This window comes from Staurois parvus, unplaced genomic scaffold (assembly GCF_062004578.1).
Source record: "Staurois parvus isolate SC_StPar_1 unplaced genomic scaffold, SC_StPar_1.0 ptg000018l, whole genome shotgun sequence".
In the NCBI taxonomy this organism is placed as follows: Eukaryota; Metazoa; Chordata; class Amphibia; order Anura; family Ranidae; genus Staurois; species Staurois parvus.
The window spans coordinates 13,000,553-13,072,641 of NW_028317814.1; the positions used below are offsets into that span (position 1 = coordinate 13,000,553).

The 72,089-nt window shown below is 41.8% G+C and overlaps 2 protein-coding genes across 2 annotated transcripts; one reads left to right on the plus strand and one right to left on the minus strand.

Moving 5' to 3' along the window:
• Window positions 1-21,479: 21,479 nt before the first annotated feature.
• On the minus strand, window positions 21,480-39,229 carry LOC149473089 (structure-specific endonuclease subunit EME2-like). Its single transcript, XM_089683802.1, has 8 exons — window positions 39,223-39,229; window positions 38,756-38,892; window positions 33,353-33,444; window positions 29,695-29,799; window positions 27,515-27,617; window positions 25,635-25,750; window positions 23,838-24,027; window positions 21,480-21,710 (listed from the first exon to the last, which is right to left on the minus strand). Exons 1-8 carry the CDS (start codon window positions 39,227-39,229, stop codon window positions 21,480-21,482), a joined length of 981 nt encoding a protein of 326 aa, XP_089539928.1.
• On the plus strand, window positions 39,229-48,042 carry LOC149473090 (small ribosomal subunit protein mS34-like; the record flags this gene model as incomplete). The annotated part of the gene is made up of 3 exons (XM_089683812.1): window positions 39,229-39,327; window positions 43,022-43,064; window positions 47,750-48,042. Coding segments are annotated over 3 exons (435 nt in total), but the record flags the coding sequence as incomplete, so codon positions are not given.
• Window positions 48,043-72,089: the final 24,047 nt, after the last annotated feature.

Below are 72,089 nucleotides of genomic sequence, written 5' to 3' on the forward strand. Positions count from 1 at the left end.
GGGTTCGATTTTTGTCTTTTTCTTTTTTTCTATTGGTGTCCCCATCTGGGGAGATTCACCCTTCACCCTCTCTATGCATCCTGCAGACCACTGCCACTGGGACAGAAAGTGCGACAAAATGCAGAATGTTAGCATTTCCACTAGAGCAAGAAGTGAAATGAAATGGCGTAGTGGAGACACCTGTTCCTGTGAAAAAAATGAATTAAAAAAATTGTTTTAAGCCGCCCCCCCACGCATATTTAAAAGTAAACACGTATGTAGCATGTGCCCAGGATTTTTATATTATTGTGGATCATGTGTTTCCTACTCTAGGTGGGAGGAGGATACATTGTATCTTTCTCTTCTTGCACGAGAGGAAGAAGTAAATAAACAAATGTGTGTAAAGAAAATATATTAGAAAAAATGAAAACAAAGAAAAAATTAGCTATACCATGGTACGATCTAAATCAATGCCAGGGTCAGCATTAGGGTTAAGGTAAAGGTAAAAGGTCAAGGACAGTATATTTTAAGTAGGATTTAAAAAATAATTTTTTTTTTAAAATTATTAATTAGTACTGTTTAGGTAGGATAAAAAAAGCAAAATACACACTGTTGTCTATGGGCTGTACTACGGGTACAAACAAATAATGTACACATATGTGGTATCGCTGCGATCATCAGGAGTAGGAGATATTATTTTGGGTTGTTTCTTGGTGGTAAAGCATGGTAATAGCAAAAAATACAAAAGCTAAATTTTTAAAAATAAGTTTTTGCTTTTCTTTTTAAATAATTTGAATCAGTTTCCCTTTGATAATAAAAATAAAAATCAGGAGCTATCCATTACCATTTACCACTATAAGAAAGCCCCATTTGTCCTGAAATACACCATGGTATAATGGACCTGGATACAATAAGTAGTCGCACCGATATGTACAGTTGTACTAACACTTGCCAAAGTTGCAAAATGGTGTTCAGGCATTAACATTTGTTTTACCTTTGGTCACCAAGGGGTAATGCCCCCCACCGTCTACATAAGTGCATGCACATACAAATGTAAACACGTATGTAGAGTGTGCCAAAGAAAAACTGATTGTATCACACATATTAAATATGAATGAGAGAACAATTCTAGGGCCATCATTCATGGTTAACTGTGAACTGAAGAACACCAAAACTACTGCTCCAGGCTGGTCCACCCTTGTCTGCCAGGACTATCAAGTGCTAGTCTAGCTTAGATCTAAGCATGGAGGAATGACTGCCATCCGATAAAACCATTTCTTTATTAGGACAGATCTAAAAAGACAAAACTGATGACCTGCAAAGAGCCCTTTAAAGCATCACCTATGGATAATTTGGGGTATCAAAGTTTGTTGTCATTTCAATTTTATGGCTTGACATGTTGGGTTTGTACTTGGCTCAACCTTATCTTTTATATTTCATCAAACAATGAGAATTTTTTAGTGTTTGTATACATCAAAACTAACTTATATACATTTTTTTACTAACAATAGGGGGTTTATTAAACCGCTGTGCTAGTATGCTGTAAGATAAAAATTTGAAACTAGCATCAATGTGTTCTCCAGAGTCTCTGCTTTCGGAAAATATATAATTTATTAGGAATATAAAGTCATTGTGAGCCACAAATCGTGCAGTTTAGCCGGAGTGCAAGAAAATGAAGAAAGTCTCCAGTGATTGGTCGGTCAGGGTCAGGTGACCTCCACCTGTCACTTCTGACACTAACAGCTCACTCTGCTTTGAGAGATTGGAGAGGAGGGAAGCAGGGAGACTTTGGTAATTTCTAGTCACATCCACAGCGATTTTACAGTGATTTCGTTTCAGAGAAGACCGGAGATGACGTCTGAACGCCCAGAGACAATAAGTGAGTGTTATTAAATAAATTTTTTAAACCGTTGCTATGGTTACCGTTTCTCTGTTTTGATGGGCCTGTCCCCAGCAGTGTCCCTAGGAATCTGAATGGCCCACCAGTAATCCCAATTACAGTGCTAGCCCCACCTACAAGGCCTACCCCTCCTCTAGAGGACTAGTTATTCTCCCTGTGGGTGGGGTTTGGTGTGGTAGGCCTGCCCTGTGGTTTCCAGGCCCCTCCCATATGCCATGATATAGGATGTAGTGATGAGCCTGAGGCTGGAGTCTGTGCAGACTACAAGTCCCAGCATCCCTTTGGGTATCAGGGCTGTGTGTTATGCACAGCCTGCCATCATCCCTATGCAGCAATCACTGAAAGCCCTGTCTGGGGATGATGTAGGAGAAGTGTGCTGTGACAGAAATCTCTTGTTGCCCCTAGCAACCAGTCAGCCTCTAGCTGTCAGTGCTGCACCAGGCTGTGAAATGAATTCTGACTGGTTGCTAATAGCAACAATAGATTTTTCCTTATAATACACTTGTCATACAATGCATTTTTAATCCCCTAATTATGTAGAATTTGTAGAATTCATTCACTAGATCAGATTTTGGTGGATGGGGTTGTTTACATTTTGCTAGAATGTTATTGAAGTGTCCCAAGTGACATGTCATTCAGTTCTCTTCATCATTGGGGCCTTGTGATGTGGAGGCTTGAGTCCCTAATGCTGAACAGAAAACATGTCCATGTGTGAGATAGATATATATATATACACAGGGCTTTCCTTCTGGCTGAACTAGGGTCTGACACCCCCACTGATGTACGCGGGGAACGAGTGGGACTTTCTCAGCTCTCTGCAGCTGTGCCGGCCACAGAGTAAGCAGGCGGATGCATTTGCCAACGCTGCCTCTATAGTGCTGGCCGGCGGCTGCAGCAGTTCTGACAGTCTCCAGCAGAGATCTATGTGAAGCTGCCCTCTCCCTGTATAGGGTAGGGGATATGCCTTGACAGGGGAGCCAGGAACAGGCTGCAGGGACTGAGAGAGATCTGCTGCCTGTAGGTTTGCTGCCTGTGCCCACTCCTAGTGTCCTCGCTCCTCCTGGCTGAGTGCACAGTTTCCCCATAACTAATTGTTCATGTTACATAGAGAATGTGGATCTATTGTTGCTGCTGAGGAACAGTATGGGCATCTATTGTTGCTGCTAAGAGGCACATTATTGTTGCTGGGGTATCTATTGTTACTGCTGGGCTATCTTTTCTTGATGCTTGGCTAATTATTGTTGCTGCTGGGGTAACTATTCTTGCTATCTATTGTTGCTCATACACCTACTGTTTTTGTTGGGGTATATATTCTTGCTGCTGGGGTAACTATTATTGCTATCTATTGTTGCTCATACATCTACTGTTGTTGTTGGGGTATATATTCTTGCTGCTGGGGTAACTATTCTTGCTATCTATTGTTGCTCATACATCTACTGTTGTTGTTGGGGTATATATTCTTGCTGCTGGGGTAACTATTCTTGCTATCTATTGTTGCTCATACATCTACTGTTGTTGTTGGGGTATATATTCTTGCTGCTGGGGTAACTATTGTTGCTATCTATTGTTGCTCATACATCTACTGTTGTTGTTGGGGTATGTATTCTTCCTGCTGGGGTAACTATTGTTGCTATCTATTGTTGCTCATACATCTACTGTTGTTGTTGGGGTATATATTCTTGCTGCTGGGGTAACTATTACTGCTATCTATTGTTGCTCATACATCTACTGTTGTTGTTGGGGTATATATTCTTCCTGCTGGGGTAACTATTCTTGCTATTTATTGTTGCTCATACATCTACTGTTGTTATTGGGGTATATATTCTTCCTGCTGGGGTAACTATTGTTGCTAGAAGGGGCCTATAATTCCCGTAGTCAGTGGGGGTTATCGTTCATGCAAAGATGTGTTCTAATGGCTCATGCACATGGGAACTGAGAGCTGTACTGTATAAAAACTGGGCATGTTCCTGTGCTAGCAAATAACAGGTCTTGCATTCAGCTAGTAGAAATCAATGCCAAGGTGCAACACACAGCAGCAGTTCCCATTTATTAATGCCCATCCCCCGTGGTACTGGAGTTTTGTGATTGATGTGTATAGGGACATATGCTCTGCATCCCTGTAGGTATTTGTCCCTGTATGGAATTACTGCTGGGATGTGTAAATATGAATACAGCTGCTGCGTATATCATTCTGGTATTGATTTCTACAGGCTGTTGGCAGCCAACTATACATAAGACCTATGGCAAAGATATGCCTGGTATTACACTATATGGCTCAGAGGGCCTATGTGCATGAGCCCTCAACTTCTCTGTCACCCACCAGGCACGGAGTAGTAGAGCGCAACAATATGAAGCGCATCCATGCCAAATATCGCAATTAAAGCCTCATTCAGATGGGCATTGGACCCCGTCCTGTGTGCAGGCTGCCTTTGCCTGCATGCAGCTCAGGGTGGATGCAGAAACAAACTACAGAAGCGGATGCAGATGCAGCAGCTGCAATGACACAGCCACATGTCAAAATGTATAAGTAGGTAATAGAGCGCTGGGAATGCATAAGTGAAGCAGCTAGCATAAAAGGTAACCTTGGGACCCAGATAGAAACATGAGAAATAAAAATGCAGCGCTTAGGAAATTAAATATGAACAAACAGAAACATGAACAGCATAACTGCATGACAAATTCAGTCCATATTGCATGGTGCGATAAAGTGACAGGTGCAATTATCCTAATAGTTCATGTTCAGAGAAATTCGTGACTCTTGTGATCTCGTGATTTGTACAAATAATGCACTAACCAGATAGCGCAATCAAAGCGCATGGAGCAATTAAGACCCGCTCCTGGTGCTCTGGACTTGTAATATTAGGAGGATGTCATCTGTAGGTTTGGCCACCAGATGTCATCAATCCAGGTATATAGGTAAGTCATCAACCAGAAAGATCATCAGCGGGGGAGGGGGTGATCATGCATCATTCCCAGATGGACGGAACCTTCAAAAGCGGGCTCCCATATCATAGATGAGACCCAGAGAAGCCTCTGATAGTGTAGTACGTTTATTAAATAAAAACTTACACCAGGAAGTGTTTTGTACACGAAACGCGTTAGGGAGGTGCCCTTGACCTGTGTATACATACCACTAAGCCATCCTGATTGACACCCTGGGGGCCTGACCTTACTTTGATGTAAGTTTTTTCCTTTTTTGTATCTGGTGTAAGTTTTTATTTAATAAACGTACTACACTATCAGAGGCTTCTCTGGGTCTCATCTATGATATGGGAGCCCGCTTTTGAAGGTTCCGTCCATCTGGGAATGATGCATGATCACCCCCTCCCCCGCTGATGATCTTTCTGGTTGATGACTTACCTATATACCTGGATTGATGACATCTGGTGGCCAAACCTACAGATGACATCCTCCTAATATTACAAGTCCAGAGCACCAGGAGCGGGTCTTAATTGCTCCATGCGCTTTGATTGCGCTATCTGGTTAGTGCATTATTTGTACAAATCTCGAGATCACAAGAGTCACGAATTTCTCTGAACATGAACTATTAGGATAATTGCACCTGTCACTTTATCGCACCATGCAATATGGACTGAATTTGTCATGCAGTTATGCTGTTCATGTTTCTGTTTGTTCATATTTAATTTCCTAAGCGCTGCATTTTTATTTCACATGTCAAAATGTGATAGCTGCGCAGCCCCAAATGCAGATTGTGTGCACACAGGGCCGTGCAGATGATCCAGATTGTGACATGCATCTACTTCTATAGGCTGTTTGCATGTAGCTCAGGCAGATGTAGAGCAATGCTAGAAGGAGGGGGCGGCTCAGACAAGGGGTTGTGCTAGGAGTGGGTAGGAGGTGGAGAACAGCCTGACCTAGAGGCAGGGGGGTGAGTAGTTCTTCCACCTATACTTTGAGGAACTTTAGACAGATTTTATATATATATTGCTGTCAATAAGGAATGCTTTCAGAAATAGAAGTGTTAATCATTTATTTTTATTAATGAACAAAATGGAAAGTAATTGAACAGAAGAGGAATCCAAATCAAATCAATATTTGGTGTGACCACCCTCTGCCTTCAAAACAGCATAAATTCTTCCAGGTACACCTGCATACAGTTTCTGAAGGAACCCGGCAGGTAGGTTGTTCCAAACATCTTGGAGAACTAACCAAAGATCTTCTATGGCTGTAGGCTGCCGCAACTCTTTCTGTTTTTTCATGTAGTCACAGACAGACATGATAATGTTGAGATCAGGGCTCTATGGGGGCCAAACCATCACTACCAAGACTCTCGTTCTTGTTTACACTGGAGATAGTTCTTAATGACATTGGCTGTATGTTTGGGGTCATTCTCCTGCTGAGGAATACATTTGGGCCAATCACACGCCTCTCTGATGGTATGGCATGATGGATAATTATCTGCCTGTATCTCTCAGCATTGAGGACTCCATTGATCTTAAGGAAATCTCCAACTCCACTTCCAGAAATGCAGCCCCAAACTTGCATGGAATCTCCACTATGCTTCATTATTGCCTGCAGACACTCATTATTGTACCGCACTCCAGCCCTTTGGCAAACTACCTGCCTTTTGCCACAGCCAAATATTTCATATTTTGACTCATTGGACCACAGCATCTGCTGTCATTTTTTTGCACGCCAGTTTTCATGCATAGTTGAGTCGCCTAGGCCTTGTTTCCATATCTTATGCATGAAAACATAGGAACCGGGGTGCAGAAAAATGGCAGCAGGTGTTCTGGGCCGATGAGTCAAAATTTGAACTATTTGGTTGTAGTAGAAGGCAGTTTGTTTGCAAAGGGCTTGGGAGCAGTACAATAATGAGTGTCTGCAGGTAACAGAAGCATGGTGGAGGTTCCTTGCAAGTTTGGGGCTGTATTTCTGCAAATGGAGCTGAAGATTTGGAGTTGGAGATTTGGTCAGGATCAATGATGTTCTCAAAGCTGAGAAATACAGGCAGATACTTATCCATCATGCCATACCATCATTGTGGTGTGTGATTGGCCCCTAATTTATTCCGCAGCAGAACAACGACACTCAAACATGCAGCCAATGTCATTAAGAACTATCTTCAGTGTACACAAGAAAAAGGAGTCCAGAAAATAATGGCTTGGCCCCCACAGAGCCCTGATTTCAACATCATCCAGTCTGTATGTGATTACATAAGGAGAAAGAAGGATTTGAGGCAGCCTACATCTAAAGATCTGTTGTTATTTCCAAGATGTTTAGGAACAACTTACCTGTCAAGTGCCTTCAAAACTGTGTGCAAGTGTACCTAGAAGATTTAAAGAATTCATGCTGTTTTGAAGGCACAGGGTGGTCACACCAAATATTGATTTGATTTGGGATTCTCTGCTGTTTATTTTTATGAGCAAAATGGAAATTACATAAACTATTAACACGTCTATTTTTGAAAGCTCTAATTTTTTTAGTGTGCTACTAGCAAATGAACCCAGCCGCTGCTTTCAGATGTACCCGCTAGGCAGCTCTACCTATAAGTCTGTGAATTATCACTCAACTTTAGAATATAGTTTCCTAGAATAAAGAACAAGCCATACACAGTATATATATATATATATATATATATATATATGTGTGTGTGTAGGTGACCCTAATATGCAAACAAAAATAGTGAAGAAAACACAACTGGGGAATAATTCTAGAAAGAAAACCCAGGGGATTTACAAATTGGAAGCCCTGAGCCCACAGGATTTGAAGATAGAGAAAGATCTCAATTGTTTTATCTCCAGTATCAAGGAGGAGATATTTCATACTTCTGAGATTTTATCATTCAAACTAAGCTAGATAGGTGTTGATAGCGATTTTATAAATGGGGAGCACACATTTTTTCATTTTTATTTTCATTTTACTATTTTTCATAAATGGCCACTAGATGACATTAGATTGTATATGCATTTTTGATGATGATGGTTATGTATTACAACATCACTAAATGGCAATTTTCTTAGATAACGGTTTATGGATTTTTATTATTACTGGGTACAAATTGGTTGATCTTATTGGTTCTTAATTGTAATCCTGCTCTTCCACATGATATTTGTAAAAAAATAATTGCTTATAATAATATATCATGGCCCAGCTGGCTAACTTACATGCAGATGGTTCATTGTAAAATAGTTCTTAGCGAGTGGAGGATGTCGCAGCCGTACCTCTGCTTGATGACGTTCGGATGTTGCAAAATGTGTAGGTTGTGACCAGGGGCGGACTGACAACTCATGGGTCCCCCGGGCAATAGGAAATCATGGGGCCCCTGTGTCCTTGCCCAAACTCAGAAAAGTCTATGAAAAAGGTACCAGGGGCATCTCATGGGGCCCCCTACTGACCCCGGGCCCTTGGGCAGTGCCCGAGTTTCCAAAGGGTCAGTCCGCCCCTGGTTGTGACTTCAGTTGGTGACCTCACCTCTGCTTAAGTTGTGACACACTCTGGCTCCAGGTGAGTAGTGGAGCAGCGGGGTTCCCTTACAGCTTATGCAGGCTTGTCATTCCGGGTGCAGGATCAGGCACAGGGCAACGTCAATACATATGCTTATGTTTTTATATGTGTGTTAAAAATAATACAGATGGAAAATGATGAGGGTTCTTTCTGGTCTGTGTCATCACATGAGCTTTATGAAGTGACAGTTTGGTGACCGACTCTGGGAGTCTGATGGTTAAAGGAAAGGAGCTAACTGGCGGTACAGATATTTTTACCTTCCAAGGTTGGAGAAGAGCAAGGTGGAGTATAACAGCAGGAGAGTGTGGAGATTACATCCAACATGCATTCAGACCTGATTATTATTAAGGGGTCCATACAGTCTGATGAGTGAGCATTTTAAAGGAGAAGCAGCACCAATCACAAGTGTTTTTATGTGGATAGAACTGGGCTTTGAATATCTGCTATAAGTTAAGGTTTACATATATCTATGGTTTTCACTTTGCTTTTATATATATGACTGTATATCTCTCTCAGGGATGTGCAATTCATATGGGCCGACGCCGAGGACATGTAGTTCCGGGCGTCGGTCAGGTAGTTTTTTGTTACCTGTAGCCCTGCTGCGGGCAAGCAGCAGGGCTCACCTGTCAGGTGGAAGCATTCAGGTGGCAACGCTGCCGCCCGATTGCTTCCACACAGCCTACTATGTTGCCAGCCTCTGCCCCGGCTCCGCTTGCCCATCTGCGGGCTCAGGACCATTTCAGTGACTGCCAACGTGTATAGCAGAGGGAGGAGAGCGAACACATCTGTTCCCTTCCCCTTCTTGTCCTGACCTGGAAGTGATGTGACGTCACTTCCGGGTCCCCGTCGGCAGATTACCGGACATCAAGGCTGGAATAAAATGTAATGCGTTGCGATATGCACAGCATTAAATTCAGTGGAGCACAGGAGGGACATGCAGGGTCTTTTAGACCCTGTATGTTTTTAAAAAAAGAGAATCTGTCACCAAAAATCATCACTTTTTGTCCCATGTGTGATGAAAAAAAAAGTTAAGTAAAAAAAAAAAAAAAGTTTAATTTTTAAAAAATTAAAAGTTACATCCAAATATATAACCCCAACAAATTTTTCAAGGACTCCCCACCCCCACATATGTACGCACGTACAAACATAAAAGCGTGCGCAGGGGCGTCTACGCATGAAAGCGATGATTGCGATACACGTTACATATCGCAACACACGCCAGAATGAGAGCAATAATTCTAGCACGAGATATCCTCTGTAACGCTAAACTGATGACCTATAAGGGGCTTTAAAAGTGTCACCTATAGAAAATATAGGGTTACTAAAGTTTGTTACCATTACACAAGTGTGCGCAAATTTAAGGTTCGACATGTTGGATATCTATTTACTCGATGCAACCTCGTCTTTTATATTTTACTAAAAAAATAGATAATTTTTTGCTTTTTGTGCCCTAAAATTAACTTAAGTGTATTTTTTACTGAAATTTTGCATTTCATAGACCTTTGCGATAATATCGTGTGACATAAAAAAAACTGGAACTACCACTATTTTATTCTCTAGGGCAATGGGTCCTCAAACTATGGCCTGTGGGCCAGATACGGCTCGCCAAAGTAATCTACCTGACCCAAAAAAAAAAAACAAAATATGGCGCCAGCAAATAGCTAGGCTGCTTGCTGGGTTCTCGGCTGTGAGGACCAAGCATGCGGCAGCCTGGTGAAGAATCACCCCCTGACTTAAGGCTGATTTCTCTGCAGCCAGAGGAGCAACAGGAGAGGAGGAGGAGAGCATACAATGCACCAGGTCCAGTGCATTACAGTGTACAGTGCATTGCGGTGTCAAGTGGGTTACAGTGTACAGTGCATGTTGGTGTCCAGTGCGTTACAGTGTACAGTGCATGTTGGTGTCCAGTGCGTTACAGTGTACAGTGCATGTTGGTGTCTAGTGCGTTACAGTGTACAGTGTATTGTGGTGTACAGTGAATTACAGTGTACAGTGCATTACAGTGTGCAGTGCATTTTGGTGTCCAGTGAATTACAGTGTACAGTGCATTTTGGTGTCCAGTGAGTTACAGTGCATTGCGGTGTCCAGTGCGTTACCGTGTGCAGTGCATTTTTAATATTGTATTGTTTTTTCCTGTTTTTTTTGCACTACAAATAAGATATGTGCGGTGTGCAAAGGAATTTGTTCATATTTTTTCAAACTATAGTCCGACCCCCCAACAGTGTGAAGGTCAGTGAACTGGCCACCTGTTTAAAAAGTTTGAGGACCCCTGCTCTAAGGTCTCTGATTTCAGAAAATATATATAATGTTTTGGAGTTTTGTGTCATCTTTAGGCCCTAAATGATTTTTTAAACGTGTGCAAAAAACACAAAAACACATATATATACTGTATATAAATATATAGCAAAGTAGCACGGCATATAATAATATGTTAGATGATTTATCTTCTTCAGCTTCAACAAGCCGCTCTACAGAGGACCCACCTACGTTGGAACGCCAGCAGGATCGTGGAAAGAGGAAAAGAAAGAGGCCACCATGTAAAGACAGCGAGCCACAGGCGAAGGTTTTAAAACTTGACCCTACTGCAGCCTGGATCCCACAATTGGGACTCCGCATGCAGGACAAGGCTAACATTGAAAATGATCAGTCTGTCAGCTTTGCTGTTGTCCAGGCTGTAGTCAAAATAATGAAAAATCAATTTCAACACACACAGAACATGCACGTAAGAATGGTTGGCTCACTTGTAATACCAGTGTTAAAACCAACCATTCAGTTACACCTACTGCCAGGACATGTTTTTGTAACGGCCTATAATGGTAATCGGGTGGTGATGGCCGACAGTCAACTGGTGATCGATTATACATCAGCTGCCTTTAAACAGACTGAACAATGCTATAGAGTTCTTCTGAAAGACCGACTAAAACACATTACATTATTAAAAGTGCAGCAGCAGCCAGCAAATGATCCCAGTTGTGTCATGTATTCAGCTGCAAATATGGTTGAGCTTTTGACTCCTGGAGGTAATCCAGAGTGTAAGTACAATATAAAGCTCCTAAGACCACATTTTATTCAATGCCTGGAAAATCAAAAATTTACCCGATTTCCCAGGAAACGCAAGCGTCCACCACCAAAACCACCCAAACCCACATAGGCATAATTTTGGTTGGACCATCCAATTTCTAACAACTGATTTTTCATATTCACTATGCAACAAATCATATACCAAATATGAGGAGGTAAGTATTGAGTACAGCAGCAGGCTAGAGATACAGTACAGTAGAGAAAGAGGAGGAGAAGGAGAGGAGTAGCATAGGAAGAGGAGTAGAGTAGAAGCAGGATATGGGAGGAGTAAAGTGGAGGAGGAGTAGAGAAGGAGCAGGAGAGGAGTAGAGTAGAAGAGTAGCAGGAATTGGAGTAGAGTTGGAGTACACAAATGTAAACTACTACTACTACTAATGTAAACTAGTAAAAATGTAAAAAGTGGAGGAGGAGTAGAGAAGGAGCAGGAGAGGAGTAGAGTAGGAGAAGAGTAGCAGGAATTAGAGAAGAGGTGGAGTAGAGTTGGAGTACACTAATGTAAACTACTACTACTACTACTAATGTAAACTAGTAAAAATGTAAAAAGTGGAGGAGGAGTAGAGAAGGAGCAGGAGAGGACTAGAGTAGGAGAAGAGTAGCAGGAATTAGAGAAGAGGTGGAGTAGAGTTGGAGTACAATAATGTAAACTACTACTACTACCACTACTACTAATGTAAACTAGAGTAAACTACAGTAGAGAAGATTAGGAGTATGGTAATAAAATTAAAAACTATAAAACATATACAAATATAAACAAATATATATATATAAAATACATATACATATATATATAAAAAAAAAAAAAATTAGTTTGAGTAGACTAGAGTTAGAGTAGACTAGAGTTAGAGTAGAGTAGGGCTGGCCAGAGAGGGATTACTTTGACGCAGTTGGCCAGCTTAAACATGTATTGCAATGCATGTGAACTAAAAATTGCTGTGTTCATGCAAAGATTACTAGAAGGGGGCTATAGCACCATGCAGAGGGTTCATTTAGTATTTTTACTGGTAACATATAGTCCTTAGACACCTAATGTGTGTGTGTGTGTGTGTGTGTGTGTGTGTGTATCTCTCTCTCTCAGAGATTAAGTTATGTGTAATAAAATGAAATGACACAGGGAAAAAGTATTGAACACATTAACTGAAGTTTAATACTTTGTTCAAAATCCTTACTTTGTAATGACAGCTTCAAGACACCTCTTGTATGAAGAAACTAGTCACATGTACTCCTCAGATGTGATTTTGGCCCACTCTTCCACACAGTCTTCATACCTTGAAGGTTCCGTGGGCCCCTTCTAGGAAATCTGGTCTTTAGTTCTTTCCATAGATTTTCTATTGGATTCAAGTCAGGTGATTGACTGGGCCATTCTAGCAGCTTTATCTTCTTTCTTTGAAACCAAATGAGAGTTTCCTTGGCTTTGTGTTTGGGAACAATGTCTTGCTGAAATGTCCACCCTCGTTTCATCTTCATGATCCTGGTAGATGGCAGCAGATTCTTATCAGGAATGTCTTGATACATTTTTCCATTCATCCTTCCTTCAATGACATGAAGTTTGCCAGTACCGTATGCTGAAAAACAGCCCCACACCATGATGTTCCCGCCTCCAAATTTCACTGTCGGTATAGTGTTTTTGGAGTGACGTGCAGTGCCATTTGACCTCCAAACATGGTGTGTATTATGGCATCCAAAGAGTTCAAATTTGGTCTCATCTGACCAGACTATATTCTCCCAGTATTTCACAGGCTTGTCTAAATGTTGTGCAGCAAACTTTAAATGTCTCTTTCTGTCTGAAGCTCTCCACAAGTGGTCTTTGGCTCTTGGACAACCTTTTTGAAAATACTTTTCACTCTTCTATCAGAAATCTTGTGAGCACCACCTGGTTGTGGCTGGTTTATGGTGAAATGATGTTCTACTTCTGGATTATGGCCCCAACAGTGCTCACAGAAACATTCAGAAGTTTAAAAATCCTTCTGTAACCACTGCCATTAGTATGTTTTGCAACTGTAAAGTTGCAAAGGTCTTGAGAGAGCTCATTGATTTTACTCATCATGAGATGTTTCTTGTGTGACACCTTGGTAATGAGACACCTTTTTATAGGCCATCAGTTGAGACTGAACCAGCTGATATTCATTTGCACTGACAATGGACAGGATTGCTTTCTAATTACTGAAAGATGTCAGTTGGTGTCTTGACTTTCCATGCCTTTGTGCATCTCCCCTTCTCCATGTGTTCAATACTTCTTCCCTGTGTCATTCCATTTTATTACACATACCTTATCTCCTGAACATATTTGTTTTGGTCTCTTTGTATGTATTGATTGCATGGGTTTTTATCGACATGTGGTGAAAAGTTCATGTCAATTGCAACTTTAGAAATACATTTACCTAAAAAAATGGTGACGTGTTCAATAGTTATTTTGCCCGCTGCATGTAAATGTATAGCTGTTGGGATTTGAGCACAGGTATATTTAATTTATATTGCATAGTGCAGGTCAGTGACCAGACTTCAACCTATAGCTCTTCTACATCTTGTGTCTATTTGCCCCATATTGGCACAATATCAACTAAAGTTTTCTATAAGCAAGTATTTTGCATTTTGAGTAGAGAAGAGACTGGCCAGAGAGGGGTTATGGTGATGCAGTGGACCAGCCTAAACATGTATTGCAATCTATGTGAACTAAAAATCCCTATTTTTATGCAACGTTTGCTAGAAAGGATGTTTAGCAGTGTGTAGAGGGTTCATTCAGAATTTTTAGTTTTCATACATAGGTGCCCCTAATGGGTGCAATGACATTCCTGTGTGTATTTGGGGGCAGCATAGGCTCAAACATTTTTAGGGGAGATATTTAGCTTAGATGAAACTTTATATTCTGAAGTTGTTTTACTTTAACTAAAACTTTATTCATATCTTATAGGGAAAATCATCCAATAGAAGATAGAAATATTTGTATTCTTTCTTTCTAATGGGACACATCTCACTTACCTTCTTTTAAAGCTGATGGAGCACAAATTAATCAGACTGTTTCAAGAGCATAACATCTCAATAAAGTTATAAAAATGGATATTAGTTGATTTGTTTTCTTTTTTTATATTTGTTTTACTGTTTAACTGTCTTGTGACCAATGTCATATGTACACAGCCCCACTTCCAAACATCTCCACTGTTGCTAAAACTCATCCCAAGTGCACACAAGTGCAGGGTAAATATGGGCCAGCAGATAGAAGTGATTTTGTGGCTTTACAGCCAACAGAATCTGATTGGCTAAACATAGAAAATACAGATGATTTTTATATCTTTACATGTAGATGTAAAGCTACCTGATCACTCCTACCGACATGTAGTCATGAAGCTTTTTTGTGTGCCTGGCATCCCTGAAGGTGAGTTCCACATGGAAAGAGTGCTGGCTAATCTCTTCCGCTTAGATTGAAACCTGGAAGCGCTTAGCTCTGAGCACTTTTGGGCTCAGGGCCTCAGAATCCCAGAGGCAGCAGCTTGGCAAACTTCAATTCAGGGACTTTGTCCTTTCCATCTACAGGTACTGCAAGCACAGAATGCATCAGGGGTCTAACAGATCCAGGAGTAATCCTGCTTTCTCATATAGCTCTCTGCTCATCCCTCTGCTCTTCTGTCCATTCACAGGAGGCTTTGTATTTTCTGAATGGGTTCACATAATACATAGCGCTCCAGCAGAGCGGAGGGGTTGACAGAGAGGCTGCATATGAATCTGAATCTGCAGGAACTGAAGGTGCAGCATTGGAGCACCGGAATTAAAGGAAAGTCTGTGAAGTGTCATGCACTTTGTTGGCCTTATCCCATATAAGCTAGCACATTTTAAAAAGTGACTAAATTGCTGAAGTTTACCTTTAAGTTAAAAAAAAAACTTTAAGTAGCTTTACAGTGAAACATGCTTTTACATCAAACGGCAATAAGGCCCACTTGGACCGGCAGATAGAATTGGCCAGTAGTTCTCTGTGGCTGTCCCTGTTCTAGCTGATAGAAATTGGCCAACGACAGGACAATGTTCCATCAAGTTTCATAAGGAAACAAGAGACTGCAGATGATCAGATTAAAATTGGCCAGCAGCAGAATATTTTTAATGGAGTGCAAATCGGCCAAAATGTATTAAAAAAACCACAGGCATGCTTTCTATAACAAGAATTATTTACAGCAGATGACACAGAAGTGTAAAATTGACAAGTAGCAGGAATATTAGGAATAGCAAGGCTAGACCCAAAGACAAGGGCTGGGGCATTATTATAAGTATTAAAGGGGTTGTAACGTTTAAAGGTTTTTTCTATCTTTGATACTTACCTGAGCCAGACTTCGAACCAGGACTGTGTACAATAAGAGCAGTGCTGCTCTCTCTCACCAAAGACCTAAGATGCAGAAGTGGGTGGGTGGGGACGAGTATGCTTTGCGCTGTTCAATAAACACGCACAGCCAAGTTTTGGATCATGCATGCATTTGTGCCCTCATAGGAAGCAGTTTCCTATGGGGGCACTCAGAAGGGAGGAGGAGCCTACAGTGCTAGTGGGGGACCACAGAAGGGGGGGTGCAGGGCTGTTCTATGCAAATCCACTGCACACAGCAGGTAACTCTAACATGTATGTTAATAAAAAAAAGCAAACCTTTACAACTGTTTTAACCCCTTCTCGCTTAAGGGTAAAACAAATCTAAATGCCTAAGCACAATTTTGCAACAATGACATGTGTTAGTAAAACCGTACATATCATCACAGCTACTTTGTACATCCAGGTGAATTATACCACATTTTTTTCAGGACAAATTGGGCTTTCATTTGGTGGTAAATGGTAATGGATATCTCCTGATTTTTTTTTGTTATCAAAGGAAAACTGGCCCAAAATAGTAAAAATATTTTTTAGCTGTGTGTTTCTTGTTACTACCATAACCTACCACCAAAAAACAACCCAAAATAACTTTTCCAGCTCTTGACGATCGCAGCGTTGTTTGTACCCGTACTACAGCCCAGAAACAATAGTGTGCATTTTGTTTTTGTCTTTTTTTTTTTACCTAAAAAACACTGACACTGATACCAATTTTTTTTTTAAATCCTGACTTTTGACCTTGAACTTTGGCCCTGTCCTTGACCCATACAATAACCCTGGCACTGAACTAGATCAAACCTTGATCTAGGTATTTTTTTTTTATTTGTTATTTTATTTTTGAATATTTATTTATCTTTTTTTTTTACAAATTTTTTTCTCTCTATGCCAGGAGTTAGAGAGATACAATGTATCAATGTATAAAACAAGGAGGCCGGGCTGCACAGTGACTGATCACTGTGATAGCCAATTAGAGGCTATCACAGCGATCTTGTGACCCGAAATCGGGATTCCCAGGTCCCGATCGTTAGAACGGGACCCGGTGCTCTCAGTGACACCGCGGTCTTTGTGCTGGGAGTACGCAGTGTGGCGCGCTCCCAGCACAAAGACAGGTATGCAAATATGCAGCCCCACAGAAAAAAGCGCAGTTCCGTGAGGTCGCATATTTGTGTGACGTCGGCGTCAAGGGGTTAAGATACTGCACAGGTTACAACAGTGTAAATTGGCCAGCAGCAAAACCATTTTATTCAGGGGGATAAAGAACTAATGTATGCCTGACTTTTATTTTTTCTATGGGGGTTTTGAAGCGCAGTGAAAAGTAAGTGATTTATTGGGTGGTAGTTTACTTGTACACTGTTCTTGCACTTCTTTTTTTTTTTTTTTATTTCAATAATGCAGTAATATGCTGCAAACAAAAAAGCAGCTTCAAGAGCAAATGTTCAATTACAAGTGTAGACTCCACTTTGAGCACCCTTCACTAATGAAAGGCCCCATGAACATAACTAAAGAACAAACAAAAGAAATAAAAACCTCAAAAACAGCACAGCATATCATGAAAAAACAATAAATCACTACAATTACCAAATAACTTTTTTTACTAACAAAACCTGGAAAACTGACAGGCATCACATTTTTTTGGAAAACCTCAAATATCGCAAAATCACCTAATATCATTTCAAATAATCAATATTTTTACCGTATTGACACTATGGGATCTATTTATAAATGTTTTTTAAATTGGATTTCATAAAAAAAGGGTTCAAAATTGTGTAAATATTGGAGGGAATTAAAGAGTTGTGCGAGCATAAACGTGTACAGATTTTCTAAATTTTGAAGAAGAAGATGCAGCTCATATTTAAAGGAACAGTTCACCTTTATGAAAAAAAAGCCTATACAGATAAGGGATGTCTGCAGATAAGAAAAAGCAGCTTTGACCAAAACTGAATAATGCCCTTGCTATAGGGATAGGCCATTTACATACCTTAAGAAGCCTGACCTGAAGCTGTCCAGGATGTTGTTAAGCATGGCTCAGCTATTACTGTTCACCTTCACTTTCACAGAAGTGAGCTCTTTCTCCGATTCACACCCCCTTCACCTGCGCTCTCCCCCCCGATGCAGTATCTCTGAGCTCACAGTTTGAGAGCTCATCACTGTGATGGTGAAGGTGAACAGTAATAACTTGGCCTCACTTAGCAACATCCTGGGAGTTTACCTGTCACCATGCTCCTTTCCAACACATTTTCATGCAGCACACCTCGCTGGGTCCCAGCCCTGATGGTCCCTAGTTTTTGTATAAAGGATTACAAGAAGCTGATACTAAATCAAATGCAAGTACCTACATTAAATTGCATCATAAAATGCAATTATTGATTTATTCACACCTTGTTGCATTATTTTGTATCTTTTATATCAGCTTTGATGCAGACAGCACTAACACGTTAGCATTAACCCATTCATTACAGTTGTAAATGTAATTCTCAAGATGTCCAATTTAGAACACTGGAAGAAAAGGGTGTCTGTGTTGGTCAGTGCTGGTTTAGTTGTCTGATTTCCAATATAACAAAGGAAAAATGGCAACTCTAGCCCAGGGACGGACTGACAACTCATGGGGCCCTCAGGCAATTGGGGATCATGGGGCCCCTGTGTCCTTGCCCACACTCAAAACACACCCAAAAAAGCCTATAAAAGGTACCAGGGGCATTTTATGGGGCCCCCTTCTGACCCCGGGCCCTCTGGCAGTGCCCGAGTGCTCGAATGATCAGTCCGCCCCTGCTCTAGCCATGTAACAAAAACAGAGCTCCACTTTCCACAGTAAGAGCTCTTAACTCCCCCAGTAACACTCACATTAACCCATGACGGCCAATGTCCCAGTCCTCTGATCATCAGCCCTGGAATATTGCCAGGTATCTCAGACATGTTCCATCTGGATCATGTGGATGCTACTCCTGTACCAGTGAGAGGGTCAGTCTGGAAACCGGCATACAGAGCAGCTTCATTGGAGCAGTCATCAAATCCCAACCTGTGGAAAAGGGTTTGGATTAGTGATTATCAGAGAGTTCATGTTAAAGTGTATGTTATCCTCAACTATGAACTTCTTTACTTGCTCCCTGGTCTGATATAGTGAACCTTCTACCTCAGTGGCAACGACCACTTATTCAAGTTGCCCCCTCCCCTACCCATTGCATAAAAGTACCTCTGGAGGGAGCTAGAGATCTCACCTTTCCCTAACTTCCACAGTGCAGGGGTGACATCATCCTCCTGTCGACAAGAACTTGGGGAATGTTGAGCACAGCACGGTGCAGGGTCATCTTCTTGACTGGAAGCAGGATGAGGTCACACTTAAGTAGGCGCTGCAGGAGGAAGACAGAGAAAGGTAAGTATATTATCCATTTCCCCGAAAGTGTTTTGGGGAGGGGGTACAATAAGAATAAGCGGGCTTTGCCACAAAGGTAGAAGGTCCATTATAAATGCATTATTGGAAGTGATTTGGCATACTAGTTTGGTAAGTACGGAAAAAAAAAGTTCAGCAACAAACAGGCAACTGGCAGGTATTTTAGCACTTTTAGCTCTAAGGTAGCTGGTGATAAGCCACAGAACTAGCCATTCCAAGGGCTGGTGCTCAAATACTCTTTTGGTCAGAGGACATGCTCGGCATCTTTACTGGTAACCCTAGAGCTAGTGTTCATAGGATTCCTGGACTTATCAAGAGGGATCCTGGAAGACCCGGCAAGAGGTCCTGTGAGGAATCCTGGAAAAAACAGCAGGGTTCCTACAAGTACTGTAACAAATTGGCTGAAAGTGAACCTGTGCAGAGCAAAGCAAGGGGTTCATGTTACCATCACCCATGTGACAACACTGGGCCAATCACCAAGTACCATTGTCACATAAAGCAAGTCACATGCTCCTCCATACCCAAATAAAAGGACATTTTTGATAATCCAGTCTTTTTTAAATGGCAATCTCTATTCCTTACAGTGAATGAGTAAATTAATAAAGTAACAAATAAATAAAGCTTTAGATTATCTTTCTTCTGGCACGCTGGAAAATAAATCCCCTATTCAATATTGTACAGACTTGCCTACATTAAAGCCCCCACATGCAGAGACTGTCACATAATATTTATACATTGATCACAGTAGGACAGACTTTAGCATTATCAGTCCTCACACTTTACCTTTCTCACCCCTTAAGCTGGTGATACAAGGATTGAAATTAGTCAGGGACTAGGCAAATTTTGAACCATGTATGGGCTAGCTGGCTGTACGCAAGTCAATCAACTGGTGTACAACCAGCTTGTTGGGTTTTTCCCCAACAATTAATAATAGCCAACAACACTGATCATTGTATAGCCAACAACACTGATCATTGTATTCGAATGTCGGGGAAGGCTCCCTGCCGGCAGAACACAAAAGCACAGTGGAAGGGATTCCCCCCATCTACCTCAAATGTGTGGATGGGGAAATTGGCACTTTTTTATTTTGTTCAACCCCCTGGCTGAACAAAAAATGTATATTGTGTGGCCAGCCTTACCTACAGTATGTCTTTGGCTCATCACTGGCTTTCTTACACTTGTCAGGGTGCATTTGTGACTCCTGCCATACCTTGAAATAGGAAAGAAAAATATTTTTGGTAATTAATGTTCTTTTTCAACAGCTGAATTGTTTCCTGATTTCTATCCTCCTGTGACAGAGCAGTTATCTGAAAGCTTTTTGGTAATTAATGTTCTTTTTCAACAGCTGAATTGTTTCCTGATTTCTAACCTCCTGACAGGGCAGTTATCTGAAAGCTAAAAGGAAATTGGATTCTTCTGGTAAAACATATAGATAAATATGGTGCCTGTACATGTTTGGGACAAAATGGAAGGTGGCGGTTTATTTACAGTACAAGTTTAGGCTATACCATACAACACCTTTAAATGCTGCTTCCCCATTGCCTCCCATTGGTCTTCATACATTTGAGCATAAATCACATTTTAAATACCTATTTTCCTTTTTTTCCCATGAAGTCATGTGACAAAATCTCTGGCTTACCTGTGTAATGTGCAGGGATGAGAATGGGGCTTAATTCCATAGACCATATATTAAAATACACAGCACAAAATCCCGTGTAATATCCCAGAAAAGTGATCCACCTCCACCCTTGAAGGCTAAACAAATAAAAATTATAAACTTTTCTCTTTATCTAACAATCAAACATCACAATCAAAAATTGAACCAACAAATGTCCAAAACAAATAAACCCCCACAGGTTTAAATTCTTTCATATATGATGTGTGGCCCTCAGACCTTAGTGGTCTATAGTGGAAACATCGATTGGGGCAATAGAATTGATGTTTACTAGTTTCATGTAACGTGTTCCCTGTTTTCTATTGTCTTCAAAAGCACACCCCCAGCCCAAAATGTGGCACGTCTACACTCTCTAGCCCTCATTTTCATCTATTAAAGTCTGAAGTCTCCGACAGTCCACTCAAGCATTATATATATTGAACAGTATGTGCGGTCCTTTGGTGATGTCAGGGGCCACATTTGATGCCCCCTTTATCTCATACGTTGACAACCACTGATCTAAAGTGACTATAGATCTTTCCATAGGGTGCGAATGAGCCAGTCATTAAAACACACAGGCACATTTTCCTTACTGCAATGATTGGAAACATATTTTTATTATAAATACTTTACTGCCAAATAACAGTACAAAAGCACCAGTGATTATGTACTAGGAATTTAAGTCCAATACCAGTTCTGGATTGGTTGAGGTCATGAACAGCCAGATGCGTCGTGACAAATCAGGACCAATGCGCCTCTCTCTTGTCTGGTCTTGGTCATTAGACTGTGTGACATCTTCATCTGGATACTCCATATCATCTGTGGCACCTCCAGCACGTGGTACCCTCAGGTTACTGAGGAGAGATAGTCTCTCTTTATCAGTATTACATGCCACGTATGCCTGGATAGAGAGAAAAGATACAGAATTTACTTTCTTTGAATAACATCAGCTTTATACACCGACTACTAGAATTAATACGGAACAGATGAAATGCGTACATGTGAGCTTATTTACCTGCTAAAGGATTTGTGTTTCTGTCCATCCGGTCTTACCATTTACACAGCTCTGCCTCACAGCACATCCCTGCCTGGAAGGGGAGGGGACTTGATTTGTCTCTGCTGTGGATTCATTTTTACTTACAGATCTATTTTCCACCCCACCCTGTGTCAGGGCAATGAAAGGAGAAGCAGCACACTGCGCTCATCCCTTCATCACTGCTCTTTTATCAGCATGCTCCTTTTGCACTGCAGCAACACCTGGCTGATTGTGCTTCCTCCTTTCTGAGCTCTGCTGTACAGGGGAATGCAGGCTGATACCAAGCCAAACATGGTGCTTACACTGCTGACACTGAAAAAAATACATTAATATGATGTAATAATGATTACAGAACAGCATCAATGTATGTTTCTATTAAACTAGTAAGGTAAAGTCTAAGAAATACTTGAAGCACTTACCTTTTAATACCTTCCAGACTAATATGGTAAAGTCTAAGAAATACTTGAAGCACTTACCTTTTAATACCTTCCAGACTAATATGGTAAAGTCTAAGAAATACTTGAAGCACTTACCTTTTAATACCTTCCAGACTAGTATGGTAAAGTCTAAGAAATACTTGAAGCACTTTCCTTTTAATATTTTCCAGATCCACCAGAGATCCCCATATTCTGGGGTGCTCGAATATGCAAATATTGCCTTAAAAGAGTAATGGTGAGGGTTGACACCCCCTCCCCCTCTCCTGGCTCCTGTGCCTCCCTATTGGCCACTGAGCTTACCTGTCAGTGGGGAATAGTAGATGAGAGGGGCTTTGGGAAAGATTGTAAAATTTCAAAACCATCTTATACAAGCAATTAAAAAACAAGGTCTATTTTTATATATACTGTACATCAGCTTGATGTAACTAAGTAAATGTCTTACTTCCAGTCAATTTCAGATATGTGCTTTTCTACGGCATGCCTTAGAACAGTGGTCTCCAAACTGTGGCCAGGGGACCAGATGCGGCCCTTTACTTGCTTTTATCTGGCCCTTGGGGAACTATTTCATCCAATGATACCAACAATGGGGCATAATTACCCTCACTGACACCAATGATGGGGCACTATTCCTGCCAATGACACCAAGGATGGGACACAATTTCTCCCAATGACACTAACAATAGGGCCATATGACATTAATGATGGGGTACAATTCATCTCAATGACACCAACGATGAGGCACAATTCCTCCCAATGACACCAAAGATGGGACAGAATTTATCTCACTGATACCAATGATGAGGCAAATTTCCTCCCAATGACACCAAAGATGGCGTCAATGACTTTTCCCCACTAACATCAGGGACTTTTTTTACTCCTAATCCAGCCCCCAGAAAGTCTAAAGGACATTACCCCTTGGCACCGGCGCCTCCTGGCCCTTTAAGGGTTTCAGAAGTCGGGAGGCGGGGCAGGGTTTAGCGTCATGTGACCGCCGTGACACACTGTCACATGATCGGGAAAGGTCGCGATCGAAAGAGGAGATTGGGACCTTTCCATGAGTACTGGACATGTGTGCTGGGAGTGCGCAGGCGTGTGCTCTCAGCACATATGTTTTTTTAATAGAACGCAAATGTGCGGCCGCTCAGCGTCTAGGCCCAGACACCGGGAGGCCGCACATTTGCATGTGTCAAGAGGTTAAACTGGCCCTTTGTTTGGAAAGTTTGGAGACCCTGCCTTAGAAGATGGTCCATTGTTTTGATAGGAGTGACCAATGATCCCTATGGCTATACACTCCTCTGTCTAATATCTGCAGATGCTCAAGCTTTCCCTTTAGTGTGAAAAATAGTGGGGGAGATTTGCTAAAACTGGTGCACACAGAATCTGGTGCAGTTGTGCATGGTAGCCAATCAGCTTCTAGGTTTTATTGTCAAAGGATAACTGAACAAGCTGAAGATTGAAGCTGATTGGTTACTATGCACAGCTGCACCAGCTTTAGTAAATCTCCCCCATTGCATGTGGATCCTGGGCAGAAAACACATTACACAAAGACACTGACCTGCATAAGGAGTTGTGGAGAAGGATAGGCCTCTGTTATAGTTGCAGCCATTGCTGGACTGACTCTATTAAACTGCTGAATCTGTCTCTTCCAGGCCAATGGTAAGCCAGTGAGCGATCCTTTGGGTCCCCACCCTCGCCAGGTGCCTGCTGAGGTGCAGAAGGAGTAGCTCTGAGCCTCCCAGTGCAACCTGCAGACAGAGAGAGAACGTTGTTTACCACGGTCCACCTTGCTGCACCATCACTTATAGGTCATCTGACCTCAATGTTTGCTGCAAAGAAAAGAAAAATTTGGGGCATGCATGCGTGTGCCCACTGCTGACCCCCACTGAGACTGGACACTGTGCAATTTTGTCAGCAGGTTTCATCCAATGATTTATGGCTGACACCTGCTGATTGGCTGTATCCATTCACAGCACACAGCCCTGTGTTTACAAACACACAGGACTCTGTACACAGAACAGCGATCTGTCTGTTTCTTCTCCCTGAAAAGCAGGGAAAAAAAACAGCCAGATCTCTTGGGCCCCTTTCACATAGACGTTCTGATCGGGTCCATCTGCCCGTTTTTCAGGTGGACCCATTGAAACCTCTATTCTCCTCTATGGAGCGGCGGGTGTAAATGGACATGTGTCTGTTTACACCCAACGACATCCAATCCGATTTGATCCGTCGAAAAGAGATGGATGGGGATCCATTCCCCTTCTGTCCACCGGATCGGATGGGATGGCAGTTGGATGGAAACACACAGGCGGTTGTTTTCCATTCGACCGCTCATAGAAGACAGTTGATCCGCTGACTGGTCCACCCCGTCTGAAAGGGGCCTTAGTAAAAGCAGCACATATTACACATACAACACTTGTTAGGCACACAGTTAACCCCTTGACTGCCCCTTGATGTGAACCCTTTCCAAGCCAGTGTAATTAGTACAGGGACAGTGTAAAGTATTATATCTGATCACTGTATTAGTGATGTCAGTGTCATTTAATTTACCTCCCAGTGACGGTCTGTTAGCACTAGATTGCCCACCACACTATCACAGTCCAACTGTAAGTCACTGATCACCAGCACAGCGTTAAAGCTGCGTAAATTCCAGTATATATACACCATAGTTTTTAGATGCTATAACTTTCAAACAAACCAATTATTATACACTTAGTGGGATTTTTCCTTTACCAAAGACATGTAGCAGCATTTTGGCCTAAATTTATGAAGAAATTAGATTTTTTACATTTCTTTATTTTTTATAACAGAAAGTAGAAAATATTGTGTTTTATTTCCCCAAACTTTTTTGGGGTTTTTTTTTGTTTATATAATAAAAAATAACACCAAAAGAAGACTCAAATTTCACTTGGGTACAGTGTTGTATGACTGAGCAATTGCCAGTTAAAGTAGCACAGTGGTGAATATAAAAAAAATTCCCTGGTCATGAAGGGGGTAAAACCTTCGAGAGGTCAAATGATTAAACAGAGGCTAAGAAAATAGCTTCCTTGGCTGTAAAGGGCAAGAGGGTTTAGCTCTGCTCTAAGTGTATGTTATTTCAAGATGTTGCAGTTTGGTTATTGGCGTACACCTAAAACGGAAATAATTTAGTAGGCATTCAGTGGATTCAAAATAGACAATTCATTTTAAATGTAAATTCTTTTTCCTTTATACCACCTGAAAATGCTGATTTGCTGAAAAACAGAAATCTAAATAATCCATTAAAGCAGGGCAATGATTATAAGGCTGCTCATGTCACTTGTATAACCTTTCACTCACAAGGAATTTACATTGTCCAGTCACTTTTTTGTGAACTCACCGGAACGGGCGCTGAGCTATACTCTTGGTCACAGCACACACATGTTGCCCCAGTTCTCTCCATGTATCCAAGAATAAGACTTCGGTCTCATGGTACAGCTGTAGAAAGATAAGTGCCTACCTCCACAGAGGAGGATAACAGTTATCAAAGAAGGTGACATCACAGAGAAAACTTTATTAGAATATACATAATGCTTTCACATTAAAATTTAGATTTGACAGCATGCCTAACAGTGATAATAAACTAGAGAAAAATCAGAGTTAAAGGGCAACTCCATCTTTTTGCACCATGTTACACCCATATTTAGGTGCTGCCCCAATCTAAAAGGATCTTGTAAAGAGATGCAAAGGTCGCTCCTTTTCTTACAAAATAATTTTACATTCATGACTACAAAAAGTAAAAAAAAAAACAAAAGAAAAAAAAACACCTAAGCCGGGGCCACTGATGCAGAGAAGGTCTGAGATTCTTATTACAGCTCTGAAACTGATCAGAAAGAGGGCTGATCTTGCCACTTGGCAGTCAGTTTGCAAAAAGTTTTGACAATAACTCAGTTTCTACTGTAAATTACACAGGAAGGTTAAATAAAGTGACAAATCTTTAGTAAATTCTCCCCAGAAGCTAGTTTGAAAAATATATTATGGCTTCAACATAAAAGCCTCATTGCTCACTGGGTGTTTAGCCCCCCGTGCCTGAAATCCTGGCATTTTGGTGCAAATGAAAAGTTCACCATCCAGCCCCACTGCTGACAGTCTGAAAAAATCTATGAGAGGCTGAAAGCTGCTGCGGATGGATGGGACTGGATGGTGCGCAGAGTGGTACTAACATTTAGGGCAGTATGTTCCCAGGAACGAATACCCAGAATACATGCAGTGTGCACTCCCAGCATTCATCCTTGGCCACATACTGCCCAGGGGCGGACTGACCATTTGGAAACTCGGGCACTGCCCGAGGGCCCGGGGTCAGTAGGGGGCCCCATGAGATGCCCCCGGTACCTTTTTCATAGGCTTTTTTGAGTTTGGACAAGGACACAGGGGCCCCATAATCCCCTATTGCCCGGGGGCCCCATGAGTTGTCAGTCCACCCCTGATACTGCCACAAACATTAGGAACACTCAGTGCAACATCCAGGCCTGTCCAGCCGCAGCAGCTTTCAGCCTCTCATAGAGTTTTACAAGTTGCCGACAGTGAGGCTGGATGGTGCAACCTTTGCCTTCCGCCCGCATCAAGATGCTGGGATCTCATGCTTCGTTGCTAAATGTCTAGTGTGCATGGGACCTGAGGTGTCTGGAACATGTAAACTTAAAGTGGAACTAAATGTAAAATAGAAACATTTGTGAACAGGCAGTCTTTTTATTGCAGAAAAAAAATGCAATGTTACACTTTCCTGCCTATTTGCAGTCCTCTGTAGAATGTACACTGAACTGCACAAACTGGCAAACTCCCAGCGTGCCCGGATGACTGCACTCCTGCACATGTATGGGAGTGATGTCATCCCACATCAGCCAATCAAAACAAACAAAAACCAGGGTCCAAAAGAACCCAGGGAGAAGAGAACAGCGCCGAGCAGGGACTTTATGGGTGTCAGATTGTTGGAACTAGAACTAAGGTAAGTACGTGTGCCTTTAGTTCCACTTTAAGACAAAAATGTATTGCATAAGCTCACTGGGCCACATAGTCCCCCCCCCCCCTTTAGGACACAATGCAGCAAAGTAAAAGAACTATGTAGCAAAACAAAATTCATTTTAGGCTCTTGCTTAAAACAAAAAATTGTATTCAAAATTTAGTTTCCAAAACTAATCCTAGAAGATGATACTAAAGAAGATGATGTATGGAGAAGTCTTTAACCGAGGACTGGTATTTAAATGTAGATTAGCTACCAACCTCATCTATATGTCGCCTGGTCACTTGGCTTTCTGGCTGTTCATCATAGCAAAGGCTTGGCTCTAGAGAGTGTCTCTCCATCTTACGCGACAGTCTTTGACATCTGGTGGTCAAAAAAACATTTACTATTAAAGCTCAGTCAGTTCACTTATACCATCTCAGTGTTTTCCGTCTTCAAGCATAAAAAGAGAACCCCAAATAAATAAATAAAAAAGTGAGTGCTTTCAACGTCAGCAGCTATGCACTAAAGGTAACCAAATAAAACTTCAGTCAAAACAGTAAGTAAAGTGCAGCGCTATAAATAATTAAATAAATGATAATAATGTCCGTATAAAATGAATATTCTTATGGTGACAATCCGTGTGTAGAGTGCCCACTATGGCGGTACTTCAGTGCTTGTGTTTTTAAAAGTGGGGTAAGAATACGCACTCACCAGATGTGTAAAGAAATTACGCATTTAAATCAATCATCAGAGGTCCCCTTTAAGGAAGCGGATTAAGCCATGTATAGAGATATCCTCCCTCTGTATGGGTGGTATGTCAGGCACTTCTGGGTGGTATATGGATCCAGTAAACCAGAGGTCCCCTTTAAGGGATGAGTGGGTGTAGCAACCTGTGTAGCAGGAACTCCCTCCTCTGTGTAATAAGGTAGATCTTGATTCAGGGGTGAGCTCTAGGAAATCAATGACTCCACTTCATTAAAGGGGACCTCCGATCATTGATCTATATGCGTAATTTATTTACGCATCTGGTGAGTGCGTATTCTTACCCCACTTTTAAAAGCACAAGCACTGAAGTACCGCCATAGTGGGTACTCTACACACGGATTGTCACCATAAGAATATTCATTTATACGGACATTATTATAATTTATTTACTTATTTATAGTGCTGCACTTTACTTACTATAAAAAGAGAACCCACCTCTTTGTTACGTTAGCTTTTGGAACCAGAAGTCTGGTGTTGTTAGTGCACGGTTTTTAGCAAAAAACTGAGGACTTGGGGTAAATAATGCAGGTGCCTGTGAACTACACCCACTATGCACTGATTACACTTGCAATGCTCTGCAGGACTGAATGCATATATTTAAAAGAGAAGCATTGCCAATCGTCTCCTATGGATCATAGGTGTGCAGCTTGTTCTGCACTCCTGTGATCCATTTTCTGACCTCACAGAGCCAGTCCAGGCTCCGAAAGATCCTAACCACATGGTTGGAATCCACCCAGAATCCTGGACCGGCAACTGACTCAGCTTCTCAGCAATCCACTGATATCCTGAGCCAGCCACTCCCACCCCCGCCTATCACTCCAGTGAGTGCTGGAGGGGCAGAGCAGAGAGCCAGTCACTGACAATCACTGCTCCCTTCTCAAAGTGGAGGGGAGAACTGAGCGATCAGCAGTGTTTGATCACTTAATTCTCAGTGGATAGCCGGTGGGGGACAGATGCAGCATCAGATTGATGCTGCATCAACCTAGGTGAGTAGAAGATTTTCTCTTTGTATAGCCCATACTTCTCTTTTAATAAATGCACATTTTTGATTTTATTAATGTGTGTGCAACCTCACCTTCAACATTTAACCTTTAAGCAGAAATCGGGGCAAAATGTTTTTTGAACCATTCAGTGGTGCTGTGCCCATACTGCACGGGCCATCTGCTCGTTTTTGTCTAGGGGTCATAAGAGTGAAAATATACTTACCGAATCAGATGATCCTCAGAGCGCAACACTGGTCCTTGCCGCTTCCCCCCCCCCCCGCATACTAGCGGTCTTGTCAATGGACTGTTCCTGACGTCATCATGCCAACAGACCGTCTCAGAGCCTGAGGATGGCAGGAACAGTCCACCGCTGGACTTGGGGGAGCGTGGTTTTCCGGAGGATCGGAGGACGGGATATATATAGCTTTTCCACTAAACCCCTGGACAAAACGAGCAGTTTTCCCATGCAGCGCACAGCCCCACTGCATGGGAAAGTAAAATTTTACATGGAGTTCTGCTTTAAATTTCAATCTGTAAACCAGACTTGCATCTTAAAATCAGACTGACTATTGAACACTGTAGCTTTGAACAGAAAGTTTTTTGGACAAAAAAATGTAAATAAAAATGTTTAACTTGAATCAGACTAATGGTATTATTTCAAAAGTGAAAGGTCCTCTTTAATGAAAGTTGCAGTCTGTAATCCAACTTACCTTCTATAATCATGTAGCCCCAAAACAGCCAAGGTGATCTTCTTTCCAGAACACTTCCTATCTATTCCAAACACAGAGGTCGGAGTCATGGCGTTTTCAGGAGCCAGGAATGGAGAGGGATCAGCTACTTTAGATCTTACAAGGCTGTTATTAACTTTTTCACTGCTGGGCCCGATGTCCATTTTTTCACCTCACATACCCAGACCACTTTGGCAATGTTTTCACTGGTTATGATCGGCAGCTGCTGATTGTGGCCCTTCATGAATTAGGAGAGTCTCAGGTACCACTCTGCCATAAGTTCATGATCAGCGTAGTGGCTATTAGCTTATAGACTAAGGCAGTGGTCTCCAAACTGTGTCCCGGGGGCCAGATGCAGGCCTTTGCTTGTTTTTTCCAGCCCTTAGGGCACTATTTCTTCCACTGATACCAACCATACCTTCCCCATCACTGATCCCAATGAAGGGACACAACTCCCTTTAATGACATCAACAATTGACACCAATGATGGAGCACAATTCCTCCCACTGACACCAAAAATGGGGCATTGCGTTTTCCCACTCATGTTAGGACCTTTCTACTCCCAAGGGCCACAATCCGGCTCCCCAAAAGTCTGAAGCACAGTAATGGCTCTTTGTTTAGGAAGTTTGGAGACCCTTGGCTTAAGGGAATGCAACTGCAAAAAGGATTACTGACATGGCCTACTGCAAGCAGTTCTGCCCTTACATCAGTGCCAGTGAAAGGATTAAACACAACCTCCACCCCGATCATGCCATGCTTTTAATACCAATGAAAGCGGATCTATCATTACAAATTAGAAAGCACATGAATCAATATGGGAACATTTTACCATGACATTCTTTTGAGTAAAAAAAGTACCTTTTTGTTGTTATTAAAAAAAATGGCTGCTCAGGTGATCTAAAGCCTGAGTGGAAGAAAATGTGGGTTCAGTTCGCATCACTCCCTTGTTTTCCCCTTTGTTCTATCTGTATACTTCATATCTTTTCTATATCCATCTACAGTACATGCCTTTTCTTACATATTCCTTTGTAATTAAACTACTTCCACGTATAATCTCCCAAAATGAAAACAACTGAAATATACATAGACATTTAGCAACATTTTACTACTTCAAGTCTCTCTAAGGTAAGATTCACACTACTGTTGGTTGTGAACAAAATTGTGCGCTTTCCTGACGCAAAACATCCTGTACAACAAACACTTTACTCCTGCGCTAGGAAAGGACTCAGTAGACCTAATAAGAATGTTCTGGAATTTTCTGGAATATGCACTGCTTGCTGCCCTCAACAGACCGGGGTGGTCCGAATACACTGGATACAAATGGAGAAACAGAAAAAGGGCGCACCGACCTAGTGCATTATCGTTTAAAATAATGTATTAAAGAAACAAAAATAGGTATCATACTCACAATGGACATAATAACACAGGTATGTCAAACTGAACAAGGTGTATGATCCAAACAACATCTGAGTCCATACGATGGAACCCTGGATGACCAACTGGCTAACGCGTTTCGAGGACACAACCTCTTTTTCAGAGCCAACACTACAGGAGTCTGTACTTCTCTTTATATAAGTTACTAAATGGTAACAAAAGGGCTGTCCTTTGGCAGACACGTGGCAGTGCCAATATTTCTGAATTAATTAATTATTATTATTAGTAGTAGTAGTATTTATCAACTCCTAATGGCACTCCCATGCGTCTGTTTTCACACATACTGAAATGCAGGGTACGTTTTGATGCGGCATAATTTTTAACAGGGGTCAGGGGCTTCTTTACCATGATTCCTACATGTAGGGAAGCCCACTGAAATTAATAAACTGATCCACACATAACTCACAGGAACTTGATAAAAACGCAGTTAAACGCACAGATGTAAACTGAGCCTTAAGGCGGAGCTCCTCCCAAAAGGTGAAGTTCCGCTTTAAGGACTGCTCCCCCGCTCCCCATTAAGGACTGGCACCTTTGGGTGCCCAAATTTGACAGGTACCTGCTCCCATTTCCGGTCTGATTGCCTAGGCGATTGGAAACAGAAGTTGTCCTCCCTCCCTCTCTGTAGTCTTTTGGGACACGTGACAGGTCCCAGAAGACTACAGGACCATTCAGGAAGTGCAGCACTACTCGCGCATGTGCAGTGGGTACCCGGCTGTGAAGCCGCAAGCTATCACAGCTGGGTGCCCACACTGAAGATGCCGGCCTCCTGGAATACATGACGGCCTGCTGGCCTCCTGGAATCCAGGACGGCCGGTGAAACGGGCTGCGGGAGACACACCACAGGACCGAGGGACAGGTAAATGGCTGTTTTTTAAAAGTCAGCAGTTTTTGTAGCTAATGAATTATTTTTTGACAAGTGAGTAGAACTCCACTTTAAAGTGTTACTAAACCCTGGACCCTGCATTAACTATATCTGGCCTCCCACAGTACATAGAACATGGAAATATAATTATTTTAGTAAATATAAACTGCTAAGTACCTTTTATTTTATCAGCGGGTAGAGCAGTCCTGAGACTTCTATCAATGTCCAGCAGAGTACTGGATAAAGATGGTAGGAGGAGTTTTCATTCTCCCGACTGACTTATGAGGCTGCATGACCCCTAAACCTCTGTCTGGACAGTGCTTATTGACCCTGTGCTGGATATATGCACTCTCCCAAGAAAATAAAAAAAGGTCTCTAGCAATACACACCAAACTGTGCATGTGCAGCTTGTCTCCAAGGCTCTGTTCTATCAGCAGATGGATTGGGGACAGCAGTAGAAGGGGAGGATCAGAGAAGTCTGGATCAAACATAATTTTTACACAGTGCAGAGGATTAACCCCTTAGGTTCCACAGTGAGTATAACAAGCATGATTTACTGCATCTACAGACTGATTTTACTGTTGTGGGTTTAGTAACACTTTAAGCACAAAAAAATAAAAAATCTAGGACACATACTGTAAACCTTTTTTTACATCTATTATAATTGACCTCAGCAAATGCAATTATTGTACATATGGCACATGGATATTGAGCTATATGCCCCATGGGTCCCTATATTATTATTAGTATATTATTATACAGGATTTATATAGCGCCAACAGTTTGCTCAGCGTTTTACAATATAACGGGAGACAATACAGCAACAATACAAGAGGGATAGGAGGGCCTTGCTCCTTGGAGCTTACAATCTAAGAGGGAGGGGCTAGTGGTTCAAAAGTTAGTAACTGTGGGGGATGGACTGGTAGGAGGAGTAGAAGATTCCATTATTAGCTGAGGGCAGGATAGGCTTTCCTGAAGAGATAGGTTTTCAGAGATCACCTAAAAGTGAGCAGAGTAGGCGATATTCTGATAAATTGGGGTAGAGAGTTCCAGAGCATGGGGGAAGCTCTGGAGAAGTCCTGGAGATGAGCATGGGAGGAGGAGACAAGGGAGCTAGAGAGTAGAAGGTCGTGCAAGGAGCGGAGAGTACGGTTTGGATGATATTTGGAGACAAGATTGGTGATGTAATTTGGGGCAGAGTTATAAATGGCTTTATATGTTATTGTTAATGTTTTGAATTTTATCCGTTGGGCAATGGGAAGCCAGTGGAGGGATTGGCAGAGAGGGGTGGCAGATACAGAATATATATAAATCTGCATGTTCTTCACCTTTCCAAATTTTACCTGAATGTAATAGAAGACACTCTTGAGAAATTCTCTAGGCTCCACCAGAATCAGCATTTGCTCTTCTTTCCCTTTACATAGATCCAGACCATCCTGGAATATAAAAACAGCGATTGGAAAATCCATAAATATTTTTGTGTTAGCTGAATGAAAAGAGTTCGGAACTTAATTTCTGTGTTTCTCGTGTGTAGAGCAGTCCATGGAAATGAACAGGCTGCCATTCATGCCACACATGGAAATGCACCTGCATTTGGTTGCATCTGCAGGTGTGAACCAAATCTAAGAGGAAGAGAGGACACCCCAAGATAGCAGCTCTCAATAGCTGGCATTATATCACCATTCTGAGTAAATATTTGTAGTAGGTCTTATGTGCACTCCTTATCCCCCCCCCCCCACACACACACACACACATACTTCTTTTTGCCTCATAACATATTATTATTACAGTGCTAGTGTTACTGTTTGTGTTCTTGTTGTATAATTTTGCTGTTGTTTTGGTAAAAATTCTCTTCTTTGGTCCCGGTAGAGTAACAATTTTCTTACTTAATCCCCCAATACCAGGGTGGATTTGATTTAAATCAAACTGATTTAAATTACGATTTAAATCACTAGTCAGTAAGGCTTGATTTAAATCAGAGTTTTCTACATAAAGACTAATTCTTGCTGGTATAACTTTAATATGCAAGTAGATGAAGATTTTTAGAATAACAACTTTTCATATTAGTTTTTTTATCCCCAGTTTAATAGGTTAATCATTCATATTTGGACAACATTTCTGTTGTACTTAGGAAGGAGAAAAATAATCATTACCTTAATAATAACAATTTAAATAGATTTATTCAACTGAAACAATAACATTCCAGCATATGTTATTTGCTTAAACAGACATCCATGTTTATTTACTAATTTGGCTAAACAAAATATATATATTTTAAGAAACTTAGACTGTCAGCCCCTTCCTCCTCACACTTAGTTTCACTTTTTTCTTGTGCAGATCTATTCCACTCCAAACAATCAGAAAAATATTGTTTCTATTCTATTCACTGAACTTCTTGAAACTTAGCAGTGAAGGGGTTGATTCTGTATTCATAGGTTTGTAGAAGTTAGGATGAAGGTCTTTTTCTTAACTCTGTTCATGTTAAAACATTTTTGCTGTGAAGAAGAGGCATGTGATCTCCGCTGAGTCAAATTCAGTTTTGAGAACTGCAAAAGTAAACCAAGCATCTGTGATAATATCTTGTAGGCAGAGAAACTGCCCAATAATCTTACAAAAACCTCGAGAAGAGCATGACATTGTGAATGGATTCATGGAATTTATTTACCGAAAAAATTAAACATATGCAGCCTTATTCTACATAATTAAAAAACTAATCTTTATTTCATGATGGAATAACCTTTGGATGGTAATATATTTTCCTCAAAAAGCATTTTATTAAAAAAAATCCGATTTAAATAAAAAAATCAGATTTTTTAAAAAAAGCATTGATTTTTATCCACCCTGCCCAATACTGATGATCTCATCCCTCTGATTCCCACCCTTGGAGGCTGCTCCCAGTGTTAGCCATGATAAGCTCAGAATACCTCTCTCAGTCTTAGTGCCCCCTGTGCAGGCTGATATCAAGTCAGAGGATTTTCAAAGTCCCCCCCAAAAAATTAAAAATTACAAATACTTTAGCTACTGACTTTCATTATAAGGATATTTAGATATCCATGGATCAAGTGCCGCCCTCACCTGGGCTGGTTACTCACTGGTCTTTGGCAGCCCGGTGCAAGCATGTTTATTAATTGAAGTGCGCAGTGAGCCCTAACAGCTTCACAGCCAGCTACCTACTGCGCATGCACAAGTTGAGCTGCACTTTGTGAATGGTCTTGCAGCTTTCTGGGACTTGTGATGTGTCCCAAAATGTTGCGGGTTAAGAGGGGGGTGAAGTTTCTCTTGGATCGCCTGGGCGAAGTTTCACTCGGATTGCCTAAGCGATCCAAGTGGAAGTGGGAGCAGATACCTGTCAAAACTAGATACCCGCTCGACCCCCCCCCCCAGTATGACCGTAACGTAACAACGTATGACCAAACATGTTGGGGGGTGAGTTGGCGGCAAAAAAGAAGAACTCCCTCTTTTGTGTGAAATTCCACTTTAACACTGTATGCTAGTTTTATGATACATTGATTATAGTTTACTGAATACTTACCAGATTACATGATGACATTATATACATGCTTAGCATTTGGCATTCAGGTTTAAAAAATGTATTCTGCATATAGGTAAAAGGAATTACAGAAAACAGTGTGTGAGAATTACATTGTGTGCAGTGGCTTGCTGTTTGTGCACAAAGGTGGTGCCATAAAAAGAATACAATGGAAACCTTTTCTCATAAAATATGAATTATTAGAATGTATTATTCTCTTTTTAACATAATAACATAAAGGAAACCAGTACTGACACAGCCTGGATGCCTTCATTACTGACCTTCCCCTGAAAATGTTTGTTGTTTGGCTATTTTTGGCATCAATAAATTCAGAGCTTCCAACTAGAGATGAGCGAATTATTCAAAAATTCAATTCGGCTGATTCGCCGAATTTGCGGGAGAAATTTGATTCAATGCGAATTTATTCGCTGCGAATTTAACTTATTAAAAGGGTTTCTAGGCTTCAGAGAGCCTTTATATTAGTGCAGAACACTGTACCTTTAATTTAAATGCCCTTGGAGTCTGCTGGGGAAGAGAAATAATACTGTCAGTCAGTATGACATGCAGATGAGTGCCGTCGATCTTAGAATCACCGCACATTTCACTCATTTGGGCAGTCACGGGGCACAACGAAGAAGAAGAAGAAGAAGAATGAAAAGAAGAAGAATGAAAAGAAGAAGAAGAAGAATGAAAAGAAGAATGAAAAGAAGAATGAGAAGAATGAAAAGAAGAAGAAGAAGAATGAAAAGAAGAATGAAAAGAAGAAGAAGAAGAATGAAAAGAAGAAGAAGAAGAATGAAAAGAAGAATGAAAAGAAGAAGAAGAAGAATGAAAAGAAGAAGAAGAAGAATGAAAAGAAGAAGAAGAAGAATGAAAAGAAGAAGAAGAATGAAAAGAAGAAGAAGAAGAATGAAAAGAAGAAGAAGAAGAATGAAAAGAAGAATGAGAAGAATGAAAAGAAGAAGAAGAAGAATGAAAAGAAGAAGAATGAAAAGAAGAAGAAGAATGAAAAGAAGAATGAAAAGAAGAATGAGAAGAATGAAAAGAAGAATGAAAAGAAGAAGAATGAAAAGAAGAATGAGAAGAAGAATGAAAAGAAGAATGAAAAGAAGAATGAGAAGAATGAAAAGAAGAATGAAAAGAAGAAGTATTCCAGTACAGCAAAAAGTGTATCTGCAGAGAGCTCCGCTATTTCTGACAGTTCTCTGACAGTTCCTTCACATTTACAGCGGTTGAAACATTGTATCTGTTTCCGAATAAAAACATCTGTATCCTAAATGGAAACAAATAGATACAATGTTTCAACCGCTGTAAATGTGAAGGAACTGTCAGAGAACTGTCAGAAATAGTGGAGCTCTCTGCAGGGACACTTTTTGCCGGCTGATCGGGAAAAATTCGATTCGTGCATCCGAAGTTGGCTAATATTCGGATTCGGCACGAATCGAATTTTTCCTGAAATTCGAAACGAATTCCACTTCGCCTGGTTCGATTCGCTCATCTCTACTTCCAACCTAGGGCAAGAATTTAGCTAATGAACCCAGAGAAAAATCAGAACGGCTCATCTAATCTGAGTTATTGACTCAAAGTACTGAAAGCCTTTGGGTTAGCATAATAGTCCAGCAACTAGAATTTCCAAAAGAGACTTTAGTACTGACAGCTCCTATTTGCTCTTACCAATTGTTCAGTGTCTGCCACCCCTCTCTGCCAATCCCTCCACTGGCCTCCATTCAGTGTCCTCCACCCCTCTCTGCCAATCCCTCTACTGGCCTCCATTCAGTGTCCTCCACCCCTCTCTGCCAATCCCTCCACTGGCTTCCATTCAGTGTCCTCCACCCCTCTCTGCCAATCCCTCCACTGGCTTCCATTCAGTGTCCTCCACCCCTCTCTGCCAATCCCTCCACTGGCATCCATTCAGTGTTCTCCATCCCTCTCTGCCAATCCCTCCACTGGCTTCCATTCAGTGTTCTCCACCCCTCTCTGCCAATCCCTCCACTGGCTTCCATTCAGTGTCCTCCACCCCTCTCTGCCAATCCCTCCACTGACTTCCATTCAGTGTCCTCCACCGCTCTCTGCCAATCCCTCCACTGGCCCCCATTCAGTGTCCTCCACCCCTCTCTGCCAATCCCTCCACTGGCTTCCATTCAGTGTCCTCCACCCCTCTCTGCCAATCCCTCCACTGGCTTCCATTCAGTGTCCTCCACCCCTCTCTGACAATCCCTCTACTGGCTTCCATTCAGTGTCCTCCACCCCTCTCTGACAATACCTCCACTGGCTTCCGCTTACTCAACTAATTAAATTCAAGGTACTTACAACAACTTCTAAAGCCATCCACAACTCAGCCCCCAGCTACATCACTAACCTAGTCTCAAAATTCCAGTCTTCCAGTTCTTTTCCTTCCTCCCAAGACCTCCTGCTCTCCAGCTCCTTTGTTACCTCCTCTTATTCTTGCCTTCAGTACTTTTCCAAAGGTACTCCCATCCTCTGAAACTCCCTTCCCCAATGTGTCCGACTATCTCCTACCCTGTCCACTTTTAGACAATCCCTAAAAACCTCATCTCTTAAGAGAGGCTTATCCTGCCCCCTCCTAGCAACGGTACATGTATTTTTCTCTATCAGCCCATCCCCCGCAGTTATTACTTTTTGTATCAATTGACCCTCCCTCTTAGATTGTAAGCTCTACTGAGCAGGGCCCTCTGATCCCTCCTGTATTAATTTGTATTGTAACTGTACTGTCATCCTTTGTGCAAACTGCTGGCGCTATATAAATCCTGCATAATAATAATAGTACAGATTTCCTCAAATAGGACTAACCCTCTCAGATGGATATTTTATTGCAGGTGACGTCTGGCAGACTGAGACTGCCCCAGCTTTCTTTCTTAGATCTTGATTGCTCTTACAGGGAGATCTTCCTGCTATAATCCATGACTGTTCCTGGCCACCTTTGCTCTGGCTATGTTTTCCGCAGTCTAGAATAAATATGAAAACCCAATAGAGAGAATGGGACATCTCATAATGGCCACATCAGTTGTGAAAACCTGTGATGCTCAACAAAGATCTCAATAAGAGAATCCCCAGGAGATATAAAGAACTAACAGGCATTTTATCTCAGCAGCACCTACAAAGAACTAAAATATCAGTTTGGAGTTGACTGATCCTTCCACTTTAAATATAAGCGGCTCTAATACAAAAACGTGTTGTCTGTTCCAATCACAACTTACTACACATGTCCAGTCAGCAGGCATCTCTCTTCTCCAGGTAATGCTCCATGGCACAGAGTGTGGCTCTAAGGAGTAAGTATACCCAGCTGAACTCAGAGCTTCCAGCATACCTTCTGACCCTGCATCTTGGAGAAGACCTGCGCAATAAGAGATCAATCAACAACGCAATGTAGACATATATGTGTGATTTGCAATGATGCAAAAAGTTGATCTGTAATGTTAGCAAGCACCAAAAGACAATTTATATAGTGCCAACTCTCAATGAGTCAAATTTGCTTGTAAACTCTACATGTAAGAACACAAGGCCTAACCTTGCAGATACCCTCTTCTGGTCCTCCAAAAAAGCTGCCAAACACTAATCTGAAATGGTAGCTTGCGCCAAAAGACTATATATATATATATATATATATATATATAAATATATATATATATAGCCAGTTCTCAATGTGCCCCATTTGTTTGTAAACCCTGCATGTAAGAACATAGAGGTGACCAAGAAGTCCTGGCTGGAGCAATTCGATGAGCCTTGCTACTGGAATATTACTAAGGTCAAAGTGGATTACAGAGCTGAGGTGAGGGAGAGTTCAGAAGATCATGACCGCCGTCCTGCAAAATTGAGAGGGTAGAAAGTGGCGCTGACAATCTTAGCCAGAATACACACCATGGTATTTAAGCTCATCAGACTCTAAGGACTGATTCACACTAGGAATCGCACCGGTATGCGCTGCACGTTCCTGTACGATTCATATGCAGTTATGTGCAGTACGATTTCAGCCTATTCATTTTAAATGGGCTGAAATTGTACTGCACTGCACCTAAATTAGTGCATGCACTACTTTTGTAAACGCACTACAACTGGATTGCATGGTACTTTTGTACCATCCAATGTGGTGTGGGCCAATGCACTGTGTTTACTGTGTCAGTAATATTGCACTGACACCCACTGCAGGTCGCAAGGGCAGCGCATTCAGAATGCGGTGCACGAAACCCGCGCAGCATTCTAGTGTGAATCAGCCCTTAAGGATACTGCACACATGGACATGGTAGACAAGACAGCACACTTGCTTGCCTGCCTCTTACGTCTTCTGCATGTTGTGTTCATTTTTGTGGGCTAGAAGCCAAGGTGGGGTCATGTGTAATATGGGGCTGTGGTGATGCCATGGGAACCTCATTTCATTTTTTTTTTCCCTCCTGGTGCATCAAGGGAGGGAGGCCTTGGGGTACTTTACAATGCCACGTCATCAGGGGGCTTGCTGAGGCTCTGGTTCTTGCAGCCAGCCCCCTGATGAAGTGAAACATGCATGCCATCATGAGGCCAGCTACAAGAACCCAAAATAGATAGTTCCCCCCTGATGTTGTAAGTAAATGAGATGGTGGAGCAAGACCTGGAATGCTGCAGTGGATCGGTGGTTTGACCCAGGACAACACTATATCAGCTGGATGTGTAAGTATGTATTTTGAAGGTAACCCTGCTAACAAGATAGGAGGGGAACAAAAATAGAACACAGGGATGGTAAAGGGTCATTGAGGTTGCTCTTTTAATAATACATAGAACCTTCCTAGATCTATTGCCATAATTTTCCCTACAGTTCTACATATCACTATTCTTATAGTAAATTATTTATTGTATGGTGACATAGGTTCAGATGTAACAAATACTCCAGTACAGGGTGGATTTGATTTAAATCAAACTGAGTTAAATCACAATTTAAATCACTAGTCAGTAAGGCTTGATTTAAATCCTAGTTTTCTACATAAAGACTGATTCTTGCTGGTATATCTTTAATATGCAAGTAGATGAAGATTTTTAGAATAACAACTTTTCATATTAGTTTTTTTATCCCCAGTTTAATAGGTTAATCATTCATATTTGGACAACTTTTCTGTTGTACTTAGGAAGGAGAAAAATAATCATTACCTTAATAATAACAATTTAAATAGATTTATTCAACTGAAACAATAACATTCCAGCATATGTGATTTCCTTAAACAAACATCCATGTTTGGTAACTAATTTGGCTAAACAAAATATATATATTTTAAGAAACTTAGACTGTCAGCCCCTTCCTCCTCACACTTAGTTTCACTTTCTTCTTGTGCAGATCTATTCCACTCCAAACAATCAGAAAAATATTGTTTCTATTCTATTCACTGAACTTCTTGAAACTTAGCAGTGAAGGGGTTGATTCTGTATTCATAGGTTTGTAGAAGTTAGGATTAAGGTCTTTTTCTTAACTCTGTTCATGTTATAACATTTTTGCTGTGAAGAAGAGGCATGTGATCTCCGCTGAGTAAAATTCAGTTTTGAGAACTGCAAAAGTAAACCAAGCATCTGTGATAATATCTTGTAGGCAGAGAAACTGCCCAATAATCTTACAAAAACCTCTGGAAGAGCATGACATTGTGAATGTAGTCATGGAATTTATTTACCAAAAAAAATTAAACATATACAGCCTTATTCTACATAATTAAAAAACTAATCTTTATTTCATGATGGAATAACCTTTGGATGGTAATATATTTTTCTCAAAAAGCATTTTATTCAAAAAAATCCGATTTTAAATAAAAAAAATCAGATTTAAATAAAAACAAATCAGATTTTTTTTTAAAAAATCATTGATTTTTATCCACCCTGCTCCAGTATATACACTATATTGCCAAAAGTATTGGGACACCCCTCTAAATCATTGGATTCAGGGGTTCCAATCATTTTCATGGCCACAGGTGTATAAAATCATCACCTAGGCATGCAGACTCCTTCTACAAACATTTGTGAAAGAATGGGTCACTCTCAGGAGCTCAGTGTATTGAAGTGTGGTCCTGTGATAGGTTGCCACCTGTGCAGTAAGTCCATCCGTGACATTTCCTTACTACGAAATATTCCATGGTCAACTGTTAGTGGTATTATAACAAACTGGGAAGAACAGCAACTCAGCCACAAAGTGGTAGGCCACGTAAAATGACAGAGTGGGGTCAGCGAATGCTGAATCGCACAGTGTACAGATGTCGCCAACTGTCTGCAGAGTAAGTAGCTAAAGGCCTCCATACTTTGTGTGGCCTTTAGATTAGCACAACAACAGTGTGTAGAGAGCTTCATGGAATGGGTTTCCATGGCCAAGCAGCTGCATCCGGGCATTACATCACCAAGTACAATCCAAAGCATTGAATGCAGTAGTGTAAAGCATGCCACCACTGGACTCTAGAGCAGTGGAGATGTTTCTCTGTCTGGTAATCCAGTGGACGTGTCTGGGTTTGGCGGTTGCCAGTAAAACGGTACTTGCCTGACTGCATTGTGCCAAGTGTAAAGTTTGGTGGAGGGGGGATTACGGTGTGGGGTTGTTTTTCAGGGGTTGGGCTTGGCTCCTTAGTTCCAGTGAAGGGAACTCTTAAGGCATCAGCATACCAAGATATTTTGGACAATTTCATGCTCCCAACTTTGTGGGAACAGTTTGGGTATGTTCCCTTCTTGTTCCAACATGATTGTGCACCAGTGCACAAAAGAAGGTCCATAAAGACATGGATGATTGAGTTTGGGGTGGAGGAACTTGACTGGCCTGCACAGAGTCCTGACCTCAACCCCATAGAACACCTTTGGGATGAACTAGAGCGGAGACTGTGAGCCAGGCCTTCTCATCCAACATTCGTGCCTGACCTGACAAATGTGCTTCTGGAAGAATGATCAAACCTTCCCATAGACACCCTCCTAAACCTTGTGGACGGCCTTCCCAGAAGAGTTGAAGCTGTTATAGCTGCAAAGGGCGGGGCCAACTCAATATTGAACCCTACGGACTAAGACTGAGATGCTATTAAAGTTCATGTGTGTGTAAAGGCAGGTGTCCCAATACTTTTGGCAATATAGTGTATGTTTAGATAGCACAAACTGAGAGCTGTTGATTTCATGATAGATGTACCAGCTACATCTTGCAGAACTTTAGTTAAACCTCCAGTGTATACTTATGATAGGGACAGATTATAATTTAGAGTTGTTATTGAAAGACTGTCAGCTAAGAGCACGCACACATAAAGAGGTTTAAGGGGTGTTTTCTTTGATGTACTCCAGTGAAGATAGCTGCAGGATTCTAGAATACCACTGAAGAACTCTGAAGACCTAAGGTGACCGAAGGAGGATGGATAAATTTGAAAGGTTATGTTTGCCAACTTGCTTGATTTTCCTAAATAATATATGAAACTAGCTAGGTTTTGTTAACAGTGTGCTCATTCTTTAATCTTAATTTACATATTTTAACTTGTGTTTGTGTCTTCCAGAACATGGACCATGGGCAAGCCTGGGGTTATTTAACATATCGCGGTAGGTCCTGGTACATTAAATGTCATTACAAATTTAAAAAAAAAGCAACAGACCAAAAACATACTGTAAAAAGTTTAATAGAAATCCATGTTAATATTTTAGTTCAACGAAATTATTAAGGGAAAGTTAATGTGTATTAAGGTAAAAAAAACCTTCTGCATGTAGCTTCCCCTTGTACTCACCTGAGCCCAATCTCAATCCAGCAGTGTGCACAGGAGCAGCCGTTCTCTTGGCTCTCTCCCTCCTCATTGGTTCCCACTGCTGTCAATCAGAGCCAGGGAGGAGCCGCGCTCTGTGCGTCTATGGACACACAGAGCCAGCTCGGAAGCAAGCATGCTTGCTATGAGGGCACTCGGTGGGGGCAAAGAGCCAGGAGTGCCAGCAGGGGAACTCACGGAGAGGAGAATTGGGGCTGCTCTGTGCAAAACCATTGCACACAGCAGTTAAGTATAACATGTTTGTTATTTAACCACTTCAAGTCCGGACACTTTGACCCCCTTCCTGTCCAGGCCAATTTTCAGCTTTCAGTGCTATCACACTTTGAATGACAATTGCGCGGTCATGCATCACTGTACCCATATGAATTTTTTAGCATTTTTTTTAAACAGATAAAGCTTTATTTTGGTGGTATTTATTCACCACTGAGATTTTTTTTTGCTATGTAAATGAAAAAGTCCCAAAATTTTGAAAAAAAGTGTTTTTCTTACAAAAGTTTGCAAATAATATTTCATCGTAAATCTTGGCCAAAATTTATTCCGTTTATCTTTTTAGTAAAAAAAATAAATAAATAACCCAAATTAGTTTATAACCAAAATTATAATTTTTAAACATTTGTTTGTACATTTTTATTTTATTTTTTTATTATTATTATTATTATTTTAACATACTGTCGCCCTAGCAGTACAGTGTCACCATGGTGACACTACTACTTGTGGGGGGTGATGAAGATTTTTTTTTTTTTTTTTTTTTTTTTTACACTGATTGCTTTTACACCCATAAAGGCTATAAAAGCAATCATTGCTCCTTCTCTCTGGCTGCATTCTTGTAGCCATTGAGAACTACTGTGTGAGCTGTGATTGGTCACAGCTTGTCACATGGTACAAGGCTGTTGTGAATAGCTTTGTACCATGTGACCTCTGTGATCATTCACAGATTTCACACGTAGTAAGCAATGATGTCAGAAGTAACATCTTGCTTAATACTCTGCATGTGATCACTGATTGGCCAATCAGTGATTACATGATCGGTACCTTGCACAGAGGTCCCATACGACGATCGGTGTTCCACTGCGGGCACTAGATCACAGTGCTCCCAGGGAGTGCGCACAAGCAGGGGGCGGGGAGGCTGTTTATAAATGTTTACCCGACCCTGTACTGCCACCGTCTGGCCGTTTATATACAACAGCTGGACAGGAAGTGGTTAAAAAAAAATAAAAAGCAATCCTTTACAATTAGTTTAATAATTAAGGTTGGTGGTAAAAATGTCTGGATGACATCTAAAATACTGTTTTCTATAAAGGAAGGGGTGTGGGAGTTTGCTTAAAACCGTGCGTACATGCTCTCTGATGATCCCGTCCAGCTAGTCTTGAGGGAACATATCAACGTAGAGGAATCTTGGGGATGCATTTTGTTATATAATTCTGTTTTCATAGATCCTGTTGTCTGCAGATGACTTTATTGAAGAAAAAAAAAAAAAGCAAGTCTTTCTGGCAGGACTGCTTAGAACCCAGTGCAGCCTTCAAATGATAGCATCTGAAAGGGAGTATGCCATAAAATTTGATTGCAACATCCGACCTTTTACTCATAGGCAAGCAACACAAACTGAAGCCACAGCAAATGAGGGGTTATGAAATGTGAAAAAAAAAAATAATTGGCCAAACTAACTCATTATATTAATTTTCCAAATTCTAGTATACATTCTTACACATATACATAGGAATAGATTTACTAAAACTGGAGCGTTCAGGATCTGGTGCAGCTGTGCATGGTAGCCAATCAGCTTCTAACTTCAGCTTGTTCAATTAAGCTTTGACAAAACCTGGAAGCTGATTGGTTTCTATGCAGAGCTGCACCAGCTTTTGCACCCTCCAGTTTAAGTAGATAACCCCTATTGTTTCCTTTTAATTCTTTGTAGAGTTTGCAGTGAATAGTTTGGTAAACAGTGTAGAAAAGTAATTGATGAACTAAGCTGTTTAACCACTTGCCTACCAGGCACTTATACCCCCTTATTTACCAGGCCAATTTTCAGCTTTCAGCGCTGCCGCACTTTGATTGACAATTGCACGGTCATGCAACATTGTACCCATATGAAATTTTGATAATTTTTTTCTCACAAATAGAGCTTTCTTTTGGTGGTATTTAATCGCCACTGGGCGCTTTACTTTTTGCGCTATAAATAAAAAAGTGCAAAAAATTTGAAAAAAAAAAAAGTTTCTTTGTTTCTATTATAACATTTTTCAAACAGGCATTTTTTTCTCCTTCACTGATGTGCGTTAATGAGGCAGCACTGATGGGCACTGATAGGCGGCCCTGATGGGCACTGATAGGCAGCACTAAAGGGCACTGATAGGCAGTACTAATGAGGTGGCACGGATAGGCGGCACTGATAGACAGCACTAATGAGGTGTCACGGATAGGCGGCACTAATATGCAGCACTGATAGGTGGCACTGATAGGTGACACTGATGATGGGTACTGATAGACGGCACTGACTGGCATCACTGCTGGGCACTGACTGGCGGCACTGACTGGCACAACCCCTGGGCACTGACTGGTGGCACTGACTGGCAGCACTGCTGGGCTGCACTGGTGGGTGGCACTGGTGGGCAGCACTGGTGGGTGGGCACAGGTGGGTGGCACTGGTGGGCACAGGTGGGTGGGCACAGGTGGGTGGCACTGTTGGGCACATGTAGGTGGCACTTCTGGGCACAGGTAGGTGGCACTGCAGAGTGGCACAGGTGGATGCACTGCTGGGCACAGGTGGGTGATCTGCTGGGCACAGGTGGGCGGAGCTAGTGGGCGCACTGCTGGGCACAGGTGGGCGGAACTTGCGGGTGGCACTGCTGGGCACCGATCATCAGGGCACTGATCATCAGTGCCCTGATGATCGGTGCCGATCCCCGCTCTGACAACTGCAGGTTCTCGGCAGTACTTTCCTCACGATCTGACAGCGTGAGGAAAGTGCAGCCGAGAACCGGCACTTGCATTTCCCTCTGATCAGCGTGTCATTGGACACCGCTGATCAGGTGGTAAAAGGCGCTGTGATTGGCCTTTTACCACATCACGTGATCAGCTGTGTCTGTAGGACACAGCGATCACGGAGATCGCCGGGTGCGCGCCCCCTGGGGCGCGCAGGAGAGCGCGTTCTGGGGGGACGTCATATGACGTCCACTCAGAACTGGCCGGCCGCAGTGAAGCCGTCATTCGGCTATCTGCGGTCGGCAGGTAGTTAAGAAAGAGAGTGAAGTACACTATATGGTTAACGATTTGCGGACATTTATTGACCATCAAACCCATATGAGTTTGTTGGACATCTCAGGTTAATTAAGGGTATTCGTATTGAACAATTGCCACCAGATTGTAATTGTCTGAATGTCTTTAGGAACAATCGAGTACTGTCCATGATACTTTTTTTATTTGCACTAAAGCCTGGTACACACTGAATGAGAAAAAAAACGGACAGCTCAGGAGGAGCCACTGTACTAATTATTATTGTTATATAGGATTTTTATAGCGCCAATGGTTTGCTCAGCGCTTTACATTATAGTGGGAGACAATACAGTAACAATACAGTTCAATACAAGAGGGAATTGAGGGCCCTGATCCTTGGAGCTTACAATCTAGGAGGTAGGGGTGAGTGGTACAATAGGTAAAACTGTGGGGGATGGAGTGGTTGGAAGCATAGAGGATTCCAGTATTAGCAGAGGGCGGGATAGGCTTCCCTGAAGAGAGAGATTTTAATGATAGCCTAAAGGTAAGTAGAGTAGGTGATAGTCTGATAGATTTGGGTAGGGAGTTCCAGAGAATGGGTGATGCCTTGGAGAAGTCTTGGAGATGAGCATGGGAGGAGGAGATAAGGGAGCTAGAGAGTAGGAGGTCTTGCGAGGAGCAAAGAGTACGGTTTGGGTGATAGAGATAAGATCAGATATGTAAATTGGGGCAGTGTTGTGGATGGCTTTGTATGTCATAGTATACTAATGATCCGATATTGGTACAGCGAGCTCCCCTGCTGTGCTATTGGGTTCTGACAGGGATGCCCCCCATCCCGGACAGAACACTTCGGTCAACACTGTCAGCCATTGGCTGAGAGCACTGATCAGGAGCTGATCAGCAGACCTTCTTCAATCATGCCTCTTTGACAGAAGCCGACCGAACGTCTGGCTTCTGACAGACCGGCTACCACATCGGGCCAAATATCCAATAAAAATTGGAAGATGCCAAAATACCGCTCGACATTTGGCCCGTGTGTAGTAGGCTTGACATCCAAATCTAAATGTCTTTGTATGCTAGAGAATTGTAGAATGAACAGTACCCTTCACTAAAACACATTCACTCAATTATTTGGAGTGGGGTCCTTGTAGCTTTAGCCATATAGCGTATTTCTCATCCAGGATCATAAGCAGAGCCTATCTTAGGTAGAGTGACTTGATGATCTTATATTGATGGTCATCTTCTTCATTCACCCAGGTAAAACCGTGCCTGAAGAGCAGGAGATCAGCAAAGTCATGTACCATGACTGGCGTCTTATACCACGGCATGAAGAAGAGAACTTCAAGCAATTTATCCCTCTGCCGGAGCCAGAACCTGTCCGCTATGTGCCATACCCACCACTACTGAGGGCTATTGCTCTGGCTCAGTTGCAGAAAGAAGGAAAGCCTTTAACAGAGCCCATGCTGGACATTGGGAGATTACGGGAATCTGATCATGAGCTCCAAAAGGAGCTTAAAGTGAGGAGAGCCAAAACAGGGACACCAGTGTGATAAGGCCATGGACTTCTGCTACTTCCTAGAAACATGGATTCATGTACAGGTTATTGTCCGCAGCGTGACCTTCAAACCAAAATGGCAACAAAGTGCCATGGTAATTGGGGTTGTGGGCTCTGCTCTTTGTTGAGGGTTGTTTTCAGTTATAGACCATACTGAGTAAAGACTACACAACACCTTCCGTAATTGAAAATTGTCATTTTTACTCAATGACACCATAAGTAACTGTTGGACTTTCCTATTTGATGTTTACTGGGCTGTAATAAAACTTATATAAAATCACACCATTATGTGCTACTGAGAATTTAAAGGCATTCCATATATGCAGTGCTCAGCATAAATGAGTACACCCCTTTTGAAAAGTAAGATTTTATTCAACATCTCAACACAAGAACAATTTCCAAAATGTTGGCAAAACTGAGTTTTATGTAACATTTGTTTTGCTCATTACATGAAAGTAAGGTTAATAGTATAACGTAGATTACAAAATCTTCAGTTTTACTCCAATTAGTTGATGCAAAAATGAATACACCCCACAACAAAAACTACTATATCTAGTATTTTGTATGACCTCCATGATTTGTAAGGACAGCACCAAGTCTTCTAAGCTTGGAATGAACAAGTTGGCAACATTGCAACATCTACATTTTTCCATTCTTCGAGAACAACCTCTTAGAGCCTGGATGCTGGATGGAAAGTGATGCTCAACTTGTCTTTTAAGATTTCCCCATAGGTGTTCGATTGGGTTCAGATCAGGAGACATACTTGGCCACTGAATCACTTTCACCTTGTTCTTCAGAAATGCAACAGTGGCCTTAGATGTGTGTTTTGGATCATTGTCATGTTGGAAAAGTGCACAACTTCTCTTTCAATACAGAGCAGTACATCAGTGAATTCATGATACCATGAATTAAATTCAGCTCCCCGACACCAGCAGCACTCATGCGGCAGCACAGAAGGACATTGCCACCACTATGTTTCACTGTAGGCACCATGCATTTTTCTTTGTACTCCTCACCTTTGCAACACCGTACAGTTTTGAAGCCATCAGTTCCAAAAACATTTATCTTGGTCTCATCACTCCAGAGTACAGAGTCCCAGTAGTCTTCTTTTTGAGTATGCTCCCTGGCAAATTCTAGGCAGGATTTTTTGTGCATGGGAGAGGTTTCCTATGTGGATGACACCCATGCATGCCATTCCTATGCATGCCATTGCAGTATACGCCATATTGCGTCATAGGAAACAATTGCCCCAGTTTTTGCTTTCTATTTTAGACAACTGCAATGAACTTGCATGGAGATTTTCTTTAACCCCTCTCATCAGAAGACGCTCTTGTCGAGGTGTCAACTTCCGTGGACAGCCTGGAAGTCTCTGTGAGATGGTTGCAGTTCCATATTTTTTAAATTTTTGTATCACTTTTGATACAGAATTCTGACTGATAAGTAAAGTGTTGCTGATCTTCTTGTAGCCTTCACCTTTCTTGTGTAAAGAAATTATTTTCTTTCTCAGGCCTTGTGACATTTCTCTTCCATGTGGTGCCATTGCTGACAGCATGAAATGGGAGGGGTTTTCTTTGTTAAGTAATGCCCTTTTATAATCAACTGCTGTACACCTGTTTAATGAATATTTAGACTCACCTGTAGTTGAATTCTTGTTAATTAGGATTTTATTGTCTAAAACTTAGCTTTGCGTCTAAGACTTTCATTGAGGTGTATTCATTTTTGCAATATGGTCTTGAATGAATTTGTTAGGAAAAATATTTTCTTGAATATTACTGAATAAGTTTAAACTAGGTGGAAACTGAACCCACATCAGAGGGAAGCAACTCTGCCCATGGTATCGCAGGACACTAGCACATCGAGGGGAGGGGATATATGAGCCGTGGCATATAGTGTGGCCCCTCTCGGAAGCCACGTAGGCCGTGAACCTCCAGCTCTACGGATGGGGGTCAAACAGAACCCGATTCCCCGCTCCAGGCAGCGGAGCAGGTCTACAGGGATCCCCAATGTCGGCAGGATCCCATTATCCCCAGGATGGAGACAGATGCTGTAAGGTGCTTTTTATGGTGGTATTTATTCACCACTGAGTTTTTTTTTGCTAAATAAACAAAAAAACACAAACTTTTGAAAAAAAAACCACGCATTTTTCTTTGTTTCTGTTATAAAATGTTTTAAATAAATAACCTTTTTTCACAAATTCAGGTCAAAATGTATTCTGCTACATTTCTTTAGTGAAAATAACCCAAATTATTGTATATTATTAGTCTGTAGGAAAGTTATAGAGTCCACAAACCATGGTATATACAGTGGGGATCGAAAGTTTGGGCACCCCAGCTAAATATTTGTATTAATGTGCATAAAGAAGCCAAGGAAAGATGGAAAAATCTCCAAAAGGCATCAAATTACAGATTAGACATTCTTATAATATGTCAACAAAAGTTAGATTTTATTTCCATCATTTACACTTTCAAAATAACAGAAAACAAAAAAATGGCATCTGCAAAAGTTTGGGCACCCTGCAGAGTTAATATCTTGTACTGCCCCCTTTGGCAAGTATCACAGCTTGTAAACGCTTTTTGTAGCTGAAAGGAATTGACTCTCGTTCCTCTCGAGCCACTGACCCCCGTCAGTCCCTGGCCTTGATCAGTGTCTGTCCTCAGGCCCGGAGCCCCCTCTGAGACACAGGAAATGCACACAGACACAAGGTGGTATCTCAGAAGGAACTGAATTTATTCTTCCGTGTTTAAACTTATATATGAAACTTAAAACAATGCATGGAAATAGAAGAACCAATCAATTGTCAGATATGCATAAACCAATCAGAATATTACATACGTCAGTCATGCCCAATCATTTGGCATTTATGTAAATTATTATTAAGTGCGTCAAACATGAAATTTTGCTCAGTATAGAAAGTAGACAATTTCCCTATTTAACATTGGCTATAATTATTAATAATCTTGCAACAGGATATATCCAACCGCAGACTTTCAGTCTTGTGCTAGCTAAAAGAAAAAGGGAAGTTACACCTGAAGGGAAAAGAGGAACCTTAGGCTCTTATCGAAAGTAAAAAACAGTCTTAAAACACAAATTCATCTTTAAGTACTGACTAAGTTTTAAAATGGATACTTATCTTAAAATGGCAGAGCTTAGGCTAAGAGACAAAATGGCGGTATGGTAATGCTGAGAGGCTGATTCCTTCAAACCCCCTCTTAGGTCACGCACGTGACCTTACACCTTTTTTACAGGTTGGTACCTGGGGCCCTTAGTAGGTCCTTTATCAAGATACTGATTCCACATGGTTCTAGTAATGGTGGCGTCAATAAGTTTCTGCATTAAACCTCGGATGCAGGGGATACAATAGCAACCACACAGAGTTAATACTGCAGCAGCCATTACTATGGAAATCAGCATAGTTTTCATCAGGGTTCCCCATTTACCAAACCAATTTTCAAATAAACCAGCTAGTGGATTTTCTACTGAGTTTTCAGCCAATTCTTCAGACAACATTTGGAGGCCTTGAAGGGCTCTAGTAATGCTTCCATCAGGAGCGGTGTTATTGGGGATAAAAGTACAGCAGTAGGAACCAAACATTTTACATACCCCTCCTTTCTCAGCTAATAACATATCAAGAGCAATGCGGTTTTGCCAAGCAGTAAGGGATGTTGCATCAAGTTGGGCAGAGACCCCCTTTAGAGCATCTCTAGTATAGTTAACAAACCTTTGTTGATTATGATAAATGTAAATAATCCAATCCACATTTTTGTTAGGCTGTACCCATATAGCAATAGAGGCAAACCCTGCAGCAATCTGGTCCTGAGCTTTAAATTCATCAGGGACTCCTCTTGGTACACCTATAGCATCTATGTAAACTCTATTGTCAAAGGAACCACTGGGTGCATTTCTTTTATACCTTCTAGATCTGGATTTTTCCAAGATGGGCAAGCTTCTTATCCCATCTTCTACTTTGATCATAAAGAAAGGCATGAGAAGATGGGTCAGAGCGCAGCTTCCCTTCCATCTGCTGGGGAGTCTGGCTCTGAGTCTCATATCTCCACACAGCCACCACACATCTGACAGTTGCTGCCGGTGGTCCTGAAACCATTCCTTCCGGTAGCCTTCTGCGGAGGTGCGGTTGGTCTTAATACAGTAATTAGGTGGAAATGTACCTAAATCTTTACCCTTAGCATCATCATGTTCAAAGCAGGTGAAATTTCCTGGTACCGGTTTAGAGGCCAAAGGTAAATTTCGTAATCCGGTAACAGGGAACTTCTTAACAAAATCAGAACATTCCTTCTCAGTGATGTTATCTTTATACATTCTAATTAGGCAGGACATATTAGTTTCTTCTTCTAACAAAGGAACTGTGGCAAGTAGGGGGCGGGGATTGGCACATGAAACACAGTCTCCCTGTCCCTTGCTCTTAGTGGTCCATCTCACCCATTCAATCCATTCATTTTTGTCAGAGTAACCAGTTTCAATGCTTAATCTGTCTTCTGATTGCATCACTACTCCTGTCACCTCATTATCCAGTCGATCCCTAACTTTGGGGAATGAATTGTCTATGGTATTGACATGGACTCTTGGGGAGGGTTTTACCTGTAATATGAGGTTGGCCCAGGGGTCTGTTCCTGACACAGTTATTCCCAACCTATATTCCCCACTATCTCTGACCTGTGGGTTCCTTATTGTGAAAATGATATTCCCTTGGCCTTTTGCTATAGAGATTCTTTGATAGGTGCCTATGTCCTCTAGGGGAATTCTAGCTGATTGGGTCTCCCATTTATGAGGGTCTGTTGTCCACCATATATTCTCCCAGTAACCACAGGGCTTATTCCTCCCACACATGTACACATTATAAGGTCCAATATCATAAGTAACTTTAGTCGGGTCAAACACCTGGTTTTTAGTCAGAGTAAACACTATGGTCTGATTTACATCCTCAGTAGTCAAGACTGGTGTTTCCTGTAACCCCCATCCCTTATCTTGTATTGACATTCTTCTCATCCTTCTCTTAGTGCGGGTTAGACCTCGTTTCTTTCTGACACTAGAATGTTGTGTACTATGGTTTTGTGTGTGCACTGGTTCTGCATTATCTGGGTCATTAGCTTGGATGGGGGTATTACATATACTCTTAATCACTCCATAATCATCTGGGTGATAAATACAGTTAGTTATTGTCCATACTGGGAGGAACACAGTCAGGGTTGCTAGTATGAGGAAGCAAAATGTCTGCCCAGAGTTCTGTGAGAGCATCAGAAAGGTCATCTTCTTCAAAGACTTTTACACCGGCTTCACTTCCTTTTTCTTCTTCTGTATCTGTGTCTTTGTCTTGCTTCTTAGGGGCTTGGTTCACCCTTTTTACACGACTGGCATGGATCCAGGCCTTGGAATCCTCAGTCAGGACAGCGGTCCTGGTGACAGCGATCACAGAAGTAGGGGGCCCAAAGGGATACTCTTGCTTCCGATTCCTATGGAGGGCTTGTATCACCACACGGTCCCCGACTTGGAAAGAGTGAGTTGGTTCCTGTGAAGAAAGAGGAAAGGTGCGAGCAACATTTCTTTCAACCTTGTCCAAAGTTTCAATACGTTTTCTCACATATTCCTCCTGAATGAATTCCAAATCCCCTCTTTCTACCATGAGTGGCTGTCTGGCCCAGGGAGTGGGACATTCCTGACATACCTTGGCCACAAATGCTGGACCGTTGTCAGAATTAATCTGGAGTGGACATCCCCACCTGGGAATAATTTCCCGTGTGAGGATCCTCACTACAGTTTGGGCATCTTCTTTTGTGGTTACAAAGTTTTCTACCCAGCGGCTAAACATGTCCACAATTACCAAAAGATATTCTTGTCTTTTTTGCTACCTTTGGCATGTGTGTAAAGTCTACTTGTAGGTGGGTAAAAGGTGTTGATGGGTATGTCAGGTGTTCATGTCTTGCCTTGTGACTTGTGAGGATTGTTTGGGTTATTCCTTATGCATGTAATGCATCTAGACACATAAGATTTTACCAAAGAGGGAAGGCCAGGAATGAAAAAATCATTATCCAGCAGTTCACATGTAACCTGCCATCCCCTGTGACCTACTCCATGATACTGTGAGATGAACAGAGGTGCACTAGCCTTTGGAATGCATGGTCTCCCCTCTGTGACACAAAGTCCAGTTTATGGATCTTTGGTCACACCAGCTGCATTCCACTGCTTAATATCTTCTGAGGTAGCATATGTCTGTAAATCCTGCAATGTTTGATCCAACAGTGGCATTTCAGGGGTGAGCATTGGCATCTGGATCATGGCAGGCTGGGTAAGGGCCGCCTCTTTTGCTACTTTGTCAGCTAGAGCATTTCCCTTTGCAATATCAGTTTGTTCATTTGTGTGTGCCCTACAGTGTAGGATAGCAAGGGATCTTGGCAGTTGTATGGCTTTGAGTAAAGCCTTCACCAGAGAAGAATGTGAGATGGATTTTCCTCTCTTTTCCCAAATTATTCCAAAATCGTGGCACACGCCAAACGCATATCTGGAATCTGTGTAAATATTTACATCCTGTCCCTCAAAAAGCTGACATGCTCTTGTAAGGGCTATCAGCTCAGCGGCCTGAGCTGACTGGTATGGGATGGGTTTTGCTTCAAGTACTTTATCTGGCAACTGCACCACCGCATATCCTGCATGGTAAACAGTATCAGTGGGTCTCGAGCAAGAGCCATCTACAAAAACATTCTGTGCCTCTGGAAGAGCCACAGAAGACATATCCTGTCTTGGGGAGGTGTCCTGATGAATCAATTCCAGGCAATCATGCTGTGGAACAACTTCATCCTGCTCTCCCTTTAAGCCTAATAAGGCATTCAAAATTGGAGCTGGACCTGAAGTGGGAGAGGTATATTTTATTCTCAACTTAGGGTTTGACAACAGTATAACCTCATATCCACTAAGTCTCTGGGCTGACATGTGTTGGGTATGTATATTCTTGAGTAGAATAGACACATTGTGGGTGGTATGTAAGGTGGTCTCATGTCCCAGAGTGAGTGACGTAGCCATTTGGACCACCATAGCGCATGATGCTAGTGCTCTGAGACACGCAGGCATGCCTTGGACCTGTACTGGAACCATTTTTGAGAAAAAAGCAACAGGGCGGAGTTTTCCTCCATGCTCCTGGGCCAGGATCCCTGCCATAGTTTTACAATTTTCCCTAGCATACAGATGAAACATTTGATCATATGCGGGCAGACCAAGACCAGGGGCTATTACCATAGCATTTTTCAGATACACAAAAGCATTGCACATATCATCTGACCATTTCACAAGATCTGACATTTCTGAACCTGTGGCTTGTCTCAAAATGTTGTCATAGTAGGAACAGTCAGGTATCCATTGGCGGCAGTAACCAATCATACCAAGAAAGGTGAGCATGTCTTTCTTGGTCAATGGGCGGGGCAGACCCATAAGAGCCGCAGCTCTTTTGTGGCTGACTTTCCTTTCACCTTTTGTGAGAACAAAACCAAGGTATTCAACAGTTTTCTGACACCATTGTAGCTTTTTCTTAGACACTTTATGACCACATTCATATAACCAGTTCATGAGATCTACACTATCCCCCTGGCTGGCTGCCCGATTAACACTACAGAGAAGCAAATCATCTGCGTATTGAACCAAAACTGAACCATGGCGAGGAGTCCATGGCTTTAAGGTAGCCTGGAGGACGACAGAGTAGACCACAGGCAAATCTACATACCCTTGCGGTAACTTACACCAAGCAAGGGTCTTTCTCCTGTAATGAAACGCAAAAATTGGGCGTGTCTCCTTGGCAACAGGGATTGAAAAAAATGCATTTGTCAGATCAATCACTGTGAAAAACTCAGCATCAGCTGGGATGGAGGAAATGAGTGTTGGTACATCAGGCACTATTGGGGCAATGGGAATCACAAGATCATTAATGGCCCTCAGGTCCTGCACAAATCTGTAAGAGCCGTCCGGCTTCTTAACTGGATTTATTGGGCTGTTGTATGGTGAAATCACCTCTTCAAGAACTCCTTCCTTGAGAAAGTGTTCCACCATGGGCGTTATTCCTTCCTCCTTTTCTTTTGACAAAGGGTATTGTTTGTGAAACACAGGTTGAGCCCATGGTTTCAGTGTGGCCTTATATGGAGTGCAGGAAATGGATCCCACATCCAAGGCACTTTTTGCCCAAACTTTGTCATTAATTATTCCAGCAGGAAATGAGGGGTCTTCTTTAGTAATCATTGTCATGGCAGGGATGATTGGCATTTTGGCAGAGTGAGCCACAATACCACCTCTCTTTGTGGATTTCAAGTTGATGTTCAACTCTCCCAGGAGGTCTCTCCCTAACAAATTAACTGTACAATTGGGTATGATTCTGAATGAGTGATCTAGCAGAGTGATTCCCTGTATGGGGTCAAAAATTGGAAGAGGCGGTGTTTTATAAGTCTTGGTCAGTATCCCATTTATTCCCATGGAAGGTTCAGCATTCATTACCTCTCCCTTATAATAATCCTCACTCAGACTCGAACGAGTGGCCCCGGAGTCCAACAAAAATGGGATTAATTTGCCCTGTATATGTAAGGATACAAGGGGTTGTTCCTTATAAGAATGAGAGGCAAGCGGGAATGCTGGGATACCACCTTCTGGGCACCTTCATTTATTTTGTGATTGTGTCTGCCAAGAGATAGGAAACCTCACATTCTGCTGTGGGAGGTCCCTTTGTGGTTGGCCTGGGGAGGGGCTATGCTGGGCGTGGTCCTGAGTTTCATATGGACATTGATTTCTCCAATGATCCTCAGCCCCACAGTTGAAACAACCCGTGTCCCGTCCCCTATTATTCCTCCCTCTTCCCCTAAACCGGCCTCTGCCTCGGTTATTGAAACCCCCCCTTCTCTTGTACGGCGGGTTTGTGTGGGGAAAAGGATCTTCCTGAAAATGAGTGGCCACCGCCTTGGGTATCTCTAGACATCCGGCAGCATCTTTCTCAGTCAATTTTAATTGAAATTGTTCTCTGGTACAAGTGGGCCATTCAGAAATCATCTGTTTTACAGTTAACATGACACTGGGTTTTAGATTGGACAGGAAAGTCTGAATCAGTAGACTATGCATGGTGTCTTGCAATGTCAATCCTGCCTCTTGTGTCCATGTCTCATTAAATCTTTTCCAAAAATCTAACACAGTTTCTCCTGACTTTTGCTTGCAGGCTACTGCGGTAGGGAGGGAGGATCTAGATTGGAAAGCTCATTCCATTTCTTCTGAGACCTCTCTCCACATATTGTCCCTATCATCTTCTGTGTTTAATTTATAATTTGTGGCAGTAATGTTGCCTGCTTCTAAGATGGATATGGTCCCAACATTACCCCAATTCCAAGGGGATGTTTGTCCCAATATTCCATCGAGGATAAGGCGCATATCCTCTTGTGTGTAATTTCTACCTTTACATGCTTTCTTCAAATAGCTCACAGTAGCCGTTGAAGAAACAGTGGGTCTTGGACAATGTTTGACAATCCTATTTATGTCTTCTATCTCAATGGATCTTTAATAGATTGTCTCCTATTGTCATGAAGGGCATCTGTTGTGTATTGGAATCAATACCATATTGGGTATTATGGCGTGTGTGTGATGGACTTAGCATGTCCACTATACCTAGACTATTAGCTGCTCTGAACAGCAGAGAGCCTGAACTAGCGGAATCATCAACAAGTGAGTCATCTGCTTCAGTAGTTGAAGAAACAGCTATTCCCCCTGTCACTCCCTGTGTGGTAGGAATTTGAACCACACCCTGGGAGTGCACGGGAGTTTGAACTGTACTAGGCTGTGTGGTACAAATGTAAACAGCACTAGGTATTTGAGGGGTCTGTGGAAGTGTTGGTGCTGGAGGTGCAGTGGGGTGCTGGACTGCATAATGTCTGGCTAAAAAATCAATATCTTCTTAGAGATGGATAAAGTTTTGTGGGCTGTGGGACAGGTGGGACATATGGGGGAGGGAATGGCATGAGAGGGTGTGTGGGTCTGTCTATTTCTGACTCTAATGCATGTCTTTTAGTGGCATCTACATTTCTAGCTTTGGCTTTATTTTGTTTCCCAGTTTGTCTATGAAACCAGAGAGGGGCAAATTCTAACCAATTTTGTCCTCCTCTGGCCATATATTTCTGATCCCACGCAGGATCTCCCTCATACCATGGAAAAGCCTGTTTATCCCCCAGACAGAGACCCCTAATCATATCCATATGAAAAGTATCATTACTCCCATCACGGGGAAACGGGTCAACACTTCCCATGAATTCACTCCAGTCTGCTAATTTATCCACCCAGGGGTTAACTAGATAGTAATCTGTCCCACAGATACGGGCTACATAATCTTTACATATCTCACCAACATTTGGGGGGGGGAGTTTATCCTTACTTCGACCACTTCCCATTTTTTACACTTACAAAGGTCTGTGTTACAAATCTGTCCTATAGGCTGTCCCAAAAGACAGGGGTCAACTTCCAAATGACAATTTACTTTATAAAAATGTCTGGACTTAAGATATTGATTGGGTCTTTCTCTAGTGGTTGACCAAAAGTGGAGATTATAACCTGGATATACAATACTTCTAATAATATCCTGACTCTGACTACCTCCCACTTTTTCTAACAATAAGCCTACAACACAATTTGAACAAGACATTTACATAGGCACCCAACTCAGTGTTGCCACGCAATCACCCCATCCAGATCATCAACCAATAAGGTTTAGCTGAAGGGGTGGGGCATGTCACACTGAAATTGACAATACCTTCAGTAACCGCTGGTCCATACACTTACCACCTGGACACTTGTGTCACACAAACAAATTATCTTATACTTCTATGCGATAGGAAGAAAAGCAAAGAGTTGCAGGACAGAACTGATCAACCCCGGACTTTTTCTGGTTTCTTCTCAAAGAAACTCTTTTCAGTCCCTTCTCTTAAGAGACTTGCAGTTCCCAAAACTGCCCCGGTCTTTCCAGAGTGCTTCCCACAGCACTCTGCGCCTGGCCACTGGCGTCTTATGACGTGAGGTCCAGTGCTACAATAGGGCATGAAATTTTTATCAGAGCCTTAACGGCAAGAGACTTATTTGGCAGAATGACAAAAAATCTTACTTACCGAAGGGTGATTATTTCATCCCGGACACGAGCCCCCAATTGAAAGGAATTGACTGTCGTTCCTCTCGAGCCACTGACCCCCGTCAGTCCCTGGCCTTGATCAGTGTCTGTCCTCAGGCCTGGAGCCCCCTCTGAGACACAGGAAATGCACACAGACACAAGGTGGTATCTCAGAAGGAACTGAATTTATTCTTCCGTGTTTAAACTTATATATGAAACTTAAAACAATGCATGGAAATAGAAGAACCAATCAATTGTCAGATATGCATAAACCAATCAGAATATTACATACGTCAGTCATGCCCAATCATTTGGCATTTATGTAAATTATTATTAAGTGCGTCAAACATGACCTTTTGTTCAGTATAGAAAGTAGACAATTTCCCTATTTAACATTGGCTATAATTATTAATAATCTTGCAACAGGATATATCCAACCGCAGACTTTCAGTCTTGTGCTAGCTAAAAGAAAAAGGGAAGTTATACCTGAAGGGAAAAGAGGAACCTTAGGCTCTTATCGAAAGTAAAAAACAGTCTTAAAACACAAATTCATCTTTAAGTACTAAGTTTTAAAATGGATACTTATCTTAAAATGGCAGAGCTTAGGCTAAGAGACAAAATGGCGGTATGGTAATGCTGAAAGGCTGATTCCTTCAGTAGCCAGCCAAGAGTCTTTCAATTCTTGTTTGAGGTATCTTTGCCCATTCTTCCTTACAAAAGTCTTCCAGTTCTTTGAGATTTCTGGGCTGTCTGTCACGCACTGCTCTTTTAAGGTCTATCCATAGATTTTCAATTATGTTGAGGTCAGGAGATTGTGAAGGCCATGGCAAAACCTTCCGTTTACGCCTCTTGATGTAATCCCCCATGGATTTTGAGGTGTGTTTAGGATCATTATCCATTTGTAGAAGCCATCCTCTCTTTAACTTCAGCTTTTTCACAGATGGCATCAAGTTACCATCCAAAATTTGCTGAAATTTTATTGAATCCATTTTTACTTCTACTCGTGAGATGTTCCCTGTGCCACTGGCTGCAACACAACCCCAAAGCATGATTGATCCAACCCCATGCTTAACAGTTGGACAGAGGTTCTTTTCATTAAATTCTGTGCCCCTTCTTCTCCAAACGTACCTTTGCTCATTCCGGCCAAAAAGTTCAATTTTAACCTCATCGGTCCACAGAACTTGTTTCCAAAATGCATCAGGCTTGTCTATATGTTCATTTGCAAAGTTCAAACGATGATTTTTGTGGTGAGGACGTAGAAGAGGTTTTCTTCTGATGACTCTTCCATGAAGACCATATTTGTACAAGTATCTCTTTATAGTGGAATAGTGTACCACAACTCCAGTGTCTGCCAGATCTTTCTGGAGGGATTGTGCAGTCAAACGTGGGTTTTGAATTGTTTTTCTCACAATCCTGTGAGCTGTTCTGTCTGATATTTTTCTTGGTCTTCCAGATGTTGCTTTAACTTCCACTGTTCCTGATGATTGCCATTTCTTAATTACATTTCAAACAGAGGATATTGACATCTGAAAATGCTTTGCTATCTTCTTATAGCTTTCTCCAGCTTTGTGAGCGTCAACGATTTTCAGTTTCAGTTTTCTAGACAACTGCTTAGAAGAACCCATGGTGCTGATTGTTGGGGCAAGGTCAGATGAGTCTGGGCATTTAAAACCTTTGAGCTTGACATCACCTGGTCTTCCCAGATGATGATTGAGAACAATCCATGACAATGGCAGGTCTCAGATTTGCAAAGGGGGCAGTGCATGCTATAAATTCTGCAGGGTGCCCAAACTTTTGCAGATGCCATTTTTTTGTTTTCTGTTATTTTGAAAGTGTAAATGATGGAAATAAAATCTAACTTTTGTTGACATATTATAATAATGTCTAATCTGTAATTTGATGCCTTTTGGAGATTTTTCCATCTTTCCTTGGCTTCTTTATGCACATTAATACAAATTTTTAGCTGGGGTGCCCAAACTTTTGATCCCCACTGTATATCTACCAATCAATCAATTCTAATGTACTGATGGCCAATCTCAATTCTTGAGGCCCAAAAATGCCAGGACAGTACCAATACCCCCCAAATGACCCATTTTTGGAAAATAGACAGCCAAAGTTATTTAGTAAGAGGCACGGCAAGTTTTTTGAAGTTGTAAATAAATATATATATATATATATTTTTTTTTTTTAACATATTGTCACCAGTCCAGTCCAGTATTATCATATAAGTGGTGTGGTGGTGATTAGGGACACTGACCTGGTGACAGTATGTAAAAATAAATAATAATTTAATTATTTTTTTCAGTTTTTTTATTACTTTTTTATTTTATTACCATTTTCAACACATGGTGCCCAAAGCAATACAATGTTACCATAGTAATATTGTACTACTCTGGGCAAGGATTTTTTTTTTTTTTTGCATTTCATTGGTTTTAGCAACCATTGTTACTGAATGAAACTGAAATAGTCTGGGGGAAGGGTTCGATTTTTGTCTTTTTTTTTTTTCTATTGGTGTCCCCATCTGGGGAGATTCACCCTTCACCCTCTCTATGCATCCTGCAGACCACTGCCACTGGGACAGAAAGTGCGACAAAATGCAGAATGTTAGCATTTCCACTAGAGCAAGAAGTGAAATGAAATGGCGTAGTGGAGACACCTGTTCCTGTGAAAAAAATGAATTAAAAAAATTGTTTTAAGCCGCCACCCCCACGCATATTTAAAAGTAAACACGTATGTAGCATGTGCCCAGGATTTTTATATTATTGTGGATCATGTGTTTCCTACTCTAGGTGGGAGGAGGATACATTGTATCTTTCTCTTCTTGCACGAGAGGAAGAAGTAAATAAACAAATGTGTGTAAAGAAAATATATTAGAAAAAATGAAAACAAAGAAAAAATTAGCTATACCATGGTACGATCTAAATCAATGCCAGGGTCAGCATTAGGGTTAAGGTAAAGGTAAAAGGTCAAGGACAGTATATTTTAAGTAGGATTTAAAAAATAATTTTTTTTTTTAAATTATTAATTAGTACTGTTTAGGTAGGATAAAAAAAGCAAAATACACACTGTTGTCTATGGGCTGTACTACGGGTACAAACAAATAATGTACACATATGTGGTATCGCTGCGATCATCAGGAGTAGGAGATATTATTTTGGGTTGTTTCTTGGTGGTAAAGCATGGTAATAGCAAAAAATACAAAAGCTAAATTTTTAAAAATAAGTTTTTGCTTTTCTTTTTAAATAATTTGAATCAGTTTCCCTTTGATAATAAAAATAAAAATCAGGAGCTATCCATTACCATTTACCACTATAAGAAAGCCCCATTTGTCCTGAAATACACCATGGTATAATGGACCTGGATACAATAAGTAGTCGCACCGATATGTACAGTTGTACTAACACTTGCCAAAGTTGCAAAATGGTGTTCAGGCATTAACATTTGTTTTACCTTTGGTCACCAAGGGGTAATGCCCCCCACCGTCTACATAAGTGCATGCACATACAAATGTAAACACGTATGTAGAGTGTGCCAAAGAAAAACTGATTGTATCACACATATTAAATATGAATGAGAGAACAATTCTAGGGCCATCATTCATGGTTAACTGTGAACTGAAGAACACCAAAACTACTGCTCCAGGCTGGTCCACCCTTGTCTGCCAGGACTATCAAGTGCTAGTCTAGCTTAGATCTAAGCATGGAGGAATGACTGCCATCCGATAAAACCATTTCTTTATTAGGACAGATCTAAAAAGACAAAACTGATGACCTGCAAAGAGCCCTTTAAAGCATCACCTATGGATAATTTGGGGTATCAAAGTTTGTTGCCATTTCAATTTTATGGCTTGACATGTTGGGTTTGTACTTGGCTCAACCTTATCTTTTATATTTCATCAAACAATGAGAATTTTTTAGTGTTTGTATACATCAAAACTAACTTATATACATTTTTTTACTAACAATAGGGGGTTTATTAAACCGCTGTGCTAGTATGCTGTAAGATAAAAATTTGAAACTAGCATCAATGTGTTCTCCAGAGTCTCTGCTTTCGGAAAATATATAATTTATTAGGAATATAAAGTCATTGTGAGCCACAAATCGTGCAGTTTAGCCGGAGTGCAAGAAAATGAAGAAAGTCTCCAGTGATTGGTCGGTCAGGGTCAGGTGACCTCCAACTGTCACTTCTGACACTAACAGCTCACTCTGCTTTGAGAGATTGGAGAGGAGGGAAGCAGAGAGACTTGAATGGAAATTTCTAGTCACATCCACAGCGATTTTACAGTGATTTCGTTTCAGAGAAGACCGGAGATGACGTCTGAACGCCCAGAGACAATAAGTGAGTGTTATTAAATAAATTTTTTAAACCGTTGCTATGGTTACCGTTTCTCTGTTTTGATGGGCCTGTCCCCAGCAGTGTCCCTAGGAATCTGAATGGCCCACCAGTAATCCCAATTACAGTGCTAGCCCCACCTACAAGGCCTACCCCTCCTCTAGAGGACTAGTTATTCTCCCTGTGGGTGGGGTTTGGTGTGGTAGGTCTGCCCTGTGGTTTCCAGGCCCCTCCCATATGCCATGATATAGGATGTAGTGATGAGCCTGAGGCTGGAGTCTGTGCAGACTACAAGTCCCAGCATCCCTTTGGGTATCAGGGCTGTGTGTTATGCACAGCCTGCCATCATCCCTATGCAGCAATCACTGAAAGCCCTGTCTGGGGATGATGTAGGAGAAGTGTGCTGTGACAGAAATCTCTTGTTGCCCCTAGCAACCAGTCAGCCTCTAGCTGTCAGTGCTGCACCAGGCTGTGAAATGAATTCTGACTGGTTGCTAATAGCAACAATAGATTTTTCCTTATAATACACTTGTCATACAATGCATTTTTAATCCCCTAATTATGTAGAATTTGTAGAATTCATTCACTAGATCACATTTTGGTGGATGGGGTTGTTTACATTTTGCTAGAATGTTATTGAAGTGTCCCAAGTGACATGTCATTCAGTTCTCTTCATCATTGGGGCCTTGTGATGTGGAGGCTTGAGTCCCTAATGCTGAACAGAAAACATGTCCATGTGTGAGATAGATAGATATATATATACACAGGGCTTTCCTTCTGGCTGAACTAGGGTCTGACACCCCCACTGATGTACGCGGGGAACGAGTGGGACTTTCTCAGCTCTCTGCAGCTGTGCCGGCCACAGAGTAAGCAGGCGGATGCATTTGCCAACGCTGCCTCTATAGTGCTGGCCGGCGGCTGCAGCAGTTCTGACAGTCTCCAGCAGAGATCTATGTGAAGCTGCCCTCTCCCTGTATAGGGTAGGGGATATGCCTTGGCAGGAGAGCCAGGAACAGGCTGCAGGGACTGAGAGAGATCTGCTGCCTGTAGGTTTGCTGCTGTGCCCACTCCTAGTGTCCTCGCTCCTCCTGGCTGAGTGCACAGTTTCCCCATAACTAATTGTTCATGTTACATAGAGAATGTGGATCTATTGTTGCTGCTGAGGAACAGTATGGGCATCTATTGTTGCTGCTAAGAGGCACATTATTGCTGCTGGGGTATCTATTGTTACTGCTGGGCTATCTTTTCTTGATGCTTGGCTAATTATTGTTGCTGCTGGGGTAACTATTCTTGCTATCTATTGTTGCTCATACACCTACTGTTGTTGTTGGGGTATATATTCTTGCTGCTGGGGTAACTATTACTGCTATCTATTGTTGCTCATACATCTACTGTTGTTGTTGGGGTATATATTCTTGCTGCTGGGGTAACTATTCTTGCTATCTATTGTTGCTCATACATCTACTGTTGTTGTTGGGGTATATATTCTTGCTGCTGGGGTAACTATTCTTGCTATCTATTGTTGCTCATACATCTACTGTTGTTGTTGGGGTATATATGCTTGCTGCTGGGGTAACTATTACTGCTATCTATTGTTGCTCATACATCTACTGTTGTTGTTGGGGTATATATTCTTCCTGCTGGGGTAACTATTCTTGCTATTTATTGTTGCTCATACATCTACTGTTGTTATTGGGGTATATATTCTTCCTGCTGGGGTAACTATTGTTGCTAGAAGGGGCCTATAATTCCCGTAGTCAGTGGGGGTTATCGTTCATGCAAAGATGTGTTCTAATGGCTCATGCACATGGGAACTGAGAGCTGTACTGTATAAAAACTGGGCATGTTCCTGTGCTAGCAAATAACAGGTCTTGCATTCAGCTAGTAGAAATCAATGCCAAGGTGCAACACACAGCAGCAGTTCCCATTTATTAATGCCCATCCCCCGTGGTACTGGAGTTTTGTGATTGATGTGTATAGGGACATATGCTCTGCATCCCTGTAGGTATTTGTCCCTGTATGGAATTACTGCTGGGATGTGTAAATATGAATACAGCTGCTGCGTATATCATTCTGGTATTGATTTCTACAGGCTGTTGGCAGCCAACTATACATAAGACCTATGGCAAAGATATGCCTGGTATTACACTATATGGCTCAGAGGGCCTATGTGCATGAGCCCTCAACGTCTCTGTCACCCACCAGGCACGGAGTAGTAGAGCGCAACAATATGAAGCGCATCCATGCCAAATATCGCAATTAAAGCCTCATTCAGATGGGCATTGGACCCCGTCCTGTGTGCAGGCTGCCTTTGCCTGCATGCAGCTCAGGGTGGATGCAGAAACAAACTACAGAAGCGGATGCAGATGCAGCAGCTGCAATGACACAGCCACATGTCAAAATGTGATAGCTGCGCAGCCCCAAATGCAGATTGTGTGCACACAGGGCCGTGCAGATGATCCAGATTGTAACATGCATCTACTTCTATAGGCTGTTTGCATGTAGCTCAGGCAGATGTAGAGCAATGCTAGAAGGAGGGGGCGGCTCAGACAAGGGGTTGTGCTAGGAGTGGGTAGGAGGTGGAGAACAGCCTGACCTAGAGGCAGGGGGGTGAGTAGTTCTTCCACCTATACTTTGAGGAACTTTAGACAGATTTTATATATATATTGCTGTCAATAAGGAATGCTTTCAGAAATAGAAGTGTTAATCATTTATTTTTATTAATGAACAAAATGGAAAGTAATTGAACAGAAGAGGAATCCAAATCAAATCAATATTTGGTGTGACCACCCTCTGCCTTCAAAACAGCATAAATTCTTCCAGGTACACCTGCATACAGTTTCTGAAGGAACCCGGCAGGTAGGTTGTTCCAAACATCTTGGAGAACTAACCAAAGATCTTCTATGGCTGTAGGCTGCCGCAACTCTTTCTGTTTTTTCATGTAGTCACAGACAGACATGATAATGTTGAGATCAGGGCTCTATGGGGGCCAAACCATCACTACCAAGACTCTCGTTCTTGTTTACACTGGAGATAGTTCTTAATGACATTGGCTGTATGTTTGGGGTCATTCTCCTGCTGAGGAATACATTTGGGCCAATCACACGCCTCTCTGATGGTATGGCATGATGGATAATTATCTGCCTGTATCTCTCAGCATTGAGGACTCCATTGATCTTAAGCAAATCTCCAACTCCACTTCCAGAAATGCAGCCCCAAACTTGCATGGAATCTCCACTATGCTTCATTATTGCCTGCAGACACTCATTATTGTACCGCACTCCAGCCCTTTGGCAAACTACCTGCCTTTTGCCACAGCCAAATATTTCATATTTTGACTCATTGGACCACAGCATCTGCTGTCATTTTTTTGCACGCCAGTTTTCATGCATAGTTGAGTCGCCTAGGCCTTGTTTCCATATCTTATGCATGAAAACATAGGAACCGGGGTGCAGAAAAATGGCAGCAGGTGTTCTGGGCCGATGAGTCAAAATTTGAACTATTTGGTTGTAGTAGAAGGCAGTTTGTTTGCAAAGGGCTTGGGAGCAGTACAATAATGAGTGTCTGCAGGTAACAGAAGCATGGTGGAGGTTCCTTGCAAGTTTGGGGCTGTATTTCTGCAAATGGAGCTGAAGATTTGGAGTTGGAGATTTGGTCAGGATCAATGATGTTCTCAAAGCTGAGAAATACAGGCAGATACTTATCCATCATGCCATACCATCATTGTGGTGTGTGATTGGCCCCTAATTTATTCCGCAGCAGAACAACGACACTCAAACATGCAGCCAACGTCATTAAGAACTATCTTCAGTGTACACAAGAAAAAGGAGTCCAGAAAATAATGGCTTGGCCCCCACAGAGCCCTGATTTCAACATCATCCAGTCTGTATGTGATTACATAAGGAGAAAGAAGGATTTGAGGCAGCCTACATCTAAAGATCTGTTGTTATTTCCAAGATGTTTAGGAACAACTTACCTGTCAAGTGCCTTCAAAACTGTGTGCAAGTGTACCTAGAAGATTTAAAGAATTCATGCTGTTTTGAAGGCACAGGGTGGTCACACCAAATATTGATTTGATTTGGGATTCTCTGCTGTTTATTTTTATGAGCAAAATGGAAATTACATAAACTATTAACACGTCTATTTTTGAAAGCTCTAATTTTTTTAGTGTGCTACTAGCAAATGAACCCAGCCGCTGCTTTCAGATGTACCCGCTAGGCAGCTCTACCTATAAGTCTGTGAATTATCACTCAACTTTAGAATATAGTTTCCTAGAATAAAGAACAAGCCATATACAGTATATATATATATATATATATATATATATATGTGTGTGTGTAGGTGACCCTAATATGCAAACAAAAATAGTGAAGAAAACACAACTGGGGAATAATTCTAGAAAGAAAACCCAGGGGATTTACAAATTGGAAGCCCTGAGCCCACAGGATTTGAAGATAGAGAAAGATCTCAATTGTTTTATCTCCAGTATCAAGGAGGAGATATTTCATACTTCTGAGATTTTATCATTCAAACTAAGCTAGATAGGTGTTGATAGCGATTTTATAAATGGGGAGCACACATTTTTTCATTTTTATTTTCATTTTACTATTTTTCATAAATGGCCACTAGATGACATTAGATTGTATATGCATTTTTGATGATGATGGTTATGTATTACAACATCACTAAATGGCAATTTTCTTAGATAACGGTTTATGGATTTTTATTATTACTGGGTACAAATTGGTTGATCTTATTGGTTCTTAATTGTAATCCTGCTCTTCCACATGATATTTGTAAAAAAATAATTGCTTATAATAATATATCATGGCCCAGCTGGCTAACTTACATGCAGATGGTTCATTGTAAAATAGTTCTTAGCGAGTGGAGGATGTCGCAGCCGTACCTCTGCTTGATGACGTTCGGATGTTGCAAAATGTGTAGGTTGTGACCAGGGGCGGACTGACAACTCATGGGTCCCCCGGGCAATAGGAGATCATGGGGCCCCTGTGTCCTTGCCCAAACTCAGAAAAGTCTATGAAAAAGGTACCAGGGGCATCTCATGGGGCCCCCTACTGACCCCGGGCCCTTGGGCAGTGCCCGAGTTTCCAAAGGGTCAGTCCGCCCCTGGTTGTGACTTCAGTTGGTGACCTCACCTCTGCTTAAGTTGTGACACACTCTGGCTCCAGGTGAGTAGTGGAGCAGCGGGGTTCCCTTACAGCTTATGCAGGCTTGTCATTCCGGGTGCAGGATCAGGCACAGGGCAACGTCAATACATATGCTTATGTTTTTATATGTGTGTTAAAAATAATACAGATGGAAAATGATGAGGGTTCTTTCTGGTCTGTGTCATCACATGAGCTTTATGAAGTGACAGTTTGGTGACCGACTCTGGGAGTCTGATGGTTAAAGGAAAGGAGCTAACTGGCGGTACAGATATTTTTACCTTCCAAGGTTGGAGAAGAGCAAGGTGGAGTATAACAGCAGGAGAGTGTGGAGATTACATCCAACATGCATTCAGACCTGATTATTATTAAGGGGTCCATACAGTCTGATGAGTGAGCATTTTAAAGGAGAAGCAGCACCAATCACAAGTGTTTTTATGTGGATAGAACTGGGCTTTGAATATCTGCTATAAGTTAAGGTTTACATATATCTATGGTTTTCACTTTGCTTTTATATATATGACTGTATATCTCTCTCAGGGATGTGCAATTCATATGGGCCGACGCCGAGGACATGTAGTTCCGGGCGTCGGTCAGGTAGTTTTTTGTTACCTGTAGCCCTGCTGCGGGCAAGCAGCAGGGCTCACCTGTCAGGTGGAAGCATTCAGGTGGCAACGCTGCCGCCCGATTGCTTCCACACAGCCTACTATGTTGCCAGCCTCTGCCCCGGCTCCGCTTGCCCATCTGCGGGCTCAGGACCATTTCAGTGACTGCCAACGTGTATAGCAGAGGGAGGAGAGCGAACACATCTGTTCCCTTCCCCTTCTTGTCCTGACCTGGAAGTGATGTGACGTCACTTCCGGGTCCCCGTCGGCAGATTACCGGACATCAAGGCTGGAATAAAATGTAATGCGTTGCGATATGCACAGCATTAAATTCAGTGGAGCACAGGAGGGACATGCAGGGTCTTTTAGACCCTGTATGTTTTTAAAAAAAGAGAATCTGTCACCAAAAATCATCACTTTTTGTCCCATGTGTGATGAAAAAAAAAGTTAAGTAAAAAAAAAAAAAAAGTTTAATTTTTAAAAAATTAAAAGTTACATCCAAATATATAACCCCAACAAATTTTTCAAGGACTCCCCACCCCCACATATGTACGCACGTACAAACATAAAAGCGTGCGCAGGGGCGTCTACGCATGAAAGCGATGATTGCGATACACGTTACATATCGCAACACACGCCAGAATGAGAGCAATAATTCTAGCACGAGATATCCTCTGTAACGCTAAACTGATGACCTATAAGGGGCTTTAAAAGTGTCACCTATAGAAAATATAGGGTTACTAAAGTTTGTTACCATTACACAAGTGTGCGCAAATTTAAGGTTCGACATGTTGGATATCTATTTACTCGATGCAACCTCGTCTTTTATATTTTACTAAAAAAATAGATAATTTTTTGCTTTTTGTGCCCTAAAATTAACTTAAGTGTATTTTTTACTGAAATTTTGCATTTCATAGACCTTTGCGATAATATCGTGTGACATAAAAAAAACTGGAACTACCACTATTTTATTCTCTAGGGCAATGGGTCCTCAAACTATGGCCTGTGGGCCAGATACGGCTCGCCAAAGTAATCTACCTGACCCAAAAAAAAAAAACAAAATATGGCGCCAGCAAATAGCTAGGCTGCTTGCTGGGTTCTCGGCTGTGAGGACCAAGCATGCGGCAGCCTGGTGAAGAATCACCCCCTGACTTAAGGCTGATTTCTCTGCAGCCAGAGGAGCAACAGGAGAGGAGGAGGAGAGCATACAATGCACCAGGTCCAGTGCATTACAGTGTACAGTGCAATGCGGTGTCAAGTGGGTTACAGTGTACAGTGCATGTTGGTGTCCAGTGCGTTACAGTGTACAGTGCATGTTGGTGTCCAGTGCGTTACAGTGTACAGTGCATGTTGGTGTCTAGTGCGTTACAGTGTACAGTGTATTGTGGTGTACAGTGAATTACAGTGTACAGTGCATTACAGTGTGCAGTGCATTTTGGTGTCCAGTGAATTACAGTGTACAGTGCATTTTGGTGTCCAGTGAGTTACAGTGCATTGCGGTGTCCAGTGCGTTACCGTGTGCAGTGCATTTTTAATATTGTATTGTTTTTTCCTGTTTTTTTTGCACTACAAATAAGATATGTGCGGTGTGCAAAGGAATTTGTTCATATTTTTTCAAACTATAGTCCGACCCCCCAACAGTGTGAAGGTCAGTGAACTGGCCACCTGTTTAAAAAGTTTGAGGACCCCTGCTCTAAGGTCTCTGATTTCAGAAAATATATATAATGTTTTGGAGTTTTGTGTCATCTTTAGGCCCTAAATGATTTTTTAAACGTGTGCAAAAAACGCAAAAACACATATATATACTGTATATAAATATATAGCAAAGTAGCACGGCATATAATAATATGTTAGATGATTTATCTTCTTCAGCTTCAACAAGCCGCTCTACAGAGGACCCACCTACGTTGGAACGCCAGCAGGATCGTGGAAAGAGGAAAAGAAAGAGGCCACCATGTAAAGACAGCGAGCCACAGGCGAAGGTTTTAAAACTTGACCCTACTGCAGCCTGGATCCCACAATTGGGACTCCGCATGCAGGACAAGGCTGACATTGAAAATGATCAGTCTGTCAGCTCTGCTGTTGTCCAGGCTGTAGTCAAAATAATGAAAAATCAATTTCAACACACACAGAACATGCACATAAGAATGGTTGGCTCAATTGTAATACCAGTGTTAAAACCAACCATTCAGTTACACCTACTGCCAGGACATGTTTTTGTAACGGCCTATAATGGTAATCGGGTGGTGATGGCCGACAGTCAACTGGTGATCGATTATACATCAGCTGCCTTTAAACAGACTGAACAATGCTATAGAGTTCTTCTGAAAGACCGACTAAAACACATTACATTATTAAAAGTGCAGCAGCAGCCAGCAAATGATCCCAGTTGTGTCATGTATTCAGCTGCAAATATGGTTGAGCTTTTGACTCCTGGAGGTAATCCAGAGTGTAAGTACAATATAAAGCTCCTAAGACCACATTTTATTCAATGCCTGGAAAATCAAAAATTTACCCGATTTCCCAGGAAACGCAAGCGTCCACCACCAAAACCACCCAAACCCACATAGGCATAATTTTGGTTGGACCATCCAATTTCTAACAACTGATTTTTCATATTCACTATGCAACAAATCATATACCAAATATGAGGAGGTAAGTATTGAGTACAGCAGCAGGCTAGAGATACAGTACAGTAGAGAAAGAGGAGGAGAAGGAGAGGAGTAGCATAGGAAGAGGAGTAGAGTAGAAGCAGGATATGGGAGGAGTAAAGTGGAGGAGGAGTAGAGAAGGAGCAGGAGAGGAGTAGAGTAGA

What these genes read in the sequence shown, in the direction of transcription:
- LOC149473089 (XM_089683802.1), bottom strand. An exon ending in CTGCTGACTGGACATGTGTA is followed by an intron (nt 33,445 to 38,755) that starts GTAAGTTGTGAT and finishes TTTATATTCCAG; the next exon opens with GATGGTCTGGATCTATGTAA. An exon ending in ATAGCTCAGCGCCCGTTCCG is followed by an intron (nt 24,028 to 25,634) that starts GTGAGTTCACAA and finishes CTCTGTCTGCAG; the next exon opens with GTTGCACTGGGAGGCTCAGA.